The sequence below is a fragment of the Setaria viridis genome, chromosome 3 (genome assembly GCF_005286985.2).
Source record: "Setaria viridis chromosome 3, Setaria_viridis_v4.0, whole genome shotgun sequence".
Taxonomy (NCBI): domain Eukaryota; kingdom Viridiplantae; phylum Streptophyta; class Magnoliopsida; order Poales; family Poaceae; genus Setaria; species Setaria viridis.
The window spans coordinates 41,202,044-41,274,132 of record NC_048265.2 but is presented as its reverse complement, the minus strand read 5'-3'; the positions used below and the strand labels follow the sequence as shown (position 1 = coordinate 41,274,132).

The 72,089-nt window shown below is 47.5% G+C and overlaps 1 protein-coding gene across 18 annotated transcripts; it reads right to left on the bottom strand.

Annotated features, from left to right (window-relative positions):
- Positions 1-44,372: 44,372 nt before the first annotated feature.
- LOC117849990 (uncharacterized) lies at positions 44,373-50,897 on the bottom strand. 18 transcript variants are annotated; one of them, XR_011897867.1, is made up of 8 exons: positions 50,290-50,897; positions 49,876-49,962; positions 49,146-49,232; positions 48,639-48,686; positions 48,435-48,542; positions 46,402-48,326; positions 46,173-46,300; positions 44,373-44,996 (listed from the first exon to the last, which is right to left on the bottom strand). XR_011897867.1 is itself a non-coding variant. In XM_034731752.2 (6 exons), exons 1-6 carry the CDS (start codon positions 50,786-50,788, stop codon positions 48,277-48,279), a joined length of 879 nt encoding a protein of 292 aa, XP_034587643.2. In that variant the 5' UTR covers positions 50,789-50,897; the 3' UTR covers positions 44,577-48,276. The 18 variants fall into 18 exon arrangements, 1 of the variants encoding a protein (XP_034587643.2); XR_011897854.1 differs by having other exon boundaries at positions 44,577-46,726; positions 46,929-47,016; positions 47,131-48,326; XR_011897859.1 differs by having other exon boundaries at positions 44,577-46,726; positions 46,968-47,016; positions 47,131-48,326.
- Positions 50,898-72,089: the final 21,192 nt, after the last annotated feature.

Sequence of the window (72,089 nt, the reverse complement as noted above, 5' to 3'; positions counted from 1 at the left end):
TGCTGAGGAGCTGCTGGACGTGATCGACTACGTACGACTACGTTGATCGACTACGTACGACTACGTGATCGTCTTCACTGCATCGACGCATATCTACATCTTCCGCACCAGTAGTGCGTCGAGTGGTAATCCCGTGATCCTTATACGGCAGTTCTTCCTGGTTATACGCGGTAGAATTTTTGAATTGCGCGAGTGTAGCCTACCTCGTATCCCAACAGTGGTATCAGAGCCGTAGCTGCTTAGTTTTGGATTCGGGATGTGTGCATATGGAGATATGCGAGTTTTCTGTTTGATCTATGTCCTGCTTAACGACATACTCCTACCGGTCGGTTTCCGCCATCGGAGTTAAGTGATACACGTAAATCCAGTTGCAGTGAGCGAAGATCAATATGATTGGTCGAATCGAGATCCAGGGTCATACGCCAGGCGCATTAGATGTGCAATAGTAGATGGGATCTACTGCCGGGGTCGGGATTTTGCCGTATGCGTATGCTTCGGTAAATCAGCCGTAACTTTTCGGTACGATCTCAGATCGGGACGATTTTTATACGAAAATTGATCTACAGAAAAAGTTACACATGAATTTCAACATCTTTGCCGTTTTTGGCGAGATTAGATTTCCCAAATTTGGCTTGGAAGATGGAGTTTCGGGCATCCGAAGTTTGGAACGTTAGGACGCCTAACTCTGTTTTGCAGGATGTATGTATGTATCTTGTGATCAGTATGGCCCCCTTGTGTATGTGATGCATGTGTGTAACTAATTCATGACCTGCGTGTCACGCGTACGGCAACACGGCAGGAGCCATATGTGTTGTCACTTTATTGTATTTAATGGTCTGCGTACCAATCTGTGATGATCCAAGCAACTATGTAATCTTCATTACTAGATTCTTTACTAGCTATTAGGCGTAATAGCATGCTCTAGTTCTTGGAGGACTCATCACTAGGAGGATGGCGCACATGGAACATGGAGATGGAGATCACCATGGTGAACAGGTTCTATGGAGATGGAGATCACCATATGAAAACGGGCCATACTGTGTCACAAGCTGTGTGAATGCTATTCTGTTTATGTTTTACTTTCTGCATGCTGTGATGTTAGAAGTAGAATGATCCCTCACAAAGTTTAAGTTAGTATGCCCTCCCAACTAAAACTTGCACCATCCCATGTCTTGTACAATTAGTGGTGGGTCTATGAAATTAGGGTGCCACTAGTTTTCCTTGACTAGACGGGTTTGTGTCGGACACTTACACGCATAAGGGTTGGTTTGCTTAACAAGGTTATCTTAACGGTTAAGGACCTTGGGGCATAAAGGTTGGGCGCCGAGACATAGAGATGTCACCCAACAACAGGAGTCATATGTGATATGATTAGCAAAAGTTGCTTACCGATCTACCTCGTTTGCTAGCGGTGATGCTAAAGCTCACTAGTGGACTTGTTAGTTGTGGATCCTGAATCACTAAGTTTCAATAGAGGGATTTTGATTTTAGTGGGAGTAGATTCTGTTAAAATAGTTTAATGTAATTTGCTCTATCATGGATACGTTTGTCTTAGTGTATTTTGCATTACTTTTGTTGTAGATTAAATGGCACCTAGCAACACCACCGCATCGTTTGCTTTGCGTTCGGTCCTTGAGAAGGACAAGTTGAATGGAACAAACTACTCGGATTGGATCCGTAACCTGAGAATTGTTCTCAGGGCTGAGAAAAAGGAAGATGTTCTAGACACCCCACTACCACCAGTACCTGCTGATGATGCATCTGCTGCCGTGAAGGCTGCTTACAAGAAGGCATTTGATGCTAATCTTGTGGTAAGCTGTCTTATGCTTGCTTGCATGGAACCCGAGCTGCAGATGCAGTTCGAAACAAATCATGAGGCACACGATATGATCGTGGCGCTCAAGGACATGTTCCAGACACAGGCTAGGACCGAAAGGTTCAATGTGTCCAAAGCCTTTCTGGAGTGCAAGTTAGCAGAAGGCGCAGCAGTAGGACCACATGTAATCAAGATGGTTGGTTACACTCAGCGATTCGAGAAGCTGGGCTTCCCAATGGGCAAAGAGTTGGCCACTGACTTCATTCTTTCATCTCTTCCACCTAGCTATGGGAACTTCATCTCGAACTACCATATGCATGGGACGGAGAAGGGTCTGAATGAACTGTGTGGTATGCTCAAGACAGCAGAGGTAGACATTAAGAAAAGCGCTAGTACCAGCCATGTGATGGCTGTACAGAACAAGCCTACCTTCAAGAAGAAGGGCAATTCTTGGAAGAAGAAGGGTAAGGCTGGAGTGTCCAAGCCAAACCCAGCGCCCAAGGCTAAAGCTGGACCTGCTCCAGATAAAGAGTGCTTTTACTGTCATGAACTTGGTCACTGGAAGAGAAACTGCAAGCAGTACCTAGCTTCGTTGAAGAATGGCGGAAGTAAGAGTACTTCTACCTCAGGTACGCTTGTTGTTAATGTTATAGACAACATATTTCTCGCTGATACAATTATTAATTCTTGGGTATTTGATACCGGATCGGTTGCTCATATTTGCAATTCGATGCAGGGAATGATAAGAAGTAGAAGCGTGGAAAGAGGAGAAGTTGATTTCCGCGTGGGCAATAATGCAAGAGTTGCTGCGTTGACCGTCGGGACGATGCAACTCCATCTCCCGTCAGGATTTATTATGGAGTTGAATAATTGTTATTTTGTTCCTAGTTTAAGTCGAAACATTTTGTCTCCTTCATGTTTGATGAAGGATGGTTATTCATTTGCGAGTGAAAACAATGGTTGTGTGATCTCTAAGAATAATATGTTTATGGCTTTTGCACCCATTGTGAATGGATTATTTGTTTTAAATCTTGATGGTTCACCTGTCTGTAATGTAAGTGCTAAAAGGCCTCAGCCTAATGATTTGAGTCCTACCTACTTGTGGCATTGTCGTTTGGGTCATATAAGTGAAAAGCGCATGAAGAAGCTCCATTCTGATGGACTTCTAACTTCGTTTGATTTTGAATCATACGAGACATGTGAGGCTTGCTTGCTAGGCAAGATGACCAAGACGCCTTTCACAGGATTTCCTGAGAGAGCAGTAGACTTGTTGGAACTCGTACATAGTGATGTATGCGGACCAATGAGCACGACGGCTAGAGGAGGATTCCAATACTTCATAACTTTCACTGATGATTTTAGTAGATATGGCTATGTCTACTTGATGAGGCACAAGTCTGAAACCTTTGAAAAGTTTAAGGAATTTCAGAATGAAGTTGAAAATCAGCGTGGCAAGAAAATTAAGGCCTTACGATCTGATCGTGGAGGCGAGTATTTGAGCCACGAGTTTAGCAATCATCTAAAGAGTTGCGGAATTGTTCCACAACTTACGCCGCCTGGAACACCTCAGAGAAACGGTGTGTCCGAGCGACGTAATCGAACTTTGTTAGACATGGTTGGATCAATGATGAGCCAGTCGGACCTACCGTTGTCATTTTGGGGATACGCTCTAGAAACAGCAGCTTTCACACTTAATAGGGTACCATCTAAATCCGTAGTTAAGACACCATATGAGATATGGACTGGAAAGGTTCCTAGTTTGTCTTTTCTAAAGATTTGGGGATGTGAAGTGTTTGTCAAGCGACTTCAGTCGGACAAGATCACACCCAAGTCGGATAAGTGCATTTTCGTGGGATATCCAAAGGAAACTTTGGGATATTATTTCTACAACCGATCAGAAGGCAAAGTGTTTGTCGCTCGGAACGGGGTTTTCCTAGAGAAAGAGTTTCTCAAAGGAGAAAAGAGTGGAAAGACAGTGCATCTTGAAGAAGTTCAAGATGAGCCAATCGGGCAAGAATCAATGAGTGATGCTAACGTAGCAGAACAAGTTGAGATACCCATGGCAAGAGAAGCACCGCCACAACCACGAAGGTCAGCAAGGCTCCGCGAAATGCGAGAAATATTATTGTTGGACAATGATGAGCCTGCGACATATGCAGAAGCAATGATGGACCCAGACTCCGAAAAATGGCAGAGTGCCATGCAATCCGAAATAGAGTCCATGGGAGACAATCAAGTTTGGAACTTGGTTGACCCGCCTGATGGTGTTAAAGCCATAGAGTGCAAGTGGATCTATAAGAAGAAAAAGGACATGTATGGAAATGTTCACATCTATAAAGCACGACTTGTCGCAAAAGGTTTTCGACAAGTTCAAGGAGTTGACTACGACGAGACCTTCTCGCCCGTAGTGATGCTTAAGTCCATTCGGATTATTCTAGCTATAGCTGCATATTTCGATTATGAGATATGGCAGATGGATGTCAAGACAGCTTTCCTGAATGGAAACCTAGCTGAGGACGTGTATATGATACAGCCCGAGGGTTTTGTCGATCTGAAAAATGCTGGAAAGGTATGCAAGCTTCAGAGATCCATTTATGGATTGAAGCAAGCATCTAGGAGTTGGAACATTCATTTTGATGAAGTGGTCAAAGGGTTTGACTTCACCAAGAACGAAGAAGAGTCTTGTGTTTACAAGAAGGTTAGTGGGAGCTCTGTAGTATTTCTAATCTTATATGTGGATGACATATTGCTGATTGGAAATAACATTTCTATGCTTGAGTCCGTAAAGACTTCACTGAAAAATAGTTTTTCGATGAAGGACTTAGGGGAAGCGGCATATATTCTGGGCATTAAGATCTATAGAGATAGATCGAGAAGGCTTATAGGTTTAAGCCAAGATACTTACATTGACAAAGTGTTGAAGCGGTTCAGCATGGAAGAGGCAAAGAAAGGGTTCTTGCCTATGTCACATGGCATACATCTCAGCAAGACTCAGTGTCCTTCAACTGCTGATGAGCGGGATCGCATGAGTAGAGTGCCATATTCCTCGGCTATTGGATCTATCATGTATGCAATGATAAGTACTCGCCCAGATGTTTCATATGCGCTAAGTATGACAAGCAGACACCAATCTGATCCAGGTGAGAGTCACTGGATAGCGGTGAAAAACATTCTTAAGTACTTGAGAAGGACTAAAGATATGTTCCTCGTCTATGGAGGTGAGGAGGAGCTTGTTGTAACAGGTTACACCGATGCTAGTTTCCAAACCGATGGAGATGATTCAAAGTCACAATCAGGATTTGTGTTCACGCTAAATGGTGGTGCTGTTAGTTGGAAGAGTTCCAAGCAGGAGATGGTGGTCGATTCTACGACAGAAGCCGAGTACATCGCGGCTTCGGAAGCCGCGAAGGAAGGTGTTTGGATAAGGAATTTCCTCATTGAGCTTGGTGTGTTCCCGAATGCGTCTAGCCCATTGAATCTCTACTGTGATAACAATGGGGCAATTGCGCAAGCAAAGGAGCCAAGGAACCACCAGAAGAACAAACACGTAATGCGGCGATTTCATCTCATTCGAGACTTCGTTAACCGGGGTAAGATCAAGATATGCAAAATACACACGGATCTGAACATTTCTGATCCGATGACAAAACCACTCCCGCAGGCTAAGCATGATGCGCATGTAAGAGCTATGGGTATTAGGTACCTTCTAGATTGACTCTAGTGCAAGTGGGAGACTATTGGAGGTATGCCCTAGAGGCAATCATAGAGATGATGATATTCCATTTGTATCCATGATTTGTATGTTGTGTTCATTGAATATCCATTGAAGGCTACTTGAATTGATTTGCAATTATGTGAATTGTATGTGAAACTCTTTACTTGTATGGTTATTCTAAAGTTGTCCCTAGTCGGAGTTCATGTGAGGACACACATGAATATTAGACTAGCACATGTATTAGTTGATGACTATGTTTCACAAGTCATGGACATGGAGATGTTGAACTAATAATGTGGACACATGTGGAGACATGTGCTAGGACTGACCCAACACGAGAAGTAGTTCTCTCTTTAAACAACATATACGCTTTGTCCTTAGACCTGAGACTGTCGCATGTATTCTAGATGTGGATCGACCTACTTAGGGGCTATCAAACGCTACGCCGTAACAGGGTAGTTATAAAGGTAGCTTTCGGGTTTGTCAAGAAGCATGCTATGAGACATGGTCAGTCAAGATGGGATTTGCCCCTCTCTGATTGAGAGTGATATCTCTGGGCCCCTCGAGTGATCGGATCCGAAAATGCATGGTCATGCTACGTACGGTTAAGAGTTAACCTACAAAGGGATTCCGAATCACAGGATCGAGAAAGAGCGGTCGGCTTGAAGCTAGACCAAATATCGTGAGGCAAAGGGAATAGCATGTATATTATGTTGTGATGGTTCGTCTGATATGATCTTCGTGTGCGTATAGGAGTTGGCACGTCTTGCTAGAGGCCGCTACCGACTATTGGGCTGAGTAGGAGTACTCGGGCCATGTCTATACGTATCCGAACCCATAGGGTCACACACTTAAGGGGCTGGAAGCCCAATTCGGATCTGATCCGAGTTGGATTAGGTTTAGAAGTTCTAATGGGCCTCGGACCCAGAGGCCTGTCAGGAACCTCTATAAATAGATGGGTGGGGGCGCCCTAGGGTTTACACCTTTTTGGCAAAACACACCTGCCGCGCCTCCCACGCCCTCGCCTGTTGCAACTCGCGGATCTAGCAATCCGGCTTGCGACGCTTCCTCCCTGCACGTGTGGATACCTTGGAGGTGTTGCGCCTGTAGCACTTTGACGAGCCGCCGACGAGCCACGACGAGCCAACAACGAGCCGCGGTACCGGAGGCGATCTTGCTGCACGTGGACAAGCTGCTGAGGAGCTGCTGGACGTGATTGACTACGTACGACTACGTTGATCGACTACGTACGACTACGTGATCGTCTTCACTGCATCGACGCATATCTACATCTTCCGCACCAGTAGTGCGTCGAGTGGTAATCCCGTGATCCTTATACGGCAGTTCTTCCTGGTTATACGCGGTAGAATTTTTGAATTGCGCTAGTGTAGCCTACCTCGTATCCCAACAGGCAGGAGGAGGAAGAAGCTCCTGGACGCTCGGGCCCGCGCGACAGAGAGAGAAAGGAGGGGAGGGGGAGAAAGAGGCCGGCGCGCGACCGTCTGTTGGGCCGCAGCCTTGAGGCCAAGTAACGCGCGCGCGGTCGACCGGAAAGGAAAAAGGGGCCGGAGGCCCAGTAAGGAGTAGGCCGCGCCTGCGGAAAACGGAAAAAGAAGAAGAGGGCCCTGGGCCGGTGTCGGACCGGAGAAGGGGAAAAGAAAAAGAATCGGCCCACGGGGCCCGTCAGGGGGAGAAAAGGCCGGCGGGTAAGTGGAGCAGTGATTAGGTGGGTCCACGCCGTGGGGCCCAGTGCGCGTGAGAGAGGGTAGCGTCGAGCTGAGTGAGAAAAGTTTTCTGGGTGTTTTTCGGGAAAATTAGATTTCCTTTAGAAAGTAATTAGTTTAAATCCGTTTTACACCATTTAAATCACAGAAATTTCTAGGAGTGTCCAAAATTAGTGAAACCAATTTTGTTAGGCTTGTTTTATTTTCCTTTATGCATTAAAATTTTTATACCGTAGAAAAATAATAAAAATTCGGGTATTTATTTAAGGCCTTCCTTTCAAGGTAATTAAATAAATACTTAATATTTATAAAATGTATAAAATATGAAATAGCATTTTCTTAATCACAAATTATTCTTAACTCATAGGGAATTAGGTTTTCAAGTTAGAAAATAATTATAACCTTTTCTAAAAATAAAAGAAAAAGCCTTAGGTAGGGTTAAGTAAGAAAATAAAAATTGTGGGTTAATCTTTTTGGGTTTTTGTGTGTTGGCTTGCAACTTTATCAGGATAGATTGTATAGTCCTTGTTGGCTTGCAACTTTATCATGAAGGAAAGTTGTATAGTCCTTTATTCAAATATTTGCATTCCTAACCCCTGCATATATATTGTGCTATAGATCCCGAAGCACCAGAAGGAGAATATTTGGAATTTTCAGAAGGACCTTCGGAGTTCGAAGAAGTTTTTGAATTAGTCCCCTGTGAAGCCAACCCGTCAGAGAATACTAACTTTTTAAGCGAACAAGGCAAGCCCCGGTGCATTTATACCTATCTATTTTGGAGTCGTTATTTCATGTGTCCAATTATCGATTATCTGCTATATGTATGCACTAAGTCTAGGAGTTGCTTGAAACCTATTCTTATGTATGATCATACCTTGTTTTAAGGACATCTTTGCCACTTGTTCAAACCTTAGAAGATACCCAAGTCTAGAATTGCTTACTGCTTACATACTCGGTTTACCAACCTTAAGGAAAACTTTTGAGTCATACATGTTGCTTATGAAAGATAACTTGAAGATAGAAAAGCGGACAGAAGCTAGAAATATAGTTCTGTCTGTTGGATTAATTGGTTAAGGCCCGATTCGTTGTCTTAGCCTTTGATCAAGTGATAAGCATCTGATCGCTTACTGGGTATGGGACCAGTAAAGCCCAGTAGGTTAGTAAACTCTATGATCAGGAATACTTCGTACCCGCGCTTGACGTGCTGGAGATTGGCAGGGGTGTAGCCTGAAACTCACATGGAGATCGGGCCAAACGTGGGGTCCCATGTGGGGGTGCATCCCTGGGTCCGGGTAGTCGTATTCCTAATCATTAATTTTACTAATCGAGAGGTTGTCATGTACGACCTGGACAGTCGTATAAAGCTGGTGATCAGAGTACTCTCCTGCAGGATGTAAATTGATCCGGATTCCCGCAATTCTCGGTTATGAATGCACTTGATCACTGTTGAGCATCGTAGTATCAATTCATGCATATGTTTCTTCCTGTTAATATTTGATGTATGACTTAATATCGATGATTGCTTTTACTTTCTGCTCATCATTTAGAATGGTTAGGTAATGACTTAATCCAAATAAAAGATAAAACTAAGGCATCACTTGTAGTAAGCTTTTTGGCAAAAAGTTGCATTAGCCAAGTACACCAAAAAGCTATCATGTACATCCCAAGAAAACTATTATATTGGTTAGTCGGGTAAGACTTGCTGAGTACCCCGTACTCAGGGTTTTCCCCTTGTGGCTATCTTTCAGAAGCCCCGCAGGAGTCTGTGGAGGAGGAAACCCCGAAGCCCTAGGGTATTGTTATGAGTCTCACAATACCCTTAGAGAAGAAGTTTAAAAATGCTCATCTCCTCCTGAACTGTTTATGTTTAAATCTTAGAACTCTGTCTAACACCGCACTGTTAAGTTTGCTTCAATCTATGTTCTGTAATAACTCGTACCTTTTATATGTATGTAAAAATGTAATGTTTGTTGATGCTATCCCATCGCGGATACTATCCTGATGTATGGCTATGAGACACGTCGTGGATCCTTCGAGGAGTCCTAGGGACACTCGACGGACTACCGGACTTATGCTGTTTTAGGTGCGTTTCGGATAATTGCTATTCCGACAGCGATTAGGCGCACTTAAACCAGCTTAAGTTGGGCAGTTCCGCCACAGCTGGTATCAGAGCCGTAGGTTCGGATAATCAACAGATATTACCTTTTAAAAAATTGAGACTCTACTTTAAAATAACGAAAACAAGAGTCACAGGTGGCAGTAGTGTTAACCGGTTGCTTGTTTTGCAGATGCTAACTGTTTGCTGCGTGTCGTTAGTATTCGGTAGGATATTATTTAGGGAGAGATTACGATGCCACCAATTTCATTACAAATGTGTATATGAGTATGTGAGTTCGTAGGAATCGTTGCATCATGTTGCATAAGCATATTTTCAAAATTTTTGGGTTTGGTGAGTGCCGTTAGACCTGACCTCGTTTCTTTTATAGGATGTTTCAAGAAGGCTACACTGATAAGGATGGATGGACCCGCGGCCATTATTTGGATAAGCCGGGGTTTGTGCAGCTGCTTTGGAAGACGCTACAAGAATTGGGCTTCCACAATCCCCCGGAATATTATTGGAGGAAAGAAGATACGAGCCACAAGCAATATTGCACTGTTTATGTGCATATTCCCGATGACGATACCCGTCCCAATTGGCGTCTAGAAGAGGTGATGGAGTCGGGTTTTGAGTTCAATGACACAATAGAAAGGGCGGCTATGACTGCTCTTACTGAGTTATGTGAAAACCACAAGGTGGAGGTAGGGTCGAGCTCTGCTCAGTTCTATCCTATCAAGCATCAAGATGACGGGATATGGAGGAGAAGGATTAAAGCTTTGAAGAACACTTCTCGGGTAGAGCACGATGTCTTGGTTGCTGCTGCTTCTGATTATATGACGGCTATGTACAATTTACATCAAGCCTGTATCAGAGAATATTATAACCAGAGGCAGAAGAATGAAGATGCTAAGATGGAGTTGATGGGTGCCCGACATGACAAGGAGATGTACAAAAAGGCGGCGTTGGCAAGAGAGCACGACATGGAGAAAACAATGAGGGAGCAATCCGGAAGAATTGAGGATTATGAAGAAAAACTCAGGGTGATGCAAGGGTTCATCGAAGCCAGCAGGAGCATGGTAAATAGAGCAAGGGAGGAAGCTGAATCCAATGTCAATAGGCTGGAAGCAGAAAGATTCCAATAGCTGGACGAGATCCTGTCACTTCGTCTGGCTTTGGAGGAGATGCAGGCCTAGGTACCTGCACAAAATATCGTTAATGTTCCACCGCCTCCACCACCAGAAGAGCCTCAGCCACCAAACCCAGAGGAAGCGGACCAATTAGTACCTGTGGTAGAAGTGGAAGAAGATCCTGCTCCACCTGCAGTTCTTGAGATTGATCTGTATGCTCATGAGAACCTGGAGGGATTCGATATTGACATGGAGGACGACCAGGGTGAAGCTCCCGCAGGAAATCAACAATTCGCCTGGGCCAATGCCAATGCCGATGGGCTAGATCCACAGGGCTATGGGCCAATGCAGTAATGGGGAGAAGAGGAGCCCGAAGACGGAGAAGAAGAGGAGGATCCCGAAGAAATGGAGGGAAACTCCGGAGTTAGCACTTCTGCATCCTACACTTCTTACACTTCGAGTGACCCCGGGCCGGAGTCCGGAAGTGAAAACTCAGTAAACCAAGCCCCACCTGTCGCTCCTCCAGGACAAACGTTGATGACCGTAGACCAAGATATCCTGCAGGCAGCAATGGCTCGACTGGGATTGAATGCCAAGGAACTAGGCATTTTCCCTACGATGGTTGAAGTGAAACTTTGTCTTTGAGATGTTGTAATATATTTATGTAAGATATATGTGTTGGACCAAGTAGTACGGTGGTTTTTGTAAAAAGTAACTTCAGGACATGTATTATAAATAAGTATGTGTATAAGTGTGGTTTATGTGTGATCATGTTATAATGTGTGACCTATTAGTGTGCAGGAAACCGTTGATAAAATGCACCCTAGATATTAATACTTTGTTTACTCTTGGCAGCATGACGGATCCCAGAGGACCACGAGCTTCAGGTTCAGAGGGTCAGGAGGAGAATTTACCAAGAGCACCCACGCTGGCAGATGCTATAGCCAGCCTTATGAACTCCGAGGCAGAACAAGCCCGATTACTTCAAATGATTGTACAGAACACGGGTAATGGTGGACATCGGCGGGATCCGGAGCGAGGTGTGTCCTACACCCAGTTCTTGGAGACCCGTCCCCCAATATTCTTGAAGGCCGAACATCCACTTGAAGCTAACGAATGGCTTCAGACTATGGAACAAAAGTTTAGAGTAATCCCCCAATGCACCACCACTCAAAAGGCTGAGTTTGCAGGGCTCCAGCCTTCAAGGCCCCGCAGGGACCTGGTGGACCAGCCATCTGGCCAGGCAACCAATTGGAAGGGAGGTTACGTGGGAGAATTTTAAGGAAGCCTTCAGGACACAGTTTGTGCCGGAGGGTATCATGAGAATGAAACTGGAACAGTTCTTACGGCTGCAACAAGGAAACCGCAGTATCCTGGAGTATACCAGTGAGTTCGACCACCTAGCTCAATATGCACCAGAACATGTCAACACCGAGTCCAGGAAAAAAATTGCTATCTTCGAGGACTTAATGCAAGGATGCAGGAAAAGCTATCCACCTGCACTTTCGCCGACTATAGCTCTGCGGTAAGTACGGCCATTACCGCGGAGGAAAAGATGAGAATTCTAGATGAAACCTTAAAGAAAGAAGAAGCATTGAAGAGGAAGAATGTTCCTTCTGGAAACTTTGGGAATGCTCCACAAAGAATGAAGGTGGTATATCGAGGTCCTCCTCGACCCATGTATCGACCTTCATTTCAGCAACGGCCTTTCCAGTCTTGGAATGCTAGAGCTCCCAGTGCTGCTCCTCGTCCTGGAATTGCACCACCTCTCGGGTTTTGTAACCCCACTCCTCCAGGAAATCCACAGGTTTTTTTCAACTGTGGAAAGCCAGGGCACTTCGCCCGGGACTGTCGTTTTCCCAAGGTTGGGGGAAACGCAAACTTAAGGGCTCAGACCTCGGGCCAAGGCACTGGACAAAAGTTTGTCCGTCGTAAGTTCGTCAACACCAAGACAGGACAAGCTCATTATATGAACGTAGAAGAAATTCCAGAAGGGGAGCCTATCCTGGCAGGTATGTATCTTGTTAATAATTATCCTGCCATGGTTTTATTTGATTCAGGCGCATCGCATACTTTTATAAGTAGAAGGTTTGTCACACAACACCAACTAGAGGTCCATACATTAAATGTCAAGTATGCTATTCAAGCTACTGGGGCCGCATAGAATACAAATCAAGTAGCTCGCAATGTGATTTTAAACCTAGAAGGGAATAAGGTGGGCGCTTATCCTTTAATTCTGGAAGATCAAGGAATAGATCTTATTTTGGGAGTAAATTGGATGAAGGAACATAAGGTTCAAATTGATATGGTTAATCGGGTCGTTAGTATGAAAGATGACCAAGGCCACTCTTTTAAGCTTCAATTACCCGCTCATCCTTGTTTGGACCAGATGGTCAAAAAGACTAGAGCAGTGACTCTAGAATCTATTCCTGTGGTTAATGAGTTTATAGATGTATTCCCAGAAGATCTGCCTGGGCTACCGCCTGATAGAGCGGTAGAATTCACTATTGAGTTAGAACCAGGCACCGGTCCTATCTCTAGAAGACCGTATCGAATGCCACCTAAGGAGCTAGCAGAATTAAAAATACAACTCCAAGAATTATTGGATAAAGGTTTTGTCCGACCTAGCACTTCTCCATGGGGCTGCCCTGCTCTATTTGTTAAAAAGAAGGATGACACATTGAGGCTATGTGTGGATTACCGCCCTTTGAATGCGGTAACCATTAAAAACAAATATCCGCTGCCACAGATTGATTTGTTGTTCGACCAGTTGTCTGGAGCTAAGGTCTTTTCAAAAATCGACCTTCGGTCAGGGTACCATCAGATTAAGATAGAACCTGAAGACATATCAAAGATAGCCTTTTCAACCCGATATGGACTATATGAGTATTTGGTTATGTCTTTCGGACTGACCAATGCCCCAGCGCATTTTATGTACCTCATGAACTCAGTATTCGTGCCAGAGTTAGATAAATTTGTGGTCGTCTTTATAGACGATATCCTTGTCTTTTCTAAAAATGAAGAGGAACATGCGCAACACTTGCGCATTGTTCTAAATAGACTCCGGGAACACCAGTTGTATGCCAAGTTCAGTAAGTGTGAATTTTGGTTAAAGAAAGTTCCATTCCTTGGGCACATATTGTCCGAAAAAGGAATTGAAGTAGATCCCGGAAAGGTCAAGGATATACTGGATTGGAAATCACCAACCTCTGTTCATGAAGTAAGAAGTTTCTTGGGAATGGCCGGCTATTACCGTAGGTTCATCCCCAACTTCTCAAAGATTTCTAAACCAATCACTGAATTATTAAAGAAGGAAGTGAAATTTGAATGGAAACCTGAGTGTGAAGAATCATTTCAAGTCTTAAAGAAATTGCTGACTACCGCCCCAGTGCTAGCTCAACCTGACATAGAGAAACCCTTTGATGTATACTGTGATTCCTCAGGGACAGGCATAGGGTGTGTTCTCATGCAAGAAGGCAGAGTTATTGCTTATGCTTCTCGTCAACTGAAGCGTCATGAAGAGCATTACCCTACCCATGATTTAGAACTTGCTGCCGTAGTGCATGCATTAAAGATATGGCGACACTATCTTTTGGGTAGTAAATGTTGTATCTTTACTGACCACAAAAGCTTGAAGTACATCTTTACTCAAATGGACTTAAACATGAGGCAAAGACGGTGGCTAGAACTGATTAAAGACTATAAGTTAGAAATCCATTATCATCCTGGTAAAGCTAATGTAGTGGCCGACGCCTTGAGTAGAAAGGCCCAATGCCACTGCACTACCGTCCAGTCTAACCTTAAGACCTTGTGTGAGGAAATGGAAGAGTTGAGTTTGGAAATGGTGAAACAAGGTACCCTTCAGAATATTATGATTCAAGATACCCTAAAGGAAAAGATTATAACAGCCCAAAAAGGAGATCCATGGATTAAGATACTTTATCAGCAAAAAGCCGAAGGGAAGATCCCTGAATTTAATCAAGAAGAAGATGAAGGACTGTACTTCAAGAAGAGGATAGTAGTTCCTAAAGATGAGGACCTAAAAAGATTGATCTTAGAAGAAGCACATTTGTCTAAGTTTGCTATTCATCCCGGAAGCAATAAAATGTACCAAGATTTAAAGCAAAGATTTTGGTGGGCCAAGATGAAACCTGAAATTGCAAGATATGTAGCTGAATGTGATACTTGCCGAAGAGTAAAACCCATACTACAAAAGTCGGCAGGTTTATTACAACCTTCAGAAATCCCTGTCTGGAAATGGGAAGATATTTCCATGGACTTTATAGTTGGATTGCCTACCACTTCAAAGGGATATGATTCCATATGGGTTATTATCGACCGCCTTACTAAGTCAGCTCATTTTATTCCAGTCAAGACTACTTATCCGGTGTCGACATATGCTAAACTCTATATAGCCCAGATCGTATCCTTGCACGGAGTACCAAAGACCATTATCTCTGATCGAGGTTCCCAGTTTGTTTCCAGATTCTAGGAACGATTGCAAAAAGACATGGGTACTACCCTAATTAGAAGTTCTGCCTATCATCCTCAAACGGGAGGACAGACAGAAAGGGTCAATCAAATCTTGGAAGACATGTTAAGAGCATGTGTCCTTACCTTCTCTAAGCTATGGGATGAATGTTTACCCCTAGCCGAGTTCTCCTATAATAATAGCTATCAAGCTAGCATTAAAATGGCACCTTTCGAAGCCCTGTATGGTCGAAGATGCCGAACTCCTTTAAATTGGTCAGGAGTAGGGGAAAGGACACATTTGGGGTCAGACTTAGTTATGGAAACCGAGGAAAAGGTCCAGAAGATTCGCAAACACTTGGAAATAGCCCAGTCCCGACAAAAGAGTTATTCGGATAAAAGGAGGCGGTCCTTAGAATTTCATACCGGAGATTTTGTATACTTGAAGGTATCCTCGATGAAAGTAGTACAACGATTTGGAGTAAAAGGTAAGTTAGCCCCAAGATATATTGGTCCCTATGAAATTCTGGAACAAAAAGGTCCAGTGGCATATAAGCTGTCATTGCTAGACCAACTTGCTTCTATACATGACGTATTTCATGTATCCCAGCTTAAGAAGTGCTTAAGAGTTCCAGAAGAAATTTTAGAAGATCCAGAAATTGAGCTTGAGCCAGATCTAACCTATGAGGAAAGACCCATTAAAATTCTGGATCAAAAGACGAGAGATACCCGAACTCGGAGTATCACGTTCTACAAGGTACAATGGAAAAATCATACTCCGGATGAAGCTACGTGGGAACAAGCTGAAGACCTAGAGTCTAAATATCCGGAATTATTTGATACCATCAGGAACCGATGAACAAAAGCCACCACCCCACTATCCTTGTACAGAAAAAGGAAGAATAGTTGACCTGACGCAGTTTCCTTTCCATTCTCAAAACCGAGGATTTAACCCTGGGAATCTCGGGACGAGATTCTGTTAAGGGGGAGAGGCTGTAACAGCTGCCAATTAAGTCATTCAAGTGACTTTGAAGAATTGGAAGCAATTTGAGAAGAAAAGGAAAAGAAATTGGCCAAAAATCAAATTCGGGTCAAATTTGGCCGAAATTTGAATTTTGAATTTGAAATTCAGAAAAATTCGGCAAAAATATAGAATAGAAGTGTAAGGATAATTAGAACTTAAGGGTCAAAAATTTGGAATAAGATTTGATCCTAAACACTCAAAGGAAATCAGAGAAGGAAATGATTTAAGTGAATCACTGTTTTCAAAATCAGAAAAACAGCAGCAGAGTCTGTTTTCAAAATTGATTTCTGGTGAATTTTTCAAATAAGTGAATCAGAACAGCTACACCATATCAAAGTATGGACTTTGGACTCCAATAATTGGGTGTTGTTGGCCAGGAACATGGAAGGGAACAATTTCGAAATTGAGCTCAAAGTCAGCACATTGTCACAGTTAACTGTCACCCTGAAAATGGTTAAGTCTGAAACCAACAGCATAGGGTCGACTTTGGACTTGAATTCAGAGCAATGTAGATCAAGAGGGGTAGGTGTTCTTGAGAAAAATGGAAACCTTGGAGATAGTAGAGCACGAATGGGAAGAAGTTGGACTGGAAAAGAAGGATTTGGATCACAAAATTCAATCACAAAGTAAGGCAAGTATCACTGTCATGTTCCTGATGAACTGAATGCCGATTCAGTCAAGTTCAGGCAAACACAAGAAACAATTCAAAATTCGACTGTGGTTTGATGTTTATCTCAGGGTAGAGCCAAAATAAAAATGGGAGGATTCAAGTTTATCTCCAACTTTGTTTAAGCAACTTGGGGACCGTCGGATTTGGAATCGACCGTGATAGAACTCTGAAGTTTCGGGCGTTAAAAGAAAAGGGGGGAGGCGATGATAGAGCAACAGGACGTGTCGCTGCCGCCGTCGTCGGTCACTCGCCAGCGCAACCAGCTAGGCCACCTCCTCACCACGCAAGCCTATGAGTAGGCCATGGTGTCGCCCATGCGCGCGGTAAACAGTTCGTATATTTACCGCTCCCGCGCCGCCGTTTCACCGCCGTTCCTTTTTACCGCCGCCAGCGCCTCTATCCCCGTTGCCGCCACTGAGCAAAATTCCACCGCCACACCGCACCTTCCGTCGATTCCTTCCGTCCACACCTCCGACCACACCCCACCAGCAATCCTAGCAACTTGTTGCCCAGCTTCTCCGCCGGCACGCCTTGAACCGCCGCCGCTTCTGTCCGCCATCGCCGCGCCTTCCGCTCACGGTGAGCACTACCTTGCGTTGTTCCCCTTCCTTCTTAAGTAGTCGTAGGCGAGTCCTTAGGGTCCTAGGATGGTGTAAGAGTAGTTGTTCGAGTAGTTTGTGCCGTCGTCGGGAGTAGTCACGGCTGGCCGAGGGTGTCGCCGCCCGTCGCCGTGGAGGGAATGGCTCCGGCCATCTCCCGAGGAGCTGTTGCCGCGCACGGGTGCGTGAAGGTGTAGAGGTGCTGTCCTGACCTAGCTTCGCCGCCAGTGGGGCGCCGACCGGCGAGTCGCGCCGCCCCTTGTTGCGCGCGCGTTTTGGCGGGAGGAGGAAGAAGCTCCTGGACGCTCGGGCCCGCGCGACAGAGAGAGAAAGGAGGGGAGGGGGAGAAAGAGGCCGGCGCGCGACCGTCTGTTGGGCCGCGGCCTTGAGGCCCAGTAACGCGCGCGCGGTCGACCGGAAAGGAAAAAGGGGCCGGAGGCCAAGTAAGGAGTAGGCCGCGCCCGCGGAAAATGGAAAAAGAACAAGAGGGCCGTGGGCTGGTGTCAGACCGGAGAAGGGGAAAAGAAAAAGAATCGGCCCACGGGGCCCGTCAGGGGGAGAAAAGGCCGGCGGGTAAGTGGAGCAGTGATTAGGTGGGTCCACGCCGTGGGGCCCAGTGCGCGTGAGAGAGGGTAGCGTCGAGCTGAGTGAGAAAAGTTTTCCGGGTGTTTTTCGGGAAAATTAGATTTCCTTTAGAAAGTAATTAGTTTAAATCCGTTTTAAACCATTTAAATCACAGAAATTTCTAGGAGTGTCCAAAATTAGTGAAACCAATTTTCTTAGTCTTGTTTTATTTTCCTTTACGCATTAAAATTTTTACACCCTAGAAAAATAATAAAAATTCGGGTATTTATTTAATGCCTTCCTTTCAAGGTAATTAAATAAATACTTAATATTTATAAAATGTATAAAATATGAAATAGCATTTTCTTAATCACAAATTATTCTTAACTCATAGGGAATTAGGTTTTCAAGTTAGAAAATAATTATAACCTTTTCTAAAAATAAAAGAAAAAGCCTTAGGTAGGGTTAAGTAAGAAAATAAAAATTATGGGTTTTTGTGTGTTGGCTTGCAACTTTATCATGATAGATTGTATAGTCCTTGTTGGCTTGCAACTTTATCATGAAGGAAAGTTGTATAGTCCTTTATTCAAATATTTGCAATCCTAACCCCTGCATATATATTGTGCTATAGATCCCGAAGCACCAGAAGGAGAATATTTGGAATTTTCAGAAGGACCTTCGGAGTTCGAAGAAGTTTTTGAATTAGTCCCCTGTGAAGCCAACCCGTCAGAGAATACTAACTTTTTAAGCGAACAAGGCAAGCCCCGGTGCATTTATACCTATCTATTTTGGAGTCGTTATTTCATGTGTCCAATTATCGATTATCTGCTATATGTATGCACTAAGTCTAGGAGTTGCTTGAAACCTATTCTTATGTATGATCATACCTTGTTTTAAGGACATCTTTGCCACTTGTTCAAACCTTAGAAGATACCCAAGTCTAGAATTGCTTACTGCTTACATACTCGGTTTACCAACCTTAAGGAAAACTTTTGAGTCATACATGTTGCTTATGAAAGATAACTTGAAGATAGAAAAGCGGACAGAAGCTAGAAATATAGTTCTGTCTGCTGGATTAATTGGTTAAGGCCCAATTCGTTGTCTTAGCCTTTGATCAAGTGATAAGCATCTGATCGCTTACTGGGTATGGGACCAGTAAAGCCCAGTAGGTTAGTAAACTCTATGATCAGGAATACTTCGTACCCGCGCTTGACGTGCTGGAGATTGGCAGGGGTGTAGCCTGAAACTCACATGGAGATCGGGCCAGACGTGGGGTCCCATGTGGGGGTGCATCCCTGGGTCCGGGTAGTCGTATTCCTAATCATTGATTTTACGAATCGAGAGGTTGTCATGTACGACCTGGACAGTCGTATAAAGCTGGTGATCAGAGTACTCTCCTGCAGGATGTAAATTGATCCGGATCCTCGCAATTCTCGGTTATGAATGCACTTGATCACTGTTGAGCATCATAGTATCAATTCATGCAATATGTATCTTCCTGTTAATATTTGATGTATGACTTAATATCGATGATTGCTTTTACTTTCTGCTCATCATTTAGAATGGTTAGGTAATGACTTAATCCAAATAAAAGATAAAACTAAGGCATCACTTGTAGTAAGCTTTTTGGCAAAAAGTTGCATTAGCCAAGTACACCAAAAAGCTATCATGTACATCCCAAGAAAACTATTATATTGGTTAGTCGGGTAAGACTTGCTGAGTACCCCGTACTCAGGGTTTTCCCCTTGTGGCTATCTTTCAGAAGCCCCGCAGGAGTCTGCGGAGGAGGAAACCCCGAAGCCCTAGGGTATTGTTATGAGTCTCACAATACCCTTAGAGAAGAAGTTTAAAAATGCTCATCTCCTCCTGAACTGTTTATGTTTAAATCTTAGAACTCTGTCTAACACCGCACTGTTAAGTTTGCTTCAATCTATGTTCTGTAATAACTCGTACCTTTTATATGTATGTAAAAATGTAATGTTTGTTGATGCTATCCCATCTCGGATACTATCCTGATGCATGGCTATGAGACACGTCGTGGATCCTTCGAGGAGTCCTAGGAACACTCGACGGACTACCGGACTTATGCTGTTTTAGGTGCGTTTCGGATAATTGCTATTCCGACAGCGATTAGGCGCACTTAAACCAGCTTAAGTTGGGTGGTTCCGCCATAGAGGGGCCCGACGCCTCACCACAAGGCTCCGTCTCGCCCGACCTTGGGCGTAAGGGGTCGGACATGCCCGACCCCTCGCCGCAAGGCTACATCTCGCCCGACCCCAGGCGCTAGAGGTCGGGCACATCCGGACCCACAGGACAGAGCTTCGCCTCGCCCGAGGGCGGGCGCGGACCAGCAGATGAGGGCGCAGATCTCGTTGGCCCCCACCGATCTCGCCATAAATGCGATACGGCTCTGGCATGCAGAAAGACGCCCGTGCTCCTCGACGTGATCGGCCAAACTTTTCGAGCGGCTCACTGTAGCCATGACTGCACAAGGCTACAGCTGCACTGTCCTAATCCTTCCCTGTGAAATTCGTTATAGGGCACTTATCGCCCATGCCGCCCGACAAAGGAGGATGCGCCGCCCGGTCTCCCGCTCGGCCTGGCGGCAGGGGCGTGTTAGCCGCGCCTCCCGGTCAACACGCGAGGCTATAGAGGTCGACTGTCCTCCACAACGTGCACAACTGCGGCGACCAGTCATCATCATCATCATGCATGGCTACAGCGGTCGGTCGCCATGCATATCTCACGCACTTGGCTACGACGGTCGACTGGAGGATCATCGATGGGGCCCAACGACAACCATCCCCCTCCAGTAGTCATACTGATAGGACACAGAGACCGGATGGGAAGGCGGCAACCCTGGGGGCTCGGTCCTTCTCCCTCCGCTGTTACTTCCCTGCTTACCTTCTTCACTCCCCTTCTGCTCCTGGCTCAATTATAACTCCTGTGCCCTCCTTACGCTATAAAAGGAGGACTAAGAGGCCCGAGACAAGGATGGCTCTCAAGCAAACCAGAGCTACTCTGCACCCACAACCCTTCCACATGAGCATCAGTGCACACCCAAAGAGACTTGGGACCAGCTTCCCTCTCTCGCCCGTTTGTAACCCCTACTGCAAACTCTGCACGAGTAACACAAGCAGTCTCCCACACTAGACGTAGGGCTATTCCTGCCCGAACCAGTATAAACCCCGTGTCCTCTCGTGCAACCATCTAAGCCTTATGCGCATAGAAGACAAATTCACTTGCCGTAGTCTTGACCCATGATTCTTGACAACGATAGTTGGCGCGCCAGGTAGGAGACCTTTGTGCGTACGATGATCACCACCGGCTTCGGATGGCCAACCACAACATCAACTTTGCTCTCAGCTCCCACATCCGCTTCGGGAGCCTGGACTTCCTCACCACGGGAGAGGGAATCAAGATGATTCCTCTCCTTGTCCTGCTCGCTCAACCCATCATCTCCGACTTTACCGTTGAAATGGTGGTGGGCGGCCGGGCGCATACCACAGGGCCTCCTTTGGAGGAGTGGCCCTTTGGCCCGCGCAACGCCTCGGCAACTTATGGTCATCTCCTGGCACGATCCATGATCGCGCCACCCGCAAACAACGAGTTCGTGGGCGCAATGGGAACAGCCTCTGATGCTGGTTCCGACAACGGGAGCCACTATCCCTCGCGTGAGTGCTTCATGGCTGACGTGCATTCCACGGGGTCCAATGACAACGGTGCCGAAGAGAGGCAGTGCACTCCCCCGCCGCGTGCCGTAGCTACAACCGGAGCCCTCGCCAGGGTCCCAAAGTGGCCACGTCTACCAGAGGCGTGCAGTGCCCAATCTGGAGGTGAGTGGGCGCGGGACGTCTAGCGGCGCATCAGTGAGGATGAGGATCGCCCTCAACTCTTCGCACGCACCAGCCAGAACATCGCCGCCATAGCGTCCCTACTCCGACCACTCCCCGAACCAGCAACACCCGAGGAGCGACAGGCCTACCAAGAGATGCGCAACCTGCTTGAGTGCACCGTAGTCCAGCAGGCGAAGAGCTCCGCGTCCCGGCGACGCGCGCACAACACTAGTAGGGCAGTGCCCACCGTGCCTCCCGAAAGGCATAGGAGTCTGTCCACCAGCCTCCCCCGGGGGAAATCGGGCCGCGCCTGTTCGACGAACCCCACCGCCTGCAGGTGGCGGAGCACCATCCATCCACTGGCGCGTTGGTCCCGTCCGTGACGCCCGTGACACCCTGGACGCGCGGAGGCGCTCCCGCACAGACAAGGAGGATGAAGCGGACCACGGCTACCACGTCCACCGTAGTGGCCGCTACAATACCGAAGAAGATCGGAGCCCGAGCCCCGACCTAGCGGGGCCCAGGGCCTTCTCCGCGCACATCTTGAATGCGTTGTTCCCAGCGCACTTCAGGCAGTCCACCAACGTGGCCAAATACTCCGAGGAGATGAACCTCGGGCTTTGGCTCAGCGACTACCGGCTTGCTTGTTAGGCCGGTGGGGCGGATGATGACCTGTTCATCATTCGCAACCTCCCGCTGTTCTTAGCCGACTCGGCGTGAGCCTGGCTAAAACACGTTCCATCAGGTTGGATCCGTAATTGGAACGACCTGAAGGAAATCTTCGTAGGGAACTTCTAGGGCACGTATATGCGCCCTGGAAACTCCTAGGATCTTCGGAGCTGCCGCCAGGGGTTGGATGAGTCCCTCTGAGACTACATCCGACGCTTCTCCAGGAAGCGCACTGAGCTCTCAAACATCACCGACGCCAACGTCATCGGAGCCTTCTTGGTGGGAACCTCATGCAGGCCCCTAGTCCACAAGCTGGGACGCAGGAGCCCACGAACCACCGAGGAGCTCCTCAACATCGCCACCAGCTTCGCCTCGGGCGAAGAGGCCGTTGGGGCGATCTTCGATCGCTCCAAGGGCAAGGCAAAGTGGGAGGAGGACGCCGACGAGGGCACCTCTAGCCGCCAGCAGAAGAAGAAGAACAAGCAACGGCGTGAGGCCCCCCTTGTGGTTGTTGCTGAGCTCAAACGGGGACAGCCGCCTCCCGATGGCACCCCCGGTTTCTTCAACAAGTTTCTTGAGGGACCGTGCCCGAACCACGAGTTCCCTGCCAAGCACGCCTACAAGGATTTCAACCTCATGAAGAGGTACATTGTGGGCAATCCGGTGAAGGGTGACTGGAGACGGAAGCCTGAAGAAGAGAAAAAGGACGTCGAACAGAAGGAAGATGGCTTCCCTAACGTGGATGGCTGCTTCATGATCTTCAGCGGGCCAGCGGCCTACGACTCCAGGCGCCGCCAAAAGCTGGAACGCCGCGAGGTCTACGCGGCCGACCCCGCTACCCCAACCTTCCTCGACTGGTCAAGGTCCACCATAACCTTTGACCAGTCCGACAACCTGGAACATGTCCCGCAGCCGGGACGCTACCCCCTCGTCATCGACCCCATCGTAGGCACGAAGCTCCACACCAAGTTGCTCATGGATGGAGGCAGCAGCCTCAACATCCTCTACACCAAGACTCTTGACACCATGGGGATCGACCGATCCTGTCTCCGTCCCAGCGAGGCGCCATTCCACAGCATCGTGCCAGGAAAATGGACAATGCCCCTCGGGAAGATCGACCTGCCCGTCACTTTCGGGACTCCTTACAACTTCAGGAAGGAGACCCTCACTTTCGAGGTGGTGGGCTTCTACAGGACCTACCACGCTATTTTGGGGTGGTCATGCTACGCCAAGTTCATGGCCATCCCCAACTACACCTACCTCAAGCTCAAGCTGCTAGGGCCCAACGGGGTCATCACCATCAGCACGTCTTTCCAGAAGGTGTATGAGTGTGATGTCGAGTGCTACGAGTACGCCTCGGCCATCACTTGTTCAGAGCACCACGTGGTCCGGCTTGCGGAGGGCACTGAGGATCCGCCCGACTCCAAGCAGTCCACCACTTCCTTCAAAGCCACGGAGGGTGTAAAGGAGGTCCCCCTCGACCCCAACTGCTCCGACGGCAGGATGGTGCGGATAGGCACTACCCTATCCCCCAAATAGGAAAGCGTGCTCGTCAACTTCCTCCGCGCAAACAGCGATGTTTTTGCGTGGAAACCCTCAGACATGCCGGGCATCCTGAGGGAAGTCGCCGAGCACTCCTTGAACATCAAGGCCGGCTACAAACTGGTGAGACAGGGCTTACGCCGCTTTAACGAGGAGAGGCACAAGGCTATCGGTGAGGAACTCTAGAAGCTTTTGATGGCCGGGTTCATCAAGGAAGTGCACCACCCCGAGTGGTTAGCCAACCCTGTTCTTGTACGAAAAAAGAATGAGAAATGGAGAATGTGTGTTGACTATACGGGTCCCAACAAGGCATGCCCAAAGGATCCGTTTCCTTTGCCGCACATAGATCAGATAGTCAACAAGGCAAAACCCTTAGCTTCCTCGACACGTATTCCGGTTACCACCAAATCGTGATGAAAGAGTTCGACCAGCTCGCGACCTCTTTCATCACCCCTTTCAGGCCCTACTGCTATGTCACGATGCCGTTCGGCCTCAAAAATGTGGGGGCTATATTCCAGCGAGGTATGCTCAAGTGTTTTGGGGACCTCATCGGGTGAACCGTTGCGGCCTACGTGGACGACATCGTGGTCAAGTCCAAGAAGGGCGACCAGCTTATCCCTAACCTTGAACTGGCCTTCGAAAGACTGAGGGACAAGCGCATCAAACTCAACCCTGAAAAGTGCATTTTTGGTGTAACGAGGGGCATGCTGCTCGGCTTCATCGTCTCCGTGCGCGGCATCGAAGCCAATCTGAAGAAGATATCGGCCATCAACAATATGGGGCCGATCCAAAACCTGAAGGGAGTACAGTGCATCACGAGATGCCTTGCGGCCCTGAGCCGCTTCATCTCATGCCTCGGTGAACGAGGACTCCCTCTCTACCGACTCCTGAAGAAGACCGACCATTTTGTGTGGACCGCCGAGGCCTAGGAGGCGCTTGACCGGCTCAGGCACATCCTGACGAAGGCCCCGATCCTGGTCCCACCGACCGACGGGGAGCCACTCCTGCTCTACATCGCGGCAACCACCCAGGTGGTTAGCGCTGCTCTAGTGGTGGAGCGAGAGGAGGAGGGACACGCCCTCAAGGTGCAGTGCCTGGTGTACTTCGTCAGCGAGGTCTTGTCCGAATCCAAGGCCCGCTACCCCCCAAATCCAGAAGCTCATATACGCAGTCCTCATCATGAAGAGGAAGCTACGCCACTACTTCACCTCCCACCCGGTGACGGTCGTGTCATCGTTCCCCCTCGGCGAGGTGATCCGGAATCAAGACGCCACAGGACGAATCGCGAAGTGGGCGCTCGAGCTTATGGACTAGGGCATCACCTACGCCCCCCGGGCAGCCATCAAGTCCCAGGTACTTACCAACTTTGTCGCGGAATGGACGGAGATCCACATGCCATCAGCACCAGAGAAGCAGGAGCACTGGACGATGTATTTCGATGGGTCGCTGATGAAATCTCGCGCCGGAGTGGGCCTGGTTTTCATCTCCCCCCTCGGCGTGCGCATGAGGTACATGATCCACCTCCATTTCCCCGCATCTAACAATGTCGCCAAGTATGGGGCTCTCCTCAACGGGATTCATATCGCCATCGAGCTGGGCATCGGACGGCTGGACATCCGAGGCGACTCTCAGCTAGTCGTCGAGCAATTCATGAAGGAGTGGAGCTGCCACGATCCCAAGATGGCAGCGTACTGCAACGAAGTCCGCAAGCTCGAGGACAAGTTTGATGGTCTGGAGCTCAACCACGTTGCGAGACGCTTCAACGAGGCAGCTGACGAGTTGGCAAAGGCGGCGTCCGGCCGGAAGCCAGTCCTTGATGGCGTCTTTATCAGTGACCAGCATAAGCCTCGATCCGCTACAAGGAGCCAGGAGAGGTCGGCAACACGCCACCTGTCCCGGACTCGAGAGCTAACCCGGGAGAGGTTGGCAATGCGCCACCTGTCCCGGACTCGGAGGCCGACTCCTCCGACCCCGAGGTCATGGAAATCGATGCGGATCCAGCAGAGGGGCCCGACCCCCTACCTGACTGGAGAACCCCGTACCTCGATTACCTCATCCGCGAGTTGCTCCTGATGGACAAGACAGAGGCGCGAAAGATCACCCGCCGTGCCAAATCCTTCATCATCATCGACCAAGATCTCTACAAGCGGAGCCATAACGGCATCCTGCAACACTGCATCCTGACCGAGCAGGGAAAGGCGTTACTCCAGGACATCCACACCGGAGCCTGCGGCCACCACGCCGCACCAAGAACCCTCGTCAGGAATGCCTTCCGATAGGGCTTCTACTAGCCGACGGCGGTAGCCAACGCCACCAGCGTAGTGCGCACCTGCAAAGGGTGCTAGTTATTCGCGCGACAAACCCATCCGCCCGCCCAAGCACTCCAGACCATCTCCATCACGTGGCCCTTTGCTGTCTGGGGTCTGGACCTCATCGGGTCCTTCAAGAAGGCGCCCGGGGGCTTCACCCACCTGCTCATCGCCGTCGACAAGTCCTTGAAGTGGATCAAGGCACGACCGGTTGCGCATATCAAGTCCGAGCAGGCGATGCAATTTTTCACCGACATCATCCATCACTTCGGAGTCCCCAACTCCATCATCATGGACAACGGCACGCAGTTCACTAGGAAGAAATTCCTCAAGTTCTGCGATGACCACCACATTCCCTGCACGAACGGACAGGTCGAGCGGGCTAGTGGCATGATACTCCAGGGTCTCAAGCCACGGATCTTCGACCGCCTCAACAAGTTCAGCGGTCGATGGGTTGCAGAGCTCCACGCGGTCCTATGGAGCCTGAGGACGACCCCCAGCAGGGCAACTGGCTTCACCCCGTTCTCATGGTCTATGGGTCCGAGGCAATCCTCCCCACCGACCTGGAGTATGGGTCGCCGAGGGTCAGGGCGTACGATGAACAAGGGAACCAAACATCTCTCGAGGATGCGCAAGACCAGCTCGACGAAGCACATGATGTGGCCCAGCTGCACTCGACCAAGTACCAGCAAGCTTTGTGACGGTATCACAGCCGTAAGGTACGGGGTCGGGCCTACAACGTCGGCGACCTGGTGCTCCGCCTCGTTCAAGACAACAGAGGTCGGCCCAAGCTGACCCCTCTGTGGGAAGGTCCTTTCGTCATCGTGCAAGTACTGTGGCCAGGCACGTACAAGATAGTGACCCCCGACGGGCAGATCTTCACCAACGCTTGGAACATCGAGCAGCTAAGATGTTTCTACCCTTAGCTATTATTTCCAAGTTTATACATACATACTTCTGTCATCTTTTAGTTTGTGAAAAAGGGGCTGTTTTGAGTTGCCTTCGCTAAAGTTTCATCCCAAGCTTAGGGATATCCGACCCTGGCTCAACCCCAGGGTTGCATATCCCACGGGGGCTATCAAGGGCCCCGGCCCAAGACACTTGCCGTCTTCTCAAAACACCATTTTTTCAAACCGACCCTCTTCCAAAACATTTGGGCGTGAAAAGAAAGGAGTGCACGAATGACGCCCGGGCAAGATCGATCGGACTATGAGAAACCTACGCCCCAGCGGCTACGGTGCCTTTGCTCATCAACGCTTCCTGACGCATCCGACTCACGCTCTGATCTTTCCAAACCCAAAAAATAGAAAGAGGATCAAAAACTTTTTCTGAAAATTTTCATAAACTAAAAAGGCCTCTGTGGCCATCACAAAAGCAAGTTCAGAATCACTTAACCTATTTACATATTTTTGGGCAGCTTGGCCCGATACAGCTAGCTCATCCCCGGGTCCTCTGGCGGGATTGCCTGATCCTCCAGGAGCTTCGCCAAGGCCTCCGCTGGATTGAGCACCGACGCGTCGATCTCGTCCAGCTCGGCATCAGAGTAGCCAGAGGCGTACCCCCCGCTCATCGTGGCGAAGTTGATGTTGGAGTAGTGAGAGCCGAAGACGCCGAAGGCCCACCTCACGTCGACATGGAGCGCCTCCCGAGCGATCTTACGGGCCCGCCGGTACGCCCTGAGGACACAAGCCGCCAGCATGCTCGTCCCCTCCTCTTGGACCACACTGAGGTCCTCACAAATGATGCGAACGGCGTCCCGCAGAATTGCGTGCTCGACGTGCTCCGCATCGGCGGCGTCCCTCAGCCGGGGGAGGTCGGCCTCAAGACATGTCTAGAAAAGCTCGCCAAGTCAGAAACCAGCACAACGCTGCAAACAAGAGGACAACGAAAGCCTTAACCTCAGATTGGGTCCTCAGCAGACGTTCCCGGTCAAGCCCTTGGGACACAGCGGTTTGAAGCCCCTGCATCTATGAATGGTGCCGACTGACATCTGCCCCAAGGTCGGCCGCCACCTTTTCAGCCTCAACCTTCCGGCCCGCCTCGAGGTCGCGCTCCTGCCGAGCCGTGTGCCGCTCAAGCTGGATGCGCTCAACGGTTTTCTAAAGGGCCTCATGCTCCTTCCTCAACCGTGCAAGCTCCTCGGCATCACGACGGGCCTCCTTGGCAGTGGCCCAAAACTTGTCCTCCGCCCTTTGCGTGCCCTCCCGCACCTCCTGCTCCCGCGCCCGCAGGTCGGCAGCGTTCTGCTAGGCGGCGGCGAGCTGCCCGGTTAGCTCCCCGATCCGCCGCACCTCCCTGGTGAAGCACTCCCAGACCCCTCGCTCACGCCGAAGGAACTCGAACTTCCCCCGGCTGCATTCCTGGAGGGCCTGCAAAATGATTTACGCTCAGTAGCCGTCAAGAGAAAAAGGGGACGGAGAAATGAAAGAAAAATAACCATCAAGGAGAACACCGTACCTAACCGCTGGGAACAACAACGCCATCCAGCTTCCCTATCACGGATGACAGGGCGTCACGGACGTCTTTGAGTCTGCCCTGCACCTCCTGCCATCTTTTCTGCTCCTTGACATCATCCAGCACGAAGCGGGGCCTCTGTGGATCCTCACGGGACATCCAGCGCATGGTCGGCCCTCCCCACGTGTTGGGGTCACGACCAAGCAGGACGAGGGCATGGGAGGACTCTCCGACCAGCCCTGACGCTGTCCTCCCCATCGTTGACGCCGGGGGAGGCGCCACCATCTCCGCCACCGCCGCAATCCCCGTCGTCGCCGCCGGTGTAGGCACCACCATCCCCGTCGTCACTGCCGGGGCCGATGCCGCCATCTCCGCCACTACCGCCGTCTCCGTCATCACCACTGAGGTAGGCGCCGCTGCCTCCACCACCGCTGCCGTTTCCACCGCCGTCGCTGCCGCCTCCGTGACCGGCACCTTGGATGCTGACGCCTCCCCCACCGGCTCCTCCTCCGCCTCATCATCAAGGTTTATCACCTCATCAGACGGAGGAACCCCAGGGGCAGCATCTTGTCCCGCAGAAGATGGAACAGGGGTCGGTCCCTGCTCCGTGCCCAACTGCGGCACCCTTTTTCCAGTCGCCGCCGCAAAGGCTGCCTCCGTAAGAGGCACCGCGGCTTCTCCAACGACACCACTGTTGGAGGTATGCCCTAGAGGCAATCATAGAGATGATGATATTCCATTTGTATCCATGATTTGTATATTGTGTTCATTGAATATCCATTAAAGGCTACTTGAATTGATTTGCAATTATGTGAATTGTATGTGAAACTCTTTACTTGTATGGTTATTCTAAAGTTGTCCCTAGTCGGAGTTCATGTGAGGACACACATGAATATTAGACTAGCACATGTATTAGTTGATGACTATGTTTCACAAGTCATGGACATGGAGATGTTGAACTAATAATGTGGACACATGTGGAGACATGTGTTAGGACTGACCCAACACGAGAAGTAGTTCTCTCTTTAGACAACATATACGCTTTGTCCTTAGACCTGAGATTGTCGCATGTATTCTAGATGTGGATCGACCTACTTAGGGGCTATCAAACGCTACGCTGTAACAGGGTAGTTATAAAGGTAGCTTTCGGGTTTGTCAAGAAGCATGCTATGAGGCATGGTCAATCAAGAAGGGATTTGCCCCTCTCTGATTGAGAGTGATATCTCTGGGCCCCTCGAGTGATCGGATCCGAAAATGCATGGCCATGCTACATACGGTTAAGAGTTAACCTACAAAGGGATTCCGAATCACAGGATCGAGAAAGAGCGGTCGGCTTGAAGCTAGACCAAATATCGTGAGGCAAAGGGAATAGCATGTATATTATGTTGTGATGGTTCGTCTGATATGATCTTCGTGTGCGTATAGGAGTTGACACGTCTTGCTAGAGGCCGCTACCGACTATTGGGCCGAGTAGGAGTACTCGGGCCATGTCTATACGTATCCGAACCGATAGGGTCACACACTTAAGGGGCTGGAAGCCCAATTCGGATCTGATCCGAGTTGGATTAGGTTTAGGAGTACTAATGGGCCTCGGATCCAGAGGCCCATCAGGAACCTCTATAAATAGAGGGGTGGGGGCGCCCTAGGGTTTACACCTTTTTGGCAAAACACGGCTGCCGCGCCTCCCACGCCCTCGCCTGTTGCAACTCGCGGATCTAGCAATCCGGCTTGCGACGCTTCCTCCCTGCACGTGTGGATACCTTGGAGGTGTTGCGCCTGCAGCACTTGGACGAGCCGCCGACGAGCCGACGACGAGCCGCGGTACCGGAGGCGATCTTGCTGTGCACGTGGACGAGCTGCTGAGGAGCTGCTGGACGTGATCGACTACGTACGACTACGTTGATCGACTACGTACGACTACGTGATCGTCTTCACTGCATCGACGCATATCTACATCTTCCGCACCAGTAGTGCGTCGAGTGGTAATCCCGTGATCCTTATACGGCAGTTCTTCCTGGTTATACGCGGTAGAAATTTTGATTTGCGCTAGTGTAGCCTACCTCGTATCCCGACAACCACTGCTCGCTCCCGACAGGGTCACGGTTGACCCCGCGGAGGCGGTCGACACCTGGAGGACCTTCTCCGGCGCCAGTGGCAGGACGAAGTCTCGAGGAGCAGCACTGCGAGATGACGACAACTTCATCAGAAGTGGCTCGATGCTAGGAAAGGAATAAGGTGCGCGAGAACTTTCCACTTACCTTGCCGCAGTGCGAGGGCGGCCGGCGCGCTTCGCCTCCGAGCTCGACGCCGACCTCGGGACATCCGATAGCGGCCGCTTGCCACTACCCCTCTGCCCGTGCGACGCAAACAGAGGGTCGGGAGTCAATCCGGTCAACTCCTGAGGTGCATCCCTCACCGACTCCTGGGGCGCGGCCCCCAAGCCCTACGGGGTCGAACCCTAGGCGGGCGGTCTGCTCGACCTCTCCCCCGTGGCCAGTTGTGGGGGCTGGTCCCGAATGACGAGCGCGCTCGGCACGAAGGCCGGAACATAACCGTCCTCCTCCTCCTCCTCAGTTTCATCTTTCTCATCTTCATCATCATCATTGTCGTCATCGTCTGACATGACCGCGTCCCTTCGCCGCCTTTGGAACTCCTTCGTGGACCTCTTCCACTTCCTCGCCATCTCTTTGTCTTTCCTCCTCTTCTGCTTTTCGACGAGGAGACGGTTTTGCTGCCACCGCGCGGTGTCCTCTGGCACCGGCGAGCACGAGGTCATGACCTGGTTCAGCTCACCCTGCAGATTCAAAACTCCGCGTCAGAATGGCGAACCAGGAAATGCAAGAAAGAAGAATGAGAGTGCAAAATTCTCACCAGTAGGACGAAGTCCTCGTCCGAGCGCATCGGAGGGTGACCCGGCACCGGGTAAACGATGTCCCTGTCGTCCAGCGCCTCCTGGACGCGCTGCTCAATCTCGGCGGTGGCAAGCACACCCGTCGTAAGGACGGTGCCCTTGGTCGCCATGCCGGGAACCATATCGCCAAGCGCGCGGGCCCGGAGCATCAGTGGCGCCACCCTCCGAGCGTGGTAAACCCTGATAAATCCAGCCCCGGTCAGGCCCTCCTCCTTCAAGCGGTTGATGGCCTGAAGAAGACCGGCGATGTGCTTCTTCTCCTTTTCAACCCGACCATACGACCAGTGATCCGGTGCTGCCGCAATGACACAGCCGGTGAACTCCAGCAAGGGGGACTTGAGGCAGTTCTTCACATAGAACCACTGCTGGTGCCACCCCTTGTGGGACGCCATGATCTTCATCACCATGTACTCCTTAGCACAGTTCTGACGGAGGTGGATGCCGGCACACCCCATCGGCACCAAAACCACCCGCACCTGGATCCCCCTCTTCTCGATCTTGTGATGCAGGCTGACCGTGAAGAAGTATTTCCAGAGCGAGAAGTTGGGCTCGATCCCTAGGTACCCTTCACACAGCGCGACGAATGCCGCAATGTGCTAGATCCCATTGGGGTTGAGGTGCTACAGCTCGAGCCCGTAGTAGTGCAGTAGCCCACGAAAGAAAGAGGCTCGGCGGAGTCGTGAACCCCCTCTCATAGAAGTGCGCGAACGAGATGACGTATCCATTATCCGGCTGCGGCGCATCCTGTTGGAGGTATGCCCTAGAGGCAATCATAGAGATGATGATATTCCATTTGTATCCATGATTTGTATATTGTGTTCATTGAATATCCATTAAAGGCTACTTGAATTGATTTGCAATTATGTGAATTGTATGTGAAACTCTTTACTTGTATGGTTATTCTAAAGTTGTCCCTAGTCGGAGTTCATGTGAGGACACACATGAATATTAGACTAGCACATGTATTAGTTGATGACTATGTTTCACAAGTCATGGACATGGAGATGTTGAACTAATAATGTGGACACATGTGGAGACATGTGTTAGGACTGACCCAACACGAGAAGTAGTTCTCTCTTTAGACAACATATACGCTTTGTCCTTAGACCTGAGATTGTCGCATGTATTCTAGATGTGGATCGACCTACTTAGGGGCTATCAAACGCTACGCCGTAACAGGGTAGTTATAAAGGTAGCTTTCGGGTTTGTCAAGAAGCATGCTATGAGACATGGTCAATCAAGAAGGGATTTGCCCCTCTCTGATTGAGAGTGATATCTCTAGGCCCCTCGAGTGATCGGATCCGAAAATGCATGGCCATGCTACGTACGGTTAAGAGTTAACCTACAAAGGGATTCCGAATCACAGGATCGAGAAAGAGCGGTCGGCTTGAAGCTAGACCAAATATCGTGAGGCAAAGGGAATAGCTTGTATATTATGTTGTGATGGTTCGTCTGATATGATCTTCGTGTGCGTATAGGAGTTGGCACGTCTTGCTAGAGGCTGCTACCGACTATTGGGCCGAGTAGGAGTACTCGGGCCATGTCTATACGTTTCCGAACCCATAGGGTCACACACTTAAGGGGCTGGAAGCCCAATTCGGATCTGATCCGAGTTGGATTAGATTTAGGAGTACTAATGGGCCTCGGATCCAGAGGCCCATCAGGAACCTCTATAAATAGAGGGGTGGGGGCGCCCTAGGGTTTACACTTTTTGGCGAAACACACCTGCCGCGCCTCCCACGCCCTCGCCTGTTGCAACTCGCGGATCTAGCAATCCGGCTTGCGACGCTTCCTCCCTGCACGTGTGGATACCTTGGAGGTGTTGCGCCTGCAGCACTTGGACGAGCCGTCGACGAACCGACGACGAGCCGCGGTACCGGAGGCGATCTTGCTGTGCACGTGGACGAGCTGCTGAGGAGCTGCTGGACGTGATCGACTACGTACGACTACGTTGATCGACTACGTACGACTACGTGATCGTCTTCACTGCATCGACGCATATCTACATCTTCCGCACCAGTAGTGCGTCGAGTGGTAATCCCGTGATCCTTATACGGCAGTTCTTCCTGATTATACGCGGTAGAAATTTTGATTTGCGCTAGTGTAGCCTACCTCGTATCCCAACAGTGGTATCAGAGCCGTAGCTGCTTAGTTTTGGATTCGGGATGTGTGCATATGGAGATATGCGAGTTCTCTGTTTGATCTATGTCCTGATTTCGTGCCCTTGCTGCAATGGTAGTGTAACGACATACTCCTACAGGTCGGTTTCCGCCATCGGAGTTAAGTGATACACGTAAATCCAGTTGCAGTGAGATAAGATCAATATGATTGGTTGAATCGAGATCCAGGGTCATACGCCAGACGCATTAGATGTGCTATAGTAGATGGGATCTACTGCCGGGGTCGGGATTTTTGCCGTATGCGTATGCTTCGGTAAATCAGCCGTAACTTTTCGGTACGATCTCGGATCGGGGCGATTTTTATACGAAAATTGATCTAGAGAAAAAGTTACACATGAAATTCAACGGCTTAGCCATTTTCGGCGAAATTAGATTTTCCCAAATTCGGCTTGGAAGATGGAGTTTCGGGCCTCCGAAGTTTGGAACGTTAGGGCGCCTAACTCTCTTTTGCAGGATGTATGTATGTATCTTGTGATCAGTATGGCCCCCTTGTGTATGTGATGCATGTGTGTAACTCATTCGTGACCTGCGTGTCGCGCGTATGGCAACACGGCAGGAGCCATATGTGTTGTCACTTTATTGTATTTAATGGTCTGCGTACCAATCTGTGATGATCCAAGCAACTATGTAATCTTCATTACTAGATTCTTTACTAGCTATTAGGCGTAATAGCATGCTCTAGTTCTTGGAGGACTCATCACCAGAAGGATGGCGCACATGGAACATGGAGATGGAGATCACCATGGTGAACAGGTTCTATGGAGATGGAGATCACCATATGAAAACGGGTCATACTGTGTCACAAGCTGTGTGAATGCTATTCTGTTTATGTTTTACTTTCTGCATGCTGTGATGTTAGAAGTAGAACGATCCCTCACAAAGTTTAAGTTAGTATGCCCTCCCAACTAAAACTTGCACCGTCCCATGTCTTGTACAATTAGTGGTGGGTCTATGAAATTAGGGTGCCACTAGTTTTCCTTGACTAGACGGGTTTGTGTCGGACACTTACACGCATAAGGGTTGGTTTGCTTAACAAGGTCATCTTAACGGTTAAGGACCTTGGGGCATAAAGGTTGGGTGCCGAGACATAGAGATGTCACCCAACAACAGGAGTCATATGTGATATGATTAGCAAAAGTTGCTTACCGATCTACCTCGTTTGCTAGCGGTGATGCTAAAGCTCACTAGTGGACTTGTTAGTTGTGGATCCTGAATCACTAAGTTTCAATAGAGGGATATTGATTTTAGTGGGAGTAGATTCTGTTAAAATAGTTTAATGTGATTTGCTCTATCATGGATACGTTTGTCTTAGTGTATTTTGCATTACTTTGTTGTAGATTAAATGGCACCTAGCAGCACTACACCGTTTGCTTTGCGTTCGGTCCTTGAGAAGGACAAGTTGAATGGAACAAATTACTCGGATTGGATCCGCAACCTGAGAATTGTTCTCAGGGCTGAGAAAAAGGAAGATGTTCTAGACAACCCACTACCAGAAGAACCTGCTGATGATGCACCCGCTGCTGCTAAGAATGCTTACAAGAAGGCATGTGATGCTAACCTTGAAGTAAGCTGCCTTATGCTTGCTTGCATGGAACCTGAGCTGCAGATGCAGTTCGAAACAAACCATGAGGCGCACGATATGATCATGGCGCTTAGAGACATGTTCCAAACACAGGCCAGGACTGAAAGGTTCAATGTGTCTAAGGCCTTTGTTGAGAGCAAGCTAGCAGAAGGCGCAGCAGTAGGACCACACGTAATCAAGATAGTTGGTTACACTCAACGGTTGGAGAAGCTGGGCTTCCCACTGGGCCAAGAGTTGGCCACTGATTTCATTCTTTCGTCTCTTCCGCCTAGCTATGGGAACTTCATCTCGAACTACCATATGCATGGGACGGAGAAGGGTCTGAATGAGCTGTGTGGCATGCTTAAAACAGCAGAGGCTGACATCAAGAAAAGCGCTAGTACCAGCCATGTGATGGCGATATAGAACAAGCCTAGCTTCAAGAAGAAGGGCAATTCTTGGAAGAAGAAGGGCAAGGCTGGAACGTCCAAGCCAAACCCAACGCCCAAGGTTAAAGCTGGACCTGGACCTGCTCCAGACAAGGAGTGCTTTTACTGTCATGAACTTGGTCACTGGAAGAGAAACTGCAAGCAGTACCTAACTTCCTTGAAGAATGGCGGAAGTAAGAGTAATTCTACCTCAGGTACGCTTGTTGTTAATGTTATAGACAACATATTTCTCGCTGATACAATTATTAATTCTTGGGTATTTGATACCGGATCGGTTGCTCATATTTGCAATTCGATGCAGGGAATGATAAGAAATAGAAGCGTGGAAAGAGGAGAAGTTGATTTCCGCGTGGGCAATAATGCAAGAGTTGCTGCTTTGACCGTCGGGACGATGCAACTCCACCTCCCGTCAGGATTTATTATGGAGTTGAATAATTGTTATTTTGTTCCTAGTTTAAGTCGAAACATTTTATCTCCTTCATGCTTGATGGAGGATGGTTATTCATTTGCGAGTGAAAACAATGGTTGTGTGATCTCTAAGAATAATATGTTTATGGCTTTTGCACCCATTGTGAATGGATTATTTGTTTTAAATCTTGATGGTTCACCTGTCTGTAATATAAGTGCTAAAAGGCCTCGGCCTAATGATTTGAGTCCTACCTACTTGTGGCATTGTCGTTTGGGTCATATAAGTGACAAGCGCATGAAGAACCTCCATTCTGATGGACTTCTAACTTCGTTTGATTTTGAATCATACGAGACATGTGAGGCTTGCTTGCTAGGCAAGATGACCAAGACGCCTTTCATAGGATTTCCTGAGAGAGCAGTAGACTTGTTGGAACTCGTACATAGTGATGTATGCGGACCAATGAGCACGACGGCTAGAGGAGGATTCCAATACTTCATAACTTTCACTGATGATTTTAGTAGATATGGCTATGTCTACTTGATGAGGCACAAGTCTGAGACCTTTGAAAAGTTCAAGGAATTTCAGAATGAAGTTGAAAATCAGCGTGGCAAGAAAATTAAGGCCTTACGATCTGATCGTGGAGGCGAGTATTTGAGCCACGAGTTTAGCAATCATCTAAAGAGTTGCGGAATTGTTCCACAACTTACGCCGCCTGGAACACCTCAGAGAAACGGTGTGTCCGAGCGACGTAATCGAACTTTGTTAGACATGGTTCGATCAATGATGAGCCTGTCGGACCTACCGTTGTCATTTTGGGGATACGCTCTAGAAACAGCAGCTTTCACACTTAATAGGGTACCATCTAAATCCGTAGTTAAGACACCATATGAGATGTGGACTGGAAAGGTTCCTAGTTTGTCTTTTCTAAAGATTTGGGGATGTGAAGTGTTTGTCAAGCGACTTCAGTCGGACAAGATCACACCCAAGTCGGATAAGTGCATTTTCGTGGGATATCCAAAGGAAACTTTGGGATATTATTTCTACAACCGATCAGAAGGCAAAGTGTTTGTCGCTCGGAACGGGGTTTTCCTAGAGAAAGAGTTTCTCAAAGGAGAAAAGAGTGGAAAGACAGTGCATCTTGAAGAAGTTCAAGATGAGCCAATCGGGCAAGAATCAATGAGTGATGCTAACGTAGCAGAACAAGTTGAGATACCCATGGCAAGAGAAGCACCGCCACAACCACGAAGGTCGGCAAGGCTCCGCGAAATGCGGGAAATATTATTGTTGGACAATGATGAGCCTGCGACATATGCAGAAGCAATGATGGACCCAGACTCCGAAAAATGGCAGAGTGCCATGCAATCCGAAATAGAGTCCATGGGAGACAATCAAGTTTGGAACTTGGTTGACCCGCCTGATGGTGTTAAAGCCATAGAGTGCAAGTGGATCTATAAGAAGAAAAAGGACATGGATGGAAATGTTCACATCTATAAAGCACGACTTGTCGCAAAAGGTTTTCGACAAGTTCAAGGAGTTGACTACGACGAGACCTTCTCGCCCGTAGTGATGCTTAAGTCCATTCGGATTATTCTAGCTATAGCTGCATATTTCGATTATGAGATATGGCAGATGGATGTCAAGACAGCTTTCCTGAATGGAAACCTAGCTGAGGACGTGTATATGATATAGCCCGAGGGTTTTGTCGATCCGAAAAATGCTGGAAAGGTATGCAAGCTTCAGAGATCCATTTATGGATTGAAGCAAGCATCTAGGAGTTGGAACATTCGTTTTGATGAAGTGGTCAAAGGGTTTGACTTCACCAAGAACAAAGAAGAGTCTTGTGTTTACAAGAAGGTTAGTGGGAGCTCTGTAGTATTTCTAATCTTATATGTGGATGACATATTACTGATTGGAAATAACATTCCTATGCTTGAGTCCGTAAAGACTTCACTGAAAAATAGTTTTTCGATGAAGGACTTAGGGGAAGCGGCGTATATTCTGGGTATTAAGATCTATAGAGATAGATCGAGAAGGCTTATAGGTTTGAGCCAAGATACTTATATTGACAAAGTGTTGAAGCGGTTCAGCATGGAAGAGGCAAAGAAAGGGTTCTTGCCTATGTCACATGGCATACATCTCAGCAAGACTCAGTGTCCTTCGACTGCTGATGAGCGGGATCGCATGAGTAGAGTGCCATATGCCTCGGCTATTGGATCTATCATGTATGCAATGATAAGTACTCGCCCAGATGTTTCATATGCGCTAAGTATGACAAGCAGACACCAATCTGATCCAGGTGAGAGTCACTGGACAGCGGTGAAAAACATTCTTAAGTACTTGAGAAGGACTAAAGATATGTTCCTCGTCTATGGAGGTCAGGAGGAGCTCGTTGTAACAGGTTACACCGATGCTAGTTTCCAAACCGATAGAGATGATTCAAAGTCACAATCAGGATTTGTGTTCACGCTAAATGGTGGTGCTGTTAGTTGGAAGAGTTCCAAGCAGGAGACGATGGCCGATTCTACGACAGAAGCCGAGTACATCGCGGCTTCGGAAGCCGCGAAGGAAGGTGTTTGGATAAGGAATTTCCTCATTGAGCTTGGTGTGTTCCCGAATGCGTCCAGCCCATTGAATCTCTACTGTGATAATAATGGGGCAATTGCGCAAGCAAAGGAGCCAAGGAACCACCAGAAGAACAAACACGTAATGCGGCGATTTCATCTCATTCGAGACTTCGTTAACCGGGGTGAGATCAAGATATGCAAAATACACACGGATCTGAACATTTCTGATCCGTTGACAAAACCACTCCCGCAGGCTAAGCATGATGCGCATGTAAGAGCTATGGGTATTAGGTACCTTCTAGATTGACTCTAGTGCAAGTGGGAGACTGTTGGAGGTATGCCCTAGAGGCAATCATAGAGATGATGATATTCCATTTGTATCCATGATTTGTATATTGTGTTCATTGAATATCCATTAAAGGCTACTTGAATTGATTTGCAATTATGTGAATTGTATGTGAAACTCTTTACTTGTATGGTTATTCTAAAGTTGTCCCTAGTCGGAGTTCATGTGAGGACACACATGAATATTAGACTAGCACATGTATTAGTTGATGACTATGTTTCACAAGTCATGGACATGGAGATGTTGAACTAATAATGTGGACACATGTGGAGACATGTGTTAGGACTGACCCAACACGAGAAGTAGTTCTCTCTTTAGACAACAAATACGCTTTGTCCTTAGACCTGAGATTGTCGCATGTATTCTAGATGTGGATCGACCTACTTAGGGGCTATCAAACGCTACGCCGTAACAGGGTAGTTATAAAGGTAGCTTTCGGGTTTGTCAAGAAGCATGCTATGAGACATGGTCAATCAAGAAGGGATTTGCCCATCTCTGATTGAGAGTGATATCTCTGGGCCCCTCGAGTGATCGGATCCGAAAATGCATGGTCATGCTACGTACGGTTAAGAGTTAACCTACAAAGGGATTCCGAATCACAGGATCGAGAAAGAGCGGTCGGCTTGAAGCTAGACCAAATATCGTGAGGCAAAGGGAATAGCATGTATATTATGTTGTGATGGTTCGTCTGATATGATCTTTGTGTGCGTATAGGAGTTGGCACGTCTTGCTAGAGGCCGCTACCGACTATTGGGCCGAGTAGGAGTACTCGGGCCATGTCTATACGTATCCGAACCCATAGGGTCACACACTTAAGGGGCTGGAAGCCCAATTCGGATCTGATCCGAGTTGGATTAGGTTTAGGAGTACTAATGGGCCTCGGATCCAGAGGCCCATCAGGAACCTCTATAAATAGAGGGGTGGGGGCGCCCTAGGGTTTACACTTTTTGGCGAAACACACCTGCCGCGCCTCCCACGCCCTCGCCTGTTGCAACTCGCGGATCTAGCAATCCGGCTTGCGACGCTTCCTCCCTGCACGTGTGGATACCTTGGAGGTGTTGCGCCTGCAGCACTTGGACGAGCCGCCGACGAACCGACGACGAGCCGCGGTACCGGAGGCGATCTTGCTGTGCACGTGGACGAGCTGCTGAGGAGCTGCTGGACGTGATCGACTACGTACGACTACGTTGATCGACTACGTACGACTACGTGATCGTCTTCACTGCATCGACGCATATCTACATCTTCCGCACCAGTAGTGCGTCGAGTGGTAATCCCGTGATCCTTATACGGCAGTTCTTCCTGGTTATACGCGGTAGAAATTTTGATTTGCGCTAGTGTAGCGTACCTCGTATCCCAACACATCCTCCCTCCCGGGGTACCACCACTCGTTCTTGGCGGTCCTCTCTCAAAGGAGGCCCTTCTTTATGAGGCCAGTGGCGCGCGCGGTGCTAAAGTTTGAGCGCATCCAGGACTCCATCGCTAAGGGAATGGAAGGCTCAACGGCGGGGGTGGAGAAATCTGCTGCGCTGGAGCGAAGGGAGGCGAAAAGTGCACAAGAAGGCAAGAAAGGCTTGAGGATGAGTGCAGGGCGGAACCGACGAGGCGGACTCCCTTGTCTTATAGGGGGGGCGCGGGAAGCAAAAGGGTCAATCCAATCGCAGTTATTGCGATGCCAGGTACACCCGTCACCCCCTGCCTTTTTTGGAAACCGCGCGCATGATCTGCTGCAAAAAACATCTCCCCCTCCCTCGTTTCGCGAGCCCAGTATTTTCTGCCACTTCGCCTCCCAGAGGGCACACGCGCGTGACTTCCTCCACGTACGGCCCGGGGCCCACCAACAGGTAAAAAAGGGATACGGAGCTGAAAATGCTCCTACGGCCCATTACGGTCCAGGGGTTCAAAGGCTGGCCCGCCATGGGTTCGACAGTCGCCCCAGGACACTCTCGAGGAAGGGGTGAGAAGGGATGGGTCCGCTAGCGGCCACCACCCAGGCAAGCAAAAGCCAAGGGTGTCCCGACCTCACGTTTGAGTTCGGACTGGCATTTAAGTTCATGGTTTTTCCCTAAAGAAAGGCAACGAGCCCCCAGATCCAATTGAATGGACCCGGGAACTATATGAATTGGCCATTCGGAATCTGGAGTATGCCACCAGCTTGGCCCGAGCCGAACCCCCCCGAACGGGGACCAGGACTCCACTCGAACTGACCCGTTCGCAGCTCAACGAGCACCACGGTTCATCCAACGAGGATAACGTGGCACGGCTCACACCCTCCATCCCAGCGAACGGGCGCTTGAGGGGTAACGATCAAAAGTTGATCTAACCACTTGATCAGTCTCCTGCAATGTGCGGGGGCTCGGGGGCTGGCATCGCAACCAACGACCACGCATGTGGTCACAATTTGGAGTCTTGGAGTAGGAGTGGTCGTCGGAACGATAGGGAATCTTCCCGAGCTGAGCCATCCTCGGAGCACCTTGCCTACCCAAACTCCACAGCCAAACCAAACGAGCGAAACTCTTTCTCCCTGATCAAATAAAGGTTGCAGAACAAACAAAGGTCCTTGACAAACAACGAATGCAGCCTCTGGAGGAGCATTTTTGCTCCACCAATGGCTCGGGGGCTACTGTTAGGGGAAAATATTAATGACCTCCTTATATTCCTTAAACAACGATCATAAGGGCCCGGGCCCACCTGCAGCGACAGTAACCTCCACCGACTTGGCACGGCTAGGGAATATTCCACTCCATCTCGCCCAACCCATGGTCCAAGGGTCGGATGCGCCTGACCCCGCGCCGCAAGGCTCCGCCTCGCCTGACCCCGGGCGCAAGGGGTCGGGCGCGAGGGGTCGAACGCGCCCGACCCCTCGCCGCACGGCTCTGTCTCGCATGACCCCAGGCGCTAGAGGTTGGGCACATCCGGACACACACGACAGAGCTTCGTCTCGCCCGAGGGAGGGCGCGGATCAGTAGACGAGGGCGCAGATCTGGTAGGCCCCACCGATCTCTCCATAAATGCAATACAGCTCTGGCACGCAGAAAGACGCCCGCGCTCCTCGACGTGACCGGCCAAAGTTTTTGGGTGGCACACTGTAGCCACGACTGCACAGGGCTACAACTGCACCGTCCTAATCCTCCCCTGTAACATTCGTTATAGGGCACTCATCGCCAACGCCGCCCGACAAAGGAGGATGCGCCGCCCAGTCTCCCGCTCGACCTGGCGGCAGGGGCGTGTTAGCCACGCCTCCCGGTCAATATGTGAGGCTAGAGAGGTCGACTGTCCTCCACGAGTGCACAACTACGGCGACCAGTCATCATCATCATCATGCATGGCTATAGCGATCGGTCGCCATTCATATCTCGCGTGCTCGGCTACGACGGCCAATCGGAGGATCGTCGATGGGGCCCAACAACAACCATCCCCCTCCAGTGGTCATGCTGACAGGAGACAGAGACCGGAAGGGAAGGCGGCAACCCCGGGGGCTCGGTCCTTCTCCCTCCGCTGTTACTTCCCTGCTTACCTTCTTCACTCCCCCTTCTGCTCCTGGCTCAATTATAACTCCTGTGCCCTCCTTACGCTATAAAAGGAGGACCAGGAGGCCCGAGACAAGGATGGCTCTCAAGCAAACCAGAGCTACTCTCCACCCACAACCCTTCCACACGAGCATCAGTGCACACCCAAAGAGATTTGGGACTAGCTTCCCTCTCTCCCCCGTTTGTAACCCCTACTGCAAACTCTGCATGAGTAACACAAGCAGTCTCCCACACTAGACGTAGGGCTATTCCTGCCCGAACCAGTATAAACCCCATGTCCTCTCGTGCAACCATCCGAGCCTTACGCGCATAGAAAACAAATTCACTTGCACGGTCTTGACCCGTGATTCTTGACAACGACAACCCCCCCCCTGGCGGTGGCCTTCGGTGGCACATTTTTGACCCAGGACTAAAGGCACTTTAGTCATGAATCCAAAGTTAACCGGGACAAAAGCACCCTACTAATAGGGAGAGCACCAACGGTGATTTAGCGTGGGGGTGGACGGCAGGGTCGTATCCAGTGGCGAGAGCCGCTAGAGACGAGGAAGGAGGGCGGGGTGGGGATGGCAACACAATGAACAAGTTCGCCAGAGTCGAAAAATGGGAGGCTGGTGGTGATTGCTGCCACGGGGCCTCGCCGAAATCGGTGGAGCAAGCTATGGGTGCTTCGGCGCTGCAACCTACACGGTTTGCTTGCGGGCGTGCGGCTACTGCGTTTCGCGTGCGTGAAGATGACCATGATGCAGAGACTAGGGTAGGGGATGGACTTGGATTAAATGGATGGATTGTAATTCGGGTGTGGACTGGCCTAAAAATGCTCGAGTGGGCTCTAGACTGCCCACTCTCACTCAAATCTTGACGGCTGAGATGTTCCTAGTGATATGCCCTATGTGCGCTATATGTCTGCTTTCTTTTACAACCAGTGTCGTGGACCGATTGTTCCTTTGTCTTTTTATTTGCGTACGAGATGGAGCTCAATAGAACTGATAAACAATCATTTCAATATTTTAGGTAGAAAAAAACAAAAATCTGTAGAATTAGTGCCAAAACTCCCCATGCTTTACTGTACTGGACCAAGACACTGGTACTAACATTTGGCTGCAATAATATCGAAACTATGAGATATAACGATAAAATGATGACTTGGTGATTCTCTCGCCTTAAAGATATGATGAAAGCCTTGCCCGCAAAAAAAAAAAGATATGATGAAAGGCTAATACCTTTCCACACAACAATTAGCTTAGCTGCCCAACCTACATGCAAGGTTTTCACCTAAATGATTTTAAAAAAGTCTAAGTAGCTTTATGGTCGTACTATTTGGGGAGAAAAATACCAGAAGCATTTCTCTACATGTGTGAGAAAAAATACCAGAAGCATTTCTCTACACGTGTGAGAAAAATATTACAGGTGTGATAGAATAAATAAATAAACAAAATAAATAGATAAAATAATACATTATTAAGGAACATATATTTTATTCATAATAGGCAAACATGCCCGCGGGTTGCTACGAGCAAAGAGCACCTCTATTTCACCTGTATTTAAATGGGTAGAGTAGATAGCAAAGGAATGGACTATGGATATTTCTATTCATTTAAAACTTTATTCTAATTATTTACATGTGAATCTTGCTAGCTAATAATAAGGTAAGGTGTTGATTGTTTTTGTTTTGGGTTTCTCTGGGTTTGTTCAAGTCTTCTTGGATATTAATTGTGTGCGGGTTTAAATTTAAACCTAGCTCAGAATTTAAGCCGTTATCGCTATATAACTTGTCAATACAAATTCCCTTCAATGTTAAACGTCGAGTCCTTATCAATTTCCCACGTCATCTCCAATTTAGAATCCCGCTGAGTCAGAGCTCATTATCTCAAGTTGAGTTCACACTCAAAGCCATGAGCTAATCCTCATTCGTCAGTTTCAACCTTGGGGTCGTCTATTTATCCTATCCGGATACAGGTTGAGTACCAAAAATTCAAATCGGAGTTGTCCCCCCAAAATATCGAATCCCAAAATCCTTACTTGAATTTCGGTATTTTTTTTTTTGCTCTTTGAATTAATTTCATTCTATTCAAATCGATTATACAGATAGTCTGAGTCGTCAGTAATGTAGTGAATACAATGCCGTGTAGTTTATATATTTTTTTTTTACCAACGCTGGATCATCTGGCATGTAGAATCTTCTTTTCTGCATAACTTCCCACTTGAAACATCAGAGTATACGCCCTTCTGTAATACTATTTTTCAGTCCCACATGTATATCTTTAGTGTATCTTCAACTATTTCAGTCCCACATACTATTTTTCAGTCACAGTGACCGACCAAACACTCCAGTGTACATCTTTGCTTGTTTTGCTCCATTCTTTGTGCCATGGTTGCTTGCTTCACTTGTATTTCATCTTGAGAGCTAGGAAACCCTTCCAAAACATATACTTTACAAACATATTAGTCCTAGTGATTACAAAACCACTCAACCACCAAAATCACAAGACAATAGCCTAATGGAACTACTTTCAGTAATATCCCTATTTTTTATGACTGATGACAACACAATCGAAAGCGGTAAAAATTTGCAAAATAGACCAAGTGACTAAAGGAAAGAGAGTGTAACAACTTAATGGCATGGTAAAGGCAAGCATATGCTAATTACTGATGTTTGGAACTTGAGCGACATAATCTGCAAATTTAAAAGTGTAAGGACGCATGTGACACCCCTGAACAAATTTGAGGACAACGGTGTACGTTGGCTGTTCTGGTGGCACTAGTGCCTGGTGCCGTGCACGGTGACACTGAATCGCAGCAGAGAATTCTATTTCTATGTTAAGACCAAAGAGACAAATTAAATTGATGGCCAAACAAGTTGTGCTGGTTTGCTGAATTGTGTACAGTACTCGAGCTTGCACAATATGCACTACCAGGTAAGACCACCAATGTAACGTATGTACAGAGTAATCAGACTGAACCTAAATGTTTTTTAGGTGCTAATTACCTAACACTATTTGTTGTACCATGGCTAATTATGCAAAGTCAAGCCCAAGGAATGTGATTGTTTAGGATAGAAAGTGAAGCAAACCCTGTTTCCATGGCAAGGATAAAGGCACAAAAGCAGTGTTAGTATTTGGACATGGTGTTGTTAACATTTAACCCTTAGAAAGTCCTGGACCAGGACCAGGCATTCCATTGGAATTCCTGACTGGGACAGCGGAGTGGCTGGTGCAACCTCGTCTATCATCTGCATGGACACTGACTCAAGGAACAACGCTGCACAAAGCCAAGGCAAACACTACTTGTGATACAAGATACCACCTAGGTGCCAGTATGATTCGTCAGTTTCAACTAACAGCGGTCTAAGAGTCTAAGTAGACTGCAAAACAGGAATCAATTTTGCTTCAGAAAGACTACAACAAGATTTTGCTTAAGAGTCTAAGGACACAAATCTAGCAAAGTATCAGACCTGACTGAGTGCAGCAGAGATGAATCAAGCATTGCAAGATTCAATCAAAGTAGAACTCGGTTTCCGTGGTAACAACAAAGACAAAAAGATCATGCCCAAGAGTTCTGCTGGTTCACTGAAACCCTGGAGCAGTAGAAATATGTTGGACACCTACCTTCAGACATTTCAGAAGTAGATGAGTATTCTGGAGTGACCTCGATCTCTATTTCAGAAAGGTAACCATAAAGAGATAAATGATGGTATATCATGTTGGGGAGTGGGGACTCAAGCTTGCGCAATCTGCTGAACTATTTTATTTTATCAGATCATTGGTTAGGATGAAAAACCAACTCAACAAACACAGAGAAGCAAACTAGCTGTATTGAGGACTTCTTAGTCCTTACCAGAGTGACTGGATCCAAATGCTTTTTCATGCTAATTGTACCTGAGTGGCTGAGTCTCTGTAGTACTCTGACTGATTGACCAAAGCCCAAGCCCGACGGTCCTTGGAGTTCAAGATAGAACAACAAAGACATAAAAATGAAATTAGTAAGTCAAACAAAGGCACGTGCTGGTTTACTCTAGCACAACAGGAAAAATGTGTCATTAACCACTTAACCTTCAGATAATTGAGGACCAGGCACTGGAATGTCTGACCGGGCTAGAACAGAGGCTGGTGGAACCTCCTCCATCGGTGTGGATACTGACTCAGCCAATCAGGGACAACATCTGCAACAGACATGATCAGCATGTAACTCAAGTGTTTACTACGACAGAGTACGCTGGCAGAGTATAGAATAGTGCATAGGGAGAAAGTATAATGAGAAGTTTGCAAGCGCAGAAAATATTGGTGTGGCTGCACATAAAAAACACTGATGCAAATGACAAATAATCTAGAACAGCACTAAGATCTCAACGGAAAACACTGCACCAGAGAGGAGATGTGGCCGTGGGGGAGTGTCACTGTCACCTAGCAGAAGCTTGCATGCAACATGGGCCCATCCGATGGCATAGTGAGGCTGGAAGGAGAACTAGAGGAATTCAGTAGCCAGAAATCTACCTAAGGGGCAGATGTAGTCTACAACTGAATGCAAACAGGAAGGAATGCTGCCTGCGATGGATAGATCAAGTACCCGCACCACATTTCTTGTAGATTCACCTGAACTCGGTTGGCAGACAGTGGCTGTTGTCCCCAGATTTTGTAATACTCTGTATTTTCCTTTATACGGCTGTGCATCTTCCAGCACTGTAGCTCAACTATTTTCTCCCTCCTTTATTTGATCTGAAGACACCCAAAATAAAGGAAATCTTGAAACAACTCAACTTTAGGATTCAAAGTGGAGCTCCAGCATTTTTTAGACAAAACCACAAAAGGCGTCAAGTGTACTTCGCTATATCCATTCCACATACAGCACATCATCCTACTAGCAGGTGCTGCACAAATCCAAACGTTGACCATCAATCATCATACAAAGCAACACAGGCCTGTCCCATGGCGCAGAGGCTGCGAAGCCAACAGGATGAATTCAGTAGCCAGAAGTCTGTGGTTTAATTGAATACAGGAGGGGGTTTCATCCCCCCAGCGCACCTTCAAATAAAATGAAGCAATGACACCTGTGATTGATTTATCAAGAATCCATACTGTATTACTTATTCAATTCAACAGATTTCAGATATGCATGAAAGTATCATCAATTCACTTGAACCCTTAGGTTGTCAGACAGTTGCTTTTGTCCCAAGATCTTGTACTATTCTGTATTTTCCTTTATAACACTGTGCATATTCCAGGACTGTTACTCAACTATGTTCCCCTCTCTTCTTAATTTCATCTGGACACACCCAAAATAAAGGCAATATCAAAACAACTGAACTTTAGGACTCAAAGCAGAAGCATCAGCATTTTCAGACAAAACCACAAAAGGCGCCAAGTGTACTTCACAATATCCATTCCACATGCAGCACATCATCCTACTAGCAGGTACTGCACAAATCCAAATCTCCACCATCAATCACCATTCAAAGAACCACACAAGATGACTTGTCCTCAGAAGCTAAGCAGGCAGAGAAAATCTAGAGGATTCTGCATATGCTGCCACAGAGTATAGTGTTATCCCTGGTTTCAGTAACTACCACAGGAACATGAATCTTCCTCTAAGCCATGAGGACCAAAGGATCCAATTCTCTCAAGGCTCCTGTAACATAGCCACCACTGCTGAAAAAAGTACCATGACTATCATGAAGTTGAGGAAGTAGATAGTGCCTTGCGCCCAAGAGGCTGATCAAGGTCCTACAGTTGCTGATGCAGGCCCAGGCTCCGATGCCAGTGTACCTGCTTATTATGGCAAACGTAAGTGACAGTTTCTTTTTGTCAACCAAAAGGCCTCCAGTGTTTACTAGGAGGCATGCATATGGCAATGCCTTTATATGCCAAGGTTACCTGATTGTTGGATGTCACTTAGCACTGCAATTGAAGTTCCTCTACGAGTATGATGCATAGCCCGTGGCACCGGATCATCCATGATGAGACTGGGAGGGGCAGAAAATCCTGCTTCCAAGGGAACAACAAATACATAAATATCCAGGAAATAATCTGATCCAGTTCTTTGCAACACTATGGCCGCAGAATGTGTTAACCACTTACCAGGAGAAATCTGATCTACAGGCAAGGCCTCTGGACTGACATGAATTTCTGTTTGACACATAAATTTATCAGATCATAAGGACAACAAACTAACAGATCTCAACAGAAATGCACAGTGGCTGTCAAGTAAGACCAAATAATAAATGTCATTAAACTGAACTCAGAGCCAAATAGAGAATAATGCATACACAGAATCAGGGATAGCGGCAAAATGAACAAATATTTTTCACCAGATTAGTGTTCATTAGCAGAATAAAGAACAATGCGTAGATGAAAATTCAAAGAGGACTCTGAGCAACAGGCACTAGTATTGTGTCAAGTGACTACTTTTCAGTTTGCATTTCTGCAATCTCGCATAAACAGACTGTAACAGCACAATATGTTGAGATATACAGATTATTTGGCAAGATGTCAACAAACAGTAACTGTACAATATTATAAGCTTATCTCCTTTTCTAGATTGTCAGAACAAAGTTGCAAATTGATTTCATCTTTTGGTAATCATACCTGGATCCTGAGATAGTGCGACGGAGGTCCCGCCACGGGGGATGTTGGACCACACCAACTGGTGCTCAAGCAGGTTTGCTACAACCCCTGAGTTCAGTTTAAAATATTCAGTAACCAAAGTACGAAAAGATACAAATACAACAGTCATAACACATCATGATAAGTAATACAGAGCATCAAAGCAAGGTTTATGCTAATCTAGAAAAACAAGATTTGTCTAGCAGCAACTCTATGGATGGTGAAAACAGTCCTTCCAAGGAACAACAAATACATAAATGTCCAGAAAATACTCTAATGCATTTCATTAACACTAGGGCCACAGAATGTGTTAACCACCTACCAGGTGAAAGTTGATCTGAAATAATAAATGCCACTCAATTGAACTCAGCACCAAATAGAGAATAATGCATACACAGAATCAGGGATTGCAGCAACTATGAACAAATATTTTTCACCAGACAAGTGTTCATTAGCAGAATAAAGAACAGTGAGTAGATGAAAATTCAAAGAGGGCTTTGGGCAACAGGCACCAGTATTGTGTCAAGTGACTACTTTTCAGGTTGTATTTTTGCAATCTCACATAACACAGACTGTAACAACAAAATATGTTGAGAGATACAGATTATTTGGCAATGTCAACAAGCGGTAACTGTACATTATTATAAGCTTATTTCCTTTTCTAGATTATCAGAAGAAAGTCGGAAATTGAGTTCATCTTCTGTAGTCATACCCGGAGCATGGGATAGTACAATGGAGGTTCCGCCACGGGGGATGTTGGACCACACCAACTGGTGCTCAAGCAGGTTTGGTAAAACCCCTGAGTTCAGTTTAAAAGATTCAGTAACCAAAGTACGGAAAGATACAAATACAATTGTCATAACACATGATGATAAGTAATACAGAGCATCAAAAGAAGTTTATGCTAATCTTTAAAAACAAGATTTGGAGCAACAGTATATTTTTTTATGCAACAAGGGTCCAGATTGTAATTCATTGCCAACGCAATCAAGAATGTTTGGTTTAATCAGAGCATAGGATTCTGTGCTGATCTATTTCGATCATGCTTCAGTCATCATAATCAAGAAGTTGGGACTATTAAGGACATAAACAAGAAAACAAGAAAAAGGAAAAGAAGAATAGACACCTGGTACGGCGCTGATGGGGCGGGAGTCCAGTGGCGGGACCTGGACCATGGAAGGGAACAGGTCGCGCGCGGCGGCTGCGGCGGCGGCTGTGCCCATGATGAGGAGCGCCGCCCGCACCCGCGAGAAGAAGGGGCTCCAAGAAGCCGGGCCCGGCCTGCGGTGATCGACGGTGTGGCGAGGAAGCGAGGGAGGAGGAGGGGTCGCGTCTCCGTCCTCGTCCTCGTGCGGCTGGCCCCCAGGCGCGGCATCGGCGTCGTCGTCGGCGGCGTCGGTGTCGTCGTCGGCGGCGGCGGCGGAGGCGGCGGCGGCGGAGGCGGCGGCGGAGGCGGCGGAGGCGGCGGAGGCGGCGGCGGAGGCGGCGGCGGAGGCGGCGGAGGCGGCGGCGGAGGCGGCGGAGGCGGCGGAGGCGGCGGCGGCGGCGGCGGCGGCGGCCATGTAGGCGTCGCCCTCGTCCCGCCCCTCCGTGTTGACGACGCGGACACCACTCCCGGTCGCCATCGGGTCGCCGGCGTGATGTGTCCCTCCCTCACCGGGCTCTCGGTGCTGCTGCGCGGCTAGCGGTGGCGCTCGCGGTCTCGCCTCTCTGCTCTCTGGTGGTTTTGGCTTCCGTTCCGGGCAACAGGTGGAGGGCACGGCCGTTATATAGGCGCGGAGAGGAGAGGGATGGCGAAGTCTGGCTGGCGGGTGGGTCCCAGCCAAGATGGCCCAGGCGTTGCGCTTGGCTTGACAAGCCCGCGGCCCACCTCTCGCGCACCGGCCCAGCAAGCCCCAAATTTTTTTAGGATTTTCTCTATCTTTTCTCAAAAAACTTATGGCAAAGTTTACCTTCAGGAAAAGCTAAACTATGCCAATAGAGTTCGGGGTTTGGGGATGGGTCTTACCTATCTCCAACGCACCAAGACAAAGCTTCGGGATAGAAAGATAGTAGCCGGTGGTGGCGATAGAGACGCCGGTTGAGGCGACGGCGCAGCCACCCACCGAGGTAGCAGTGGACCCCTCGATTGGGCCGTGGAGAGGTGGGGGCGAGCAGCAACAATGAGTTGGTGTGGCGGTGGTTGAGACAGAGGTGGTGGATCTAGCAGTCGGAGATGGGTAGGCCAACACTGGCCGTAGAGGCTTCATGACACGAACGCTGCTGAAGGTGAGCTTGACAACAGGAACGAACGACGAAGGGAGAAGGAGGAGGGAGGACGGGCCACGCTAACGAGTGGATAAGAATGCCCAAGTTAGAAGACAAAAGGAGGAAGAGAGGATGATCTCAACCGTTTGTTTCATATCTGAGGGCTTAGAAATTTGAGCGTACGGACAAAAGTCGCTTGACAAACACTTCACATCCCCAAATCTTTTGAAAAGACAAACTGGGAGTCTTTCTAGTCCACATCTCATATGGTGTCTTAACTACGGATTTAGACGGTACCCTATTAAGTGTGAAAGCTGTTGTTTCTAGAGTGTATCCCCAAAATGATAACGGTAGGTCTGACTGGCTCATCATTGATTGAACCATGTCCAACAAGGTTCGATTACGTCGCTCAGATACACCGTTTCTCTGAGGTGTTCTAGGCGGCGTAAGCTGTGGAACAATTCCACAACTCTTCAAATGATTGCTAAACTCGTGGCTTAAATACTCACCTCCGCGATCGGATCGTAAGGCCTTAATTTTCTTGCCACACTGATTTTCAACTTCATTTTGAAATTCCTTGAACTTTTCAAAGGTTTCAGACTTATGCCTCATCAAGTAGACATAGCCATATCTACTAAAATCATCAGTAAAAGTTATGAAGTATTGGAATCCTCCTCTAGCTGTCGTGCTCATTGGTCAGCATACATTGGTATGTACGAGTTCCAACAAGTCTAGTGCTCTCTCAGGAAACCTGTGAAAGGTGCCTTGGTCATCTTGCCTAGCAAGCAAGCTTCACATGTCTTGTATGACTCAAAATCAAACAAAGTTAAAGTCCATCAGAATGGAGCTTCTTCATGCGCATTTCACTTATATGACCCAAACGACATTGCCACGTGTAGGTAGGACTCAAATCATTAGGCCGAGGCCTTTTAGCACTTATGTTATAGACAGGTGAATCATTAAGATTTAAAACAAACAATCCATTCACAATGGGTGCAAAAGCCATAAACATATTATTCTTAGAGATCACACAACCATTGTTTTCACTCGAAAATGAATAACCATCCTTCATCAAGCATGAAGGAAATATATTGTTTCGACTAAACTAGGAACAAAATAATAATTATTCAACTCCATAATAAATCTTGACGGGAGGTGGAGTTGCATTGTCCTCACGGTCATTGCAGCAACTCTTGCATTATTGCCCACATGGAAACCAACTTCTCCTCTTTCCACGCTTCTACTTATTATCAGTCCCTGCATCAAATTGCAAATATGAGCAACCGATCCGGTATATCAAATACCCAAGAATTAATAATTATATTAGCGAGAAATATGTTATCTATAATATTAATAACAAGCGTACCTGAGGTGGAAGTACTCTTACTTTTCTTTCCTTGTCAATCAACAGGTCAGATTGACTGGTATGCCGCGCGAACCGTACCAGGGCAATAACCCGAACAGGAGTTAAGCGAATTCTCCCGGGTCGTGTGTTCGACGCTGAGGGTCATCGGCCAATTTTCAGTGGCAACACACTTTTGGCACGCCCGGTGGGATAGAAACAACATCCAGCATGTCGAAGGCTGCCGAGATCTCCAAAGACAACGTCATCGAAGTTACTGAAGCAGATCTCAAGGATGACCAGAAGGAAGAATTGGCAAGACACCTAGAAGAGTACAGGAAGACATGCTTGCAATCCTTTAGTCGTACCAGAAGCAGGGAGACCGTCAAGAAAGCTCCTCTTCCAACTCCCCGCCACATCACCATCACTGAGGACTCGGGGAAGATGTCTTACATGATTCAACAGTCTGTTTACCAGGCTATGATCGACCAGTCCATAGTAATGACGAACACGGTATACAACACCGTCATCAGTTCCTTGGTCAGCGGAGTAGCTCAGGGGTATCAGGGACCAGCGTACACCCTCACCCATCGTAGCTCCAATCAGAGGCTCCTCAGCGTTACCAAGCACATCTCAATCAGCTCCTCAGCCGATACCGACGCAACATGGAGGATACAACGCTTCAATGCCCATAGGGTACAACGACGTGCCATGCTACCAATCACAAGCGCCATCTCAGCCTGCTCAAATTTCCTCCGTACAGTCACTGCCTTCAAACTCAGTGCCTTAGGGGGCACCAGCGATGATAGCCGGGCTGGATCAGTCAACCAGTTATGGGAAGTCTCTGGTCCAAGCATCATTCCAATCGGCCATCCGACCGACGGTCCCACAATATCAGTTGGCTCCGTTAGAAATTGGCGGGGGGCAGACACTGCAGAAACACTCAGGGGTGCGACGCTGATGATGCTATAGGATGGGGCGTCAGATCCCCTACGCCACCAACTATCGGCTGTTCAACCGACTACACAACCACAAAATGTGCAGCACACTCTAATCCATCACCCAGCCATGGCACCGCCGGTCCAGCAGCATGTACCGATTCCTCAACTGGTCATACATCAGCAGCAGATGGGATAGCAGAAGTAATTTCAAGATCAATTCGGGTTGAAACCAAAGGTGCAAACCTATATGTACAAGAAGCCATACCTGCCTGCCTACGACCTGTTGCCATTTCCCCATCGGTACAAGGTTCCCGATTCACCAAGTTCTCAGGACTGGACGACACATAAACTGTGGAGCATGTGAATAGATTCATTATCTAGTGCGGGGAAGCCGCCACACAAGATGCTCTATGAGTGCGATTATTCTCATCATCCCTATCCGGATCGGCCTTCCAATGGTTTACTACGCTGCCGCCCAATTCCATCGTCACTTGGGCCAATCTGGAGAAGCAGTTCCATAAGTACTTCTACGCAGGAATCTATGAGATGAAGCTCTCAGATCTCACCAGCCTCAGGCAGAGGAGCGACGAACCAGTGACAAGTTACGTACAGAGATTTAGAGAGGTCAGGAACAAGTGCTACACCCTAGTCCTGACTAATGCTTAGCTAGCCGATATCGCCTTCCAAGGTCTCTTGCCACACATCAAGAAGAAGTATGCCTCCCAGGAGTTCGAAAGCTTAAGTCAGATCGTCCACCGACTGTCCGGTCAAGAGGTGCGCCCTTTCGACCAATGGAGGAATTTTCATAAAAAAGTGGCATACTTGGAGGGGTCTGAATCGGAGGAAGAGGCGGAAATCGGCCTAGCAGAATGGGTACAAGGGAAAAATTCGATATCGTGCCCGTTTGGAAAGAAAGAACTAGAAGCATTTGGCTTTGACACATCAAAGGCCGACAAAATCTTCGATTTACTTCTCGAAGAGGGGCAGATCAAGCTTTCACCTTATCACACGATTCCATCAGCCGAGCAGCTCAAAAAGATGAAGTATTGCAAATGGCACAATGCCACATCCCACGACACGAACGAGTGCAAAATCTTCCGACAGCAGATACAATCGGTCATTGAGCAAGGTAGACTCAAGTTTGAAGTTCCGACAAAGCTAGTAAAGCCAATGAAGATTGATCAGCATCCTTTCCCTACTAACATGGTCGATGCAGGAAGGAACGTACCCCAAACCAAGGTGCTAACATCAGAATCGACCAGGAGAAGCGGCACCGTGGACCCTAGAAATCAGGCCACGGTCGAGGACATCAAAGGAAAAGGATGGATCGAAGATGAGGGTGAAAGATCAGAGAGATCACGTCGACCTATCACCACCCAATACTTACTCAGCAAGTATCAACGATAGCAAGAAAGTTCGAGACGCCATGAAGAGATGATGCACCGACATGAAGATCCTTGGCGGTGCCCGTTCTTCATCCACTGCTGGGAAAACAACCTCAGGTTACCATCAGCCGATAATTGCCCTGAGTGCAACGGTCAGTATCATAGCGGTCGCCCGTTCAAGAGGTCACGATCCAGGGATCGAGGATCAGAGCCGATCAGCAGATACTAGCGTGAACAAGAGGATCAGCACATTTCAGTGCGTGATCAGCTGGGGGGCAAAGTTGACTAGCGTGATTGACTGGGGGGCAAGGCCAGCACACATGATCGACTGGAGAAGATGGCTAATGCCAGAGCGGCTGATGAAAACCCCCTAGGACGAGAACCAGACTGGAAGCATGCAAAACCACCGGTCAAACCGGTGAACCCCAGATGGTGCCCAGACGGCTTGACCAAATCCCAGAAATGAAGAATCCAGCGTCTGCGCCAATGGGAACAAGAAGAAGAAGAACAGAGGCAGACGATGGATAAGAAGGAGGACAGGTCTCGAGTCTGGCTCCCCAGAAGAAAAACCGATGAGGACGACGACAATCAGGGATCGGCAGCTAATGTCAGCATGGTGTTCATCTTGCCGATGGAGTTCATGGCTCCCGCTGATCGGGATGATGCAACAATAGAGGAGCAAATGGCACAATTGGCTTTGGAGCCAATGACAGCCACTTTTGAGAAACCCGACGATGAAAAACGAGAACATCTCAAAGCCCTATTCCTCAAAGGACACGTTGACGGACGGCCAGTCACTAGGCTACTGGTAGATGGAGGCGCTGCGGTCAATATCATGCCGTATGCTATGTTCCGGAAATTGGGCAAAAATGATGAAGATCTGACTAAGACGGATATGATGCTCAAGGATTTTGAAGGGAACGTGTCCCCAGCCCGTGGAGCACTCTGCGTCAACCTCACCATCGGCAGTAAGACCCTACCACTACTTTCTTTATCATTAATAGCAAAGGGTCCTACAACATGTTGCTCAGGCACGATTGGATACACGCGAATTGTTGTGTCCCATCTACAATGCACCGGTGCCTCGTCCAGTGGGTCAGCGACAACATCGAGATAGTCACCACCGATTCCGCCTATAGTGTTGCCGTGACCGATGTGCAACAGTGGAGCTGTGAACACGTCAGGTGCATATCTGGCAGAATCTGGGACACCGATTTTCTAGGGGTGTCCGATTTTGGTCTACAGCCGATCCAAGCAGTCAGCTCTGAAGAATCAGACTAGATGGATCAGTTCATCTGAGAAGACTGGAAGCTTGGGCACGGATTTACGTCGGCCGATTCGTTGGAAATGGTGGACTTAGGAGATGGCAGCAAGCCAAGGCCGACGTATATTAGTGCTAGTTTAGACCCTGAGTACAAGCGTAAATTGACAAGTTTATTAAAAGAGTTTAAAGATTGTTTTGCTTGAGAATACCATGAGAAGCCTGGTCTAGACCGATCCATCGTTGAGCACCGGTTGCCTATAAAACCAGGATATCGGCCATATCAGCAACCCGCATGACGGTGCAACCCTAAAATTCTACCTGATATAAAGGCCGAGATTACAAGATTGATTAAAGCAAGATTTATTCGGCAGTGCCGTTATGCCGAGTGGATTTCCAATATTGTACCCATATCAAAGAAAAATGGAAAGCTACGCGTGTGCATTGACTTCAGGAATCTTAATCAGGCTACGGCGATGGATGGGTATCCAATGCCAACAGACGATGTTTTGATAGACGCCGCCTCAGGACATAAAGTCATCAGTTTCTTGGACGGTAATGCTGGGTACAATCAAATATTAATGGCCGAAGAAGATATTTCAAAGACGGCTTTCAGGTGTCCAAGCCACCTCAGTTTGTTTGAGTGGGTGGTGATGACCTTCGGATTAAAAAACGCCGGAGCTACATATCAATGGGCTATGAATTATATTTTCCACAAGCTTATTGGTGTCCTGGTGGAAATTTACATTGATGACATCGTGATCAAGTCAAAAGGACATTAGGAGCATCTAGCTGATTTGCGAGAAGTGTTGGAGTGCATGAGAAAGCATGGATTGAAAATGAACCCAAACAAATGTGCCTTCGGCATTTTAGCTGGACAATTTCTAGGATTCATGGTCCATGAGCGCGGGATAGAAGTCAACCGGAAGATTATAGCTGCCATCAATAAAGTTGTGGCCCCGCAGAACAAAACTGAGCTGCAGTCCCTAATCGACAAAGTTAACTTTATTAGAAGGTTCATATCCAACTTGTCCGGGCGTATTCAAGCCTTCACCCTTTTGTTGAAATTGAAACCCGACCAGGAATTCATGTGGGGAGAAGAACAACAAAAAGCGTTGGAAGACATCAAGTAGTACCTGATCTCACCACCGGTGTTGGTCCCGCCACAGGCTGACAAGCCGTTCAGACTATACTTGTCGGCCGAAGAACAAGCTATCGGATTGGCGCTGGTACAAGAATTTGAAGGAAAAGAAAGGGTAGTCTATTATGTCAGTAGAAGGCTCCTAGACGCTGAGACTAGATATTCCCCAGTGGAACGGCTGTGCCTTTGTCTGTATTTTTCATGTACCAAACTCAGACACTACCTGTTATCAGCGGAGTACGTAGTCGTGTGCAAAGATGATGTGGTAAAGTACGTGCTGTCATTGCTGATTTTGAAAGGAAGAATTGGAAAATGGATTCTAGCTCTATCAGAGTTCAACCTGAGGTACGAATCGGCCAAAGCTGTCAAGGGCCAAGTTATGGCCGATTTTGTGGCCCAGCATTGTGGATCGGAAATCGCCATCATCGAGCCAGCTCCATGGACACTGTACTTCAACATTTCTTCATGTGGGGCCGGATCAGGAATCGGCATCGTCCTCATATCGCCTCGGGGGGCAAGTTATGATTTCTCTCTGCCGATAGAGGCGTCCGCCACCAATAATCAGGCAGAGTACCGGGCTTTCCTAAAAGGTATCCAATTATTGAGAGAGATCAAAGCCGATGGAGTGGAGATTTTTGGGGATTCCATGCTCATTGTCGATCAATTGACGGGGAAATCTGAATGCAAAGATGATGTCTTAAGGATTTACTATGAATATTGCCTTCGGTTGTTAAAAGAATTCAAGTCTGCGGTTATTGAGCATATTCCTAGAAATTACAATGAAGAAGCCAACAGGCTTGCCCAACATGCTTCCGGGTATCGACCAATTCAAGGTGCCATGACTCTGGAGCTTGCGGCTGACGATTGGCGAAAGGAGATCGCCGATTACTTAAAAGATCCGTCCAAGAAAGTGGATCGGCGAATACGTTTTCAGGCCACGAAGTATGTGTTACTTGAGGATGATTTGTTTTACTAGACGATTGATGGGGTTCTGCTCAAGTGCCTTGGAATGGAAGAGGCGAAGGTTCTGATGGGATAAATTCACAATGGCGTATGCGGGGCTCATCAATCAGCTCACAAAATTAAGTGGATGATCAGGAACAATGGTTATTATTGGCCGACGATACTCGAGGATTGCTTTAAATATAATAAAGGGTGTCAGGATTGCCAGAAGTTCAGCAACGTGCAGCGTGCACCAGCCTCGGCTATGAACCCAATAATTAATCCATGGCTGTTTAGGGGTTAGGGAATAGACCTCATGGGATAGATTTATCTTGCATCAAGCAAGGGACACAAGTTCATATTAGTAGCCACTGATTACTTTACCAAGTGGGTGGAGGCAGTTCCCCTGAAAATCGTGACATCGGCCGCTATGATCGATTTTGTGAGAGACCACATTGTTTATCAGTTCGGTATCCCTCAAACCATCACAACTGATCAAGGGACAATGTTCACTTCGGGAGAGTTTGAAGAGTTCACCACCGATATGGGAATTAAATTGTTGAATTCTTCTCCGTATTATGCTCAAGCTAACGGTCAGGCCGAGTCATCCAATAAGGGGATAATCAAGTTGATCAAGAGGAAGATAGAGGAGCAGCCCAAGATAGGGGATAATCAAGTTGAATCTTTATGGGCCTACAGGATGGCCTGCCATGGAGCTACCAAAATATCTCCTTATCAATTGGTGTACGGTCACGAGGCAGTATTGCCTTAGGAATTAAGGATCGGGTCTAGACGCACGTCACTTCAAGATCAGTTGATAGCCGGTGATTATTCCCTCCTCATGAAGGGGGAGCTTGATGATTTGGCGGGTCAGCGATTAAGGGCCTTGATCAGCGTTGAAGAAAATAAGAAAAGGGTGGCTAGGTGGTACGACAAGAAGGTCAAGGTCAAGCAATTCTCTCAAGGAGACTTGGTATGGAAGCTGGTGCTGCTGATAGGGTCTAAAGATCCCAAATTCGGTAAATGGTCGCTTACTTGGGAAGGGCCATATAGAATCGGCCGATGCGCTCCAGGAAATGCGTACATATTAGAGACTATCGAAGGAGAGGAATTCACAAGAGCTTTAAATGGAAGGTATCTGAAGAGATATTATCCTTGCATATGGGTGGATGCGTAGCCGACGATATGGCGTATCAAGACGTTGTGGCTGACTCCTATTGACTCGTGTTCATATAGCCAGTGCAAGGAGACATCGCCTTGAGGACGGAACCTTTGACTAGTCTGGCCGACTTATTATTCGGTATAGCAATAGGATACATGGCCGACACAGTACAAGTCGCCCTTAGACCAAAAGTACCAATACATTCATTGACCATGTTTCAGCTGAGCTTTGTTCTTTTTAATCTCTCTTTCGACCCAGCCTAGTTCTATTAAGAGATGGGTGCTCTTTTCCTCCAAATCCTCCATGGCGGCTTCAATGGCAACTTGACGAGGAAGTTGGTGGCTTCTGTTGAGAGGTGGTTGGGATGTTCCTGCCATGGCATCCTCAAGAATGATCTGACAAGGTAGCTGGTGGCTCTTCTCGGTTGGCGGCCGCCTGGAGCAGTTGGCTTCAATATGATCCAAGATCTTGTGGATATAAGCGGGGATGTGATCTTTGAGTTCTTCGCGATGGGCCTCAATCAGATCTTTATCTGCATGCGTCAGCGGTTCCTCGGAGTGCATAATCTTGATAGCCCGTTCCAGGCCAGGGCTAAGGCGTCTCAGCTGGGAAGATAACAAACAATCGCCCGTCTTCAGATTGATGAGCATCTGGCAGAGGAACGAAGGGGGATTTCAAACTTGATTGACGAAGGAAGAGGAAGACATCTCGGCACCTGGCTTAAGAGTATGGAAATAAGACAACTTAAGGATGGAAGGCTGGGCAAGGTGCGAATGCCCCTAGAAGCAGCACAGGGGTCTCATACTTATAGAGGGAAAAGATGAAGGGTAACGGTTGGTAAAACACGTCTCGTCGGAGTAAAGGGCCATTAAATGAAAAGCTGCAACAAAAGACCGTCCAAGTTTAAATTCGCACGGCAATGGAAAAAGAGCATTAAATGTTTGTACAAAAGCATTTAGTGTTTTCTACGGTTCACCCGAGGAGAGCATTAATGACCGTGATCGCTCGCTCCCGGATCTGATCGGCCGAATCTAAGGTTCTTTGGTCGTCGTCAGCCGATCCAGGGACTTCTGGCATGTTGCAATGAAGTTTGATGGCTTCATGGGCAAGGTTTTGCCTCTCTTGCTTTAGATCAGCGATAATAGATGCGAGATCATGGAGTTTCTTCTCTTCGGCGATTATAGCTTTGGTCACCTCCTCCATTTCCTTGGCGAGCTCTGCCCTTCGCCGTTTGAGTGGTCTATGGTGCCAATGATGTCTGGGTGAGAGTTTTCGAGAAAGCTGATTCGCTGGTGTACTTCTTGAGCTTGGTGTTTGTAGGAATCCTCCTCTTCACATGCTTTTGCTAGTTTGGCACGATCGACCATGTGTCGTAAAACTCTGAACATCGGGATTCGCATTGACTCGATATATGCTGCGGGTGCTAGGGCTTCTTCTGCTTCTTCTGGAACTCGGCCTCTGATTTCACTGAAGAGCTGCCAAATCGGCGAGGCATCTTCCACCAGTCGGCCGATATCATCCTGGAGAAGGGTTCGTATGCTCTGGAGCTGGGTGTGAACTTCATCAGGGATTGAACTCAGAGCAACCTGGTGTGAGGTGACCTCCTCATCATCAAAAATTGCGACCGCAAAAGAAAAATGGCTATTGTTGGGAGTGTCCTGCTCCTGATAAAATAAAGAGACGGATTAGCCGACGGTAGCAAAAAATCGGCTGATTTGGACATCAAGTTTCTCACCTCTTTAAAACGGATTTCTTCTATTTGTGTTGGTGGGAGTGCTACCCTCATTTCGGGAATCGACGCAGCTGGCTCATCGGAAGAAGAAGATTCCAAGATTATCGGCGTCGTACTCGGGCCAGCCTCCTGGAAAGTTACAGGAAATGGATCTCTATAAGTATGAAGCAATGGTTAAATCTGATGATGAATAATAACTGCTCTCCCTCTGTGAGTCGTCCAGCCGGCGATCATTGGAAGGGCACAATCGATGCACCCAAAGTAGCCTGCATTAGAAATCGGTCAGATTTCGACTAAGGATTAAGAGATTTGAGTAAAACAAATATTCTCTACCTCGGTGGGAGGGATTGCTGGCATCTCGGTCTCTACCTAGAGTGTGGCCGATTGCTGTGGAGATTGCTCTAGGATGGTTTGTGCAGCCTAACAGAAAGAAGAAATTAATACTGACAGTGTACTTGGAAAAATTCAAAGAGTATGAAGTTACCTGAACAGCTTCTAGCAGTAAAGATGCAGCCGCTGATCCAGCTTCTGCAGCAGCTCGGGGGTCAACTTCTTCGACAATCGGCGGGGTCGGTATGGCGAAAGACTCAACCGGTGCCACCACCGATTGGTCCGCCGATTCTATACGAGTGCGCACCCGACGGCTCGTTTGCTTTAAAGAAGATATCTTTAGCTTCTGTTTCAATTGAGATATCTTCGATGGACGGAGCCTGGAAACCAATAATTGGAAATGAAGTATAAGGATGGCGATTATCTATCGGCCTTCCGCTGCGACTGCGCGTTGGGGGGAGATGACTTCCAGACTGCAGAAGAAAAAGAAAGTCAGTGGTAATCTTGCAATGCAAAGGAATTATGTTAAAATCGGCTAAAAAAGGGGTAGTACCGCTGCATTTGGATCAATGTTGGCGGGATCCAGGTCGTTGCAGTATGTTGCGGGGTACACGCAGAAGAGATGCTATTTCCATTCGCCCCACCATAGCTTGAATTATTGGACGGTGAAGGGAACCACCACCCAGTTGGCCAAGTCAATGGTGTTGGAATCTGGTGCCAAACTGGATAGTTGATTATATTCGAGCCCCGTGGTAAGCTCGTCCCAAAATTTCACGCGGCCAGCAAAATAAATCCCAATCGGAAATTGTCCAAGGCCGAATTGTCATGCTACCACTAATGGGTTGTAAAACTCATAAGTCGGGGAGTTTTTCCCCGAAAAGGAGTTCGCTGGCAGAATCCCAGGCTTGATCAAGATATCCATAAGCTCATTGTCAAAAGAATTGGTGGTTGAATTAAAACAGGCAAGGTTTTCAAAGAGTGGCTCAGTTCTTTGATATGGATACCAGCTTATGGCTTCTTCACTGAAGCTAGCATAGAAGCACCTGAAGTACTCAGCGGTCTTGGTGGGAGTGAATTTACTACCGGGGAGCACCGACGCCGCTTCACCAAAAGAAGTGCAACGCCAGCAAACTGTTGGATTTTCCCTTGACTCAATATTGGGAAATGTTTGGGTTTCAATTAGTTCCCGAGAAACTTTGATCATGTATAGATTGAGCCAAAGGGTAATGAACCACCAAGGGCCATTGGGGTTTCCAATCGCCTCTCTAGTTGACAACTTTATGGCAATTTGGTGCAGCATATGGTAGGCCGATCCCAACAAGTGCTTTCCTAGAGGAACATTGGAACCCCTCGCTAATGCTTCAGCCAAAGCTTGCGTGTTCGACGAAGGGCCGACTGCTCGGCCACAGAAGAAATGTTTTTCTAGCCACATCATCAGGAAGGTTGTGTGCTCTCTGTTGCCGATGGTTCCGGTCTTCATATTCGTATCGATATAGCCTTTCCATCCGCCGATTCCTTTCATTTCAAGGCGATAGGTGGGCTTGATCTGGAAGTCGAAGGGTCTGTCGGGCGAAGAAATGTCAAGGCCGGTCAACAACATGACGTCGGCTAGAGTCGGAGTCATGGGCCCATGGCCAAAGAGGAATGCGTTGAGGGCGTCAGACCAGAAATAAGACGCTGCCATAACCAGGGGCTCGTTCTTCTCCATCTGAGATAAAGACAAGTTTATGCAATGGCCAATTTTCTATTCATCCCACAGAACCCTCTTAGAATCGGCCATCCTTTGAAACCATTCCTTCCAACCAGGGGTCTCGTTCGGCCAAGATCTAAATGCGCCCGTCCATTGATTCAGATCCATGGGTGATTGCTTGAAAGGAATTCTGTGGGTTTCCAAATTGATGAAGTCGGTTGGATCTGGGTTTCCCATAGGGCCAAGGTCGATGAGACCAGGTGCGTCTGAGAAAGGGATGGTAATTCGCTGCCCAATCGCCTAAGGAAGATGAAAAAGGGAAAACTATGAATAAAAGACGCATGAGCAGTAAAAAGTAAAAGGTAAAGCTTTAGATGTTTACCTCTGGGATGAAGTTCATGGTCGCTGATGGAGCCGCCATTGGAGAGAATGAAGCAGGGTGAGGATGAGAGAAGGACCGAATGCAAAGCAAATGGTGTGGTGTTGCTAGGTGCCATTTAATCTACAACAAAAGTAATGCAAAATACACTAAGACAAACGTATCCATGATAGAGCAAATCACATTAAACTATTTAACATAATCTACTCCCACTAAAATCAATATCCCTCTATTGATACTTAGTGATTCAGGATCCACAACTAACAAACCTACTAGTGAGCTTTAGCATCACCGCTAGCAAACAAGGTAGATCGGTAAGCAACTCCTTGCTAATCATATCACATATGACTCCTATTGTTGGGTGACATCTCCATGTTTCGACGCCCAACCTTCATGCCCTAAAGTCCTTAATCGTTAAGATGACCTTGTTTAAGCAAACCAACCCTTATGCGTGTAAGTAGCCGATACAAACCCATCTAGTCAAGGAAAACTAGTGATACTCTAATTTCATAGACCCACCACCAATTGTACAAGATATGGGATGGTGCAAGTTTTAGTTGGGAGGGCATACTAACTTAAAATTTGCGAGGGATCGTTCTACTTCTAACATCACATCATGAAGGAGTAAAACAAAAGGAATAGAATTCACACAGTTGTGACACAGTATGGCCCGATTTCTAGTGGTGATCTCCATCTCCATAGAACCTGTTCACCATGATGATCTCAATCTTCATGATCTATGTGCGCCATCATCCTAGTGATGAGTCCTCCAAGAACTAGTACAAACTATTACATCTAATCAACTAGTAAAGAAGGTTACATAGTTGCTTGGATCATCACAGATTGACACGCAGGTCATTAATTATATTAATGTGACAATACATATGGCTCCAGCCAAATTGCCGTACGCATGACACATAGGTCATGAATTAGTTACACACATGCATCACATACACAGGGGCCATACCGATCACAAAATCCTGCAAAACAGAGTTAGGCGTTCTATCGTCCAAATTTAAAAGGCCCGAAACTCCATCTTCCAAGTCGATTTTGGGATATCTAATTTTGCCTAAAATGACAAAGTGATTGAATTTCATGTGTAACTTTTTCTGTAGATCAATTTTCATATAAAATTTGCCTTGATCCGAGATCGTACCAAAAAGTTACGTCCGTTTTACCAAAACACATGATCTCGGTAAATAATCCGATCTAGTAGTTGATCCAATCGACTACTGTGCATCATATTGTTGGGATACGAGGTAGGCTACGCTAGCGCAAAACAAAATTTTTTCTACCGCATAAACTAGGAAAACTGCCGTATATGGATCACAGGATTACCACTCGACGCACTGGTGCGGAAGATGTAGAATCGCGTTGGGGCAGTGAAGTCGATCAGCATAGTCGAACACGTAGTCGATCACGTCGACGTCGAGCAGCTCCTCAGCAACTTTTGCACGTGCAACAAGGCCATCCTCGTGCCGCGGCTCGTCGTCGGCTTGTCGTGGTTCGTCGACGGCTCGTCGTGGCTCATCGGCGATTCGTCCAAGTGCTGCAAGCGCAACACCTCCAAGGTATCTACACGTGTAGGGAGGAAGCATTGCAAGACGGACTGCTAGGTCTGTGAGTTGCAACAGGCGAGGGCGTGGGAGGTGCGGCAGATGTGTTTTTTCAAAAAGGTGTCAACCCTAGGGCGCCCCCACCCCTCTATTTATAGAGGTTCCTGACGGGCCTCTGGGTCTGAGGCCCATTAGTACTTCTAAACCTAATCCAACTCGGATCACATCCGAATTGGGCTTCCAGCCCCTTAAGTGTGTGACCCTATGGGTTCGGATACGTATAGACATGGCCCGAGTACTCCTACTCGGCCCAATAGTCGGTAGCGGCCTCTAGCAAGACGTGCCAACTCCTATACATCACAAAGATCATATGAGACGAACCATCACAACATTATGTACATGCTATTCCCTTTGCCTCATGATATTTGGTCTAGCTTCAAGCCAACCGCTCTTTCTCGATCCTGTGATTCGAAATCCCTTTGTAGGTTAACTCTTAACCGTACGTAGCATGGCCATGCATTTTCGAATCCGATCACTCGAGGGGTCTAGAGATATCACTCTCAATCAGAGAGGGGCAAATCACATCTTGATTGACCATGTCTCACAGCATGCTTCTTGACAAACCCGAAAGCTATCTTTTTAACTACCCTGTCACGGTGTAGCATTTGATAGCCCCTAAGTAAGTCGATCCACATCTTGAGTACATGCGATAATCTCAGGTCTAAGGACAAAGCGTACATGTCGTGTGAAGACAGAACTACTTCTCGTGTTGGGTCACTCCTAGCACATGTCTCCACATGTGCCCACATTATTAGTTTAACATCTCCATGTCCATGACTCGTGAAACATAGGCAACAACTAATACATGTGCTAGTCTAATATTCATGTGTGTCCTCACATGAACTCCGACTAGGGACAACTTTAGAATAACCATACAAGTAAAGAGTTTCACATACAATTCACATAATTGCAAATCAATTCAAGTAGCCTTTAATGGATATTCAAGGAACACAATATAAATTATGGATACAAATGGAATATCATCATCTCTATGATTGCCTCTAGGGTATACCTCCAACAGTCTCCCACTTGCACTAGAGTCAATCTATAAGGTACCTAATACCCATAGCTCTTACACGTGTATTATGCTTAGCCTGTGGGAGTGATTTTGGTCAACGAATCAGAAATGTTCAGATCCGGGTATATTTTGCATATCTTGTTCTCACCCCGGTTAACGAAGTCTCGAATGAGATGAAATCGTCGCATTACGTGTTTGTTCTTCTAGTGGTTCCTTGGCTCCTTTGCTTGCGCAATTACCCTATTGTTATCACAGTAGAGATTCAATGGGCTGGACGCATTTGGGAACACACCAAGCTCAATGAGGAAATTCCTTATCCAAAGACCCTCCTTCGCGGCTTCCAAAGCCGCGATGTACTCAGCTTCTGTCGTAGAATCGGCCACCGTCACCTGCTTGGAACTCTTCCAACTAACAGCACCACCATTTAGCGTGAACACAAATCCTGATTGTGACTTTGAATCATCTCTATCGGTTTGGAAACTAGCATTGGTGTAACATGTTACAACGAGTTTCTCCTCACCTCCATAGACGAGGAACATATCTTTAGTCCTTCTCAAGTACTTAAGAATGTTTTTCACCGCTGTCCAGTGACTCTCACCCGGATCAGACTATTGTCTACTTGTCATACTTAGTGCATATGAAACATCTGGGCGAGTACTTATCATTGCATACATGATAGATCCAATAGCCGAGGCATATGGCACTCTACTCATGTGATCCCGCTCATCAGCAGTCGAAGGACACTGAGTCTTACTGAGATGTATGCCATGTGACATAGGCAAGAACCCTTTCTTCGCCTCTTCCATGCTGAACTGCTTCAACACTTTGTCAATGTAAGTATCTTGGCCTAATCCTATAAGCCTTCTTGATCTATCTCTATAGATCTAAATGCCCAGAATATATGCCGCTTCCCCTAAGTCCTTCATCGAAAAACTATTTTTCAGTGAAGTCTTTACGGACTTAAGCATAGGAATGTTATTTCCAATCATCAATATGTCATCCACATATCATATTAGAAATACTACAGAGCTCCCACTAACCTTCTTGTAAATACAAAACTCTTCTTCGTTCTTGGTGAAGTCAAACCCTTTGACCACTTCATCAAAACGAATGTTCCAACTCCTAGATGCTTGCTTCAATCCATAAATGGATCTCTGAAGCTTGCATACTTTTCCAACATTTTTTGGATTGACAAAACCCTCGGACTGTATCATATACACGTCCTCAGATAGGTTTCCGTTTAGGAAAGCTGTCTTGACATCCATCTGCCATATCTCATAATCGAAATATGCAGCTATAGCTAGAATAATCCTAATGGACTTAAGCATCACTACGGGTGAGAAGGTCTCGTTGTAGTCAACTCCTTGAACTTGTTGAAAACCTTTTGCGACAAGCCGTGCTTTATAGATGTGAACATTTCCATCCATGTCCTTTTTCTTCTTATAGATCCACTTGCACTCTATGGCTTTAACACCATCAGGCGGGTCAACCAAGTTCCAAACTTGATTGTCTCCCATGGACTCTATTTCGGATTGCATGGCACTCTGCCATTTTTTGGAGTCTGGGTCCATCATTGCTTCTGCATATGTCGCAGGCTCATCATTATCCAACAATAATATTTCCCGCATTTCGCGGAGCCTTTCCGACCTTCGTGGCTGTGGTGATGCTTCTCTTGCCATGGGTATCTCAACTTGTTCTGCTACGTTAGCATCACTCATTGATTCTTGCCCGATCGGCTCATCTTGAACTTATTCAAGATGCACTGTCTTTCTACTCTTTTCTCCTTTGAGAAACTCTTTCTCTAGGAAAAAAACCCCGTTCCGAGCGACAAACACTTTGCCCTCTGATCGGTTGTAGAAATAATATCCTAAAGTTTCCTTTGGATATCCCACAAAAATGCACTTATCCGACTTGGGTGTGATCTTGTCCGACTAAAGTCGCTTGACAAACACTTCACATCCCCAAATCTTTAGAAAAGACAAACTGAGAATTTTTCCGGTCCACATCTCATATGGTGTCTTAACTACGGATTTAGATGGTACCCTATTAAGTGTGAAAGCTGTTGTTTCCAGAGCGTATCCCCAAAATGATAACGGTAGGTCCGACTGGCTCATCATTGATCGAACCATGTCTAATAAAGTTCGATCACGTTGCTCGGATACACCGTTTCTCTGAGGTGTTCCAGGCGGCGTAAGTTGTGGAACAATTCTTCAACTCTTTAGATGATTGCTAAACTCGTGGCTCAAATTCTTGCCACGCTGATTTTCAACTTCATTCTGAAATTCTTTGAACTTTTCAAAGGTTTCAGACTTGTGCCTCATCAAGTAGACATAACCAAATCTACTAAAATCATCAGTGAAAGTTATGAAGTATTGGAATCCTCCTCTAGCCGTCGTGCTCATTGGTCTGCATACATCACTATGTACGAGTTCCAACAAGTCTACTGCTCTCTCAGGAAAACCTGTGAAAGGCATCTTGGTCATCTTGCCTAGCAAGCAAGCCTCACATGTCTCGTATGATTTAAAATCAAACGAAGTTAGAAGTCCATCAGAATGGAGCTTCTTCATGAGCTTTTCACTTATATGATCCAAACGACAATGCCACAAGTAGGTAGGACTCAAATCATTAGGCCGAGACCTTTTAGCACTTACGTTACAGATAGGTGAACCATCAAGATTTAAAACAAACAATCCATTCACAATGGGTGCAAAAGACATAAACATATCATTATTAGAGATCACACAACCATTGTTTTCACTCGCAAATGAATAACCATCCTTCATCAAGCATGAAGGAGACAAAATGTTTCGACTTAAACTCGGAACAAAATAACAATTATTCAACTCCATAATAAATCCTGACGGGAGGTGGAGTTGAATCGTCCCGACGGTCAATGCATCAACTCTTGCATTATTGCCCACGCGGAAATCAACTTCTCCTCTTTCCACGCTTCTACTTCTTATCATTCCTTGCATCGAATTGCAAATATGAGCAACCAATCCGGTATCAAATACCCAAGAATTAATAATTGTATTTGCGAGAAATATGTTGTCTATAACATTAATAACAAGCTTACCTGAGGTGGAAGTACTCTTACTTCTGCCATTCTTCGATGAAGCTAGGTACTGCTTGCAATTTCTCTTCGAGTGACCAAGTTCATGACAATAAAAGCACTCTTTGTCTGGAGCAGGTCCAGTTTTAGCCTTGGGCGCTGGGTTTGGCTTGGACACTCCAGCCTTGCCCTTCTTCTTGAAGCTAGGCTTGTTCTGTATAGCCATCACATGGCTGCTACTAGCGCTTTTCTTAATGTCAACCTCTGCTGTCTTGAGCATGCCACACAAATCATTCAGATCCTTCTCCGTCCCATGCATATGGTAGTTCGAGATGAAGATCCCATAGCTAGGCGGAATAGATTAAATAATGAAGTCAGTGGCCAACTCTTTGCCCATTGAGAAGCCCAGCTTCTTCAATCGCTGAGTGTAACCAACCATTTTGATTACTTGTGGTCCTACTGCTACGCCTTCTGCTAGCTTGCACTCCAGAAAGGCCTTGGACACATTGAACCTTTCGGTCCTAGCCTGTGTCTGGAACATATCCTTGAGCGCCACGATCATATCGTGTGCCTCATGATTCGTTTCGAACTGCATTTGCAGCTCAGGTTCCATGCAAGCGAGCATAAGGCAGCTAACCTCAAGATTGGCATCAAATGCTTTCTTGTTAGCAGCCTTAACGGTAGTAGATGCATCATCACCAGGCACTTGTGGTAATGGGGTGTCTAGAACTATTCTTAGGTTACGGATCCAATCCGAGTAGTTTGTTCCATTCAACTTGTCCTTCTCAAGGACCGAACGCAAAGCAAACAATATGGTGTTGCTAGGTGCCATTTAATCTACAACAAAAGTAATGCAAAATACACTAAGACAAATATATCCATGATAGAGTAAATCACATTAAACTATTTAACAGAATCTACTCCCACTAAAATCAATATCCCTCTATTGGTACTTAGTGATTCAGGATCCACAACTAACAAGTCTACTAGTGAGCTTTAGCATCACCGCTAGCAAACAAGGTAGATCGGTAAGCAATTCCTTGCTAATCATATCACATATGACTCCTGTTGTTGGGTGACATCTCCACGTCTCGGCGCCCAACCTTGATGCCCCAAGGTCCTTAACCGTTAAGGTAACATTGTTAAGCAAACCAACCCTTATGCGTGTAAGTGTCCGACACAAACCTGTCTAGTCAAGGAAAACTAGTGGCACCCTAATTTCATAGATCCACCACCAATTGTACAAGACATGGGACAGTGCAAGTTTTAGTTGGGAGGGCATACTAACTTAAAATTTGTGAGGGATCGTTCTACTTCTAACATCACATCATGCAGGAAGTAAAACATAAAGAATAACATGCACACAGTTGTGACAAAATATGGCCCGTTTTCTTATGGTGACCTCCATCTCCACAGAACCTGTTCACCATGGTGATCTTCATCTCCATGTTCCATGTGCGCCATCCTCCTGGTGATGAGTCCTCCAAGAACTAGAACATGCTATGATGCCTAATAGCTAGTAAGGAAGATTACATAGTTGCTTGGATCATCACAGATTTGTACGCAGACCATTAAATACATTAAAGCGACAACACATATGGCTCCAGCCGTGTTGCCGTACGCGTGACACGCAAGTCATGAATGAGTTACACACATGCATCACATACACAAAGGGCCATACTGATCACAAGATACATACAATCTGCAAAAAAGAGTTAGGTGTTCTAATGTTCCAAACTTCAGAGGCCCAAAACTCCATCTTCCAAGCTGAATTTGGGAAAACTAATTTTGCCAAAAATAGCAAAGCGGTTGAATTTCATGTGTAACCTTTTCTATAGATCAATTTTCATATAAAATTCACCCCGATCCGAGATCGTACCGAAAAGTTACGGCTGTTTTACCGAAGCACACGCACACGGCAAAATTTCAACCCGACAGTAGATCCAATCTACTATTGCGCATCTCATGCGCCTGGTGTATGAACCTGGATTTTGATTCGACCAATCACATTGATCTTCGCTCGCTGCAACTGGCATTACGTGTATCACTTAACTCCGATGGCGGAAATCTGACTGGTAGGAGTATGTCGTTATACAACCATTGTAGCAAGAACACGAAACCAGGACATAGATCAAACTGAAAACTCGCATATCTCCATATGCACACATCCCAAATCCAAAACGAAACAGCTATGACTCTGATACCACTGTTGGGATACGAGGTAGGCTACGCTAGCACAAAATAAAAAAATTTCTACCGTGTAAACTAGGAAAACTGTCGTATATGGATTACATGATTACCACTCAACGTACTGGTGCGAAAGATGTAGAATCGCGTCGGGGCAATGAAGTCGATCAGCATAGTCGAACACGTAGTCGATCACGTCGACGTCGAGCAGCTCCTCAGCAGCTCGTCCACATGCAGCAAGGTCGTCCTCATACCGCGGCTCGTCGGCGGCTCGTCGTGGCTCATCGGTGGTTCGTCCAAGTGCTGCAGGCGCAACACTTCCAAGGTTTCCACACGTGCAGGGAGGAAGCCTCCCAAGCCGGACTGCTAGGTCCGTGAGTTGCAATAGGCGAGGGCGTGGGAGGCGCGGCAGATGTGTTTTTTCAAAAAGGTGTCAACCCTAGGGCGCCCCCACCCCTCTATTTATAGAGGTTACTGACGGGCCTCTGGGTCCGAGGCCCG

Bases quoted from the DNA above. Each gene is read 5' to 3' on its own strand.
- LOC117849990 (XM_034731752.2), bottom strand. From the start codon at position 50,788: ATGGCGACCGGGAGTGGTGTCCGCGTCGTCAACACGGAGGGGCGGGAC. The intron at 48,687-49,145 runs GTATGATTACCA...TGTGTCAAACAG, and splicing joins CGCACTATCTCAGGATCCAG to AAATTCATGTCAGTCCAGAG. The intron at 48,327-48,434 runs GTAACCTTGGCA...CATAATAAGCAG, and splicing joins AAGTGACATCCAACAATCAG to GTACACTGGCATCGGAGCCT.